A 72,089-nucleotide genomic window follows, 5' to 3' on the forward strand; every position below is an offset into this window, starting at 1 on the left:
CTGGGGATTCCATTAATGTGAAAAGTCTTTTCCTTTGTGTGAACTTTGCTCTGAGAAAATTGGTTTATTTTTCTGGTTTTGGCTCTGTGACTTTGTCTGTGGGTGGGTTAGCTTAGGATTAGATTCTTTTTGGTTTTTCTTGAATTTTTCAGTAGGACGCAACCTCTGAGTGTTGCACAGTGCGTCCCTGGGCGCACTGTCGCTGTGTGCACAGAGCGGGCCCGCACCTGTGCTAACGGGTCGCCTGCGTCCCCTGCTAAAATTTGAGAAAATTCCATTTTTTGCATTTTTTCTCTTAGATTTTGCTTTTTCTTAGTTTTTACTGCCCAGATTCATTAGTCTCTTGTCAAAGATCTTCACCTGAACTTGTTTCGATAGCATTGAGTGTTTTAGTGGATTTCATGGAAGTTTAAGCCCTAGGGTTTGATTTTTGAGTAGGTCTTGTAGTGACTTTGGCGGTAGAAGTTGTCAAGCCTTAGATATCTCTGGTTTTGTCAGCATTCTTAGAAGTCAGACCTGTCATAAAGTCTACCTGTGAGAGCACCTTACCATTGAGTTGTTTCTTTGGGCAAATTTCGAAGTGCTTGTTGTTTAAGTCTTGAATTCCATTTTACAAAAAGAACAAAAAGATTTGAGTTTTGTTTTGACTAGTCTTTTGATTCTGCATTAGCTGGTCCTTGATTTGATTTTGGTCAAGTAAAACAACCTAGAATCATCTTTGTGAGCTTTTGCCTTGTTAGGTTTGCTTAGAGTAATTTCCTTTTTGATTTGCTTGTGAGTCAAGTTTTCATAATTTTTATAGCTTTTAAGATTGATTTTCGTTACAATAGATTTATATGCTTTATTAAAAAGAGAAAATACAAAAACATCTCCTTTGAAAATTTTTGTTTCAAGTAGCTTTGAAAAGTTTTGAAAGAAAAAGAGTTTTTCGTGCACGTAAGGAGTGGTCATGTTTGTATGCTTGAAAAGAAAAAGAGAATTGTTTCTTTGATTGTCTTTATTAAGAAAGTTGTTTTCTTTAAAATTTGCATTCTCTCAACTCTCTTAGTTAAGAAATTCATTGAAAAAGGAAAAGTAGCGTAAATCATCTTAGGTGCATCTTTGTAGTGGTTTGAGTCGAGTCTACACACCATTGGTTTCACTTCCGCTACCTTTTGTCTTTAAGGAAAACCATAAAATTAACGCTTAAAGTAAAATTGACGTAGTAACTTTTATTTTCTAGGGCTCTGAAACACCAATTTAGATCAGGCTAGTGTCTTGGAGTAGGTGAGTAATTAACTCTCCAAGACAACAAAACCAAACAAGTAGCTTATCTTGTGATAGAATAAATCCAATTGTCTCATTTGTACTCTGGGAAAGCTCCTCTTAAAGGAGAAGCACGAGCTCGTGTCCGAACCAGTGAGGGGATCAATCCCCCCTCGTTGGGAACGACGCCAGACATGCACGTATTACAAACGGTAAACCTCGGATTAACCATTGTCGAGGAGCCAGGGGTCACTTGTCGGTAAACCTTGGATTATTGTCAAGGAGCCGGCAAGGGGATTGAGCTTGATACTCTGCCCTTGCGTGCTGTCGGTGTTTAGACTGTTCCCCAAGTGCATTTGTTGCGGTTGGTAACCTTAGTGACCATTATCTTTAGTATTCTACCGAGGTGACGGTGGAGGGAAGATCCCACTGTACCTGGAGCAGACGTCAGCTAGACTCACTTGGATTTTCTGGGGGGTTCGCTTCACTCGAGACGGTTAAAGTGGAGGAACTTGGTCCAGTCTATTCATTAAGTAGGTTGCCGGGGTAACTGTTCCACCTGCCACTTCTGTACTGAATCCAGCGATGTTGGGCTTCATCACCAACTAGCGCTTTCGGTCTGGAAGGCTACTGTTTGTGCTTGGTTTGATGCTCTAGATTCTTTAGGCGTGTGATTCAAATTTGTTTGGTTCTTTAGAGACTTTAGGTGGTTTGATTTGAAATTTTTATTTTGTTTTCGTGTGTAGTAGTTAAAATTTTTTAGCTATGGCGGAATTACCGAGACAGTCCCGTAGACTTCGGGGCAAGTCACCTGAGATTGTTACCGGAACTGATTTGTTGATAAAACTCCGTAGATCACGGGGTGGATCTCCTGAAGACATCCCGGGTCAGTACGAAGGGCTGAAGGTCCTTGTAACTCCTCCTAGTGGCAGTAAAGTAGGTTCACCTGAAGAAGGAGAATCTTCCTTGGTAGTCCATCCAGATTACCAAAGTTTAGAGACAGGTTATAATCCCGAAGCTGTTACAGTTTCTGAGCTTGTTGGTAGTTTTTCGTCTGCTAGTGATACAGGCGAAGAACCTGAAATATCTGAACCTGTTACTCCAACTTCTAGTGTTCTAGATTCACCGAGAATAGAACGAATTATCACCGAAAATCTTCCGACTGGTTTGATTGCTATCGAAGAACTTGTTCCAGAGGAAGAAATAGGCGTTTCTCACCTTGAAGATCAACTTACTATTGAGCTCAGGGAGCGTGAATCTATCTTTTACAGTCCTCCTAGAAGTACTACTTGGTACCTTTCGTTAACTAATTATTTAGACAACTCAGGGATAGGTTTTTCTCCACCTCGTACTCCTTTTCCACCTGGAGGTATTCATACTCCTGTAAATATGTATGGTTAGTCGGTCGTGTTTACTCAAAGTCCTGAATCTTTCTTACACGGCGGTCCTTCTGTTCCCACTGGGTATCAAGCACTTTCTGGTACCTTTGCGGGGGCATCTCCTCAACCTGTTGATCATGGGTTATTAACTGGAAACAGTGGTAATATACCATTGGGTGTAGGAGACATTTACATGATGTCAGGTTCAGTTCCCATTTCCCAACCTCAAGGTGGCCAATTACCACCTGGGGGGCAGCCTCAGTTAACGCCTGGGGGGCAACCTCAAGGTACACAAATCGTGTCTGGGGGGCAACCTCAAGGTCAGTATGCACCTATGGTACAATACATGCCTCAAGGTCAACCCCAGCCTCAATATGTACCCCAAGGTCAACCTCAGTATCAATATCAACCTCAAGGATGGCAACCTCAAGGATGGCAACCCCAAGGGTATCAACCCCAAGGGTATCAACCTCAAGGGTACCAACCTCAAGGTCAAGGTCAACCCCAGTATCAGTATTTACCCCAAGGTTATCAACCTCAAGGTCAATACTCGAGTCAAGGTTATCAACCACCTCAAGGTCAGTCATATGGGCAAGGTGTGGGAACTGCACCTTTCAATTATCAATCCTATCCTCAATCCGGTTATGGACCTCAGTATTCTCAACCTGTTATGGGTCAATACCCTAGAATGTTAGTGTGGGATCCATCACAGGGTCAACAGGTGTTGCAGCCAAGTATACAGTTGGTACCTCAAGCTGGACAACCCGTAGTTTCTGGTTCACCCCAGCAACCGCAACCTGCCCAGTCAAATGTTCAAACTTCTGTAACTTCGGTAGTTACTCAGCCGCCAATTGCACCTAGTACTCCATCTCAAACGGCTGCTGCAACTACCGCTGCATCTACCGCACTTACTTCTGGAGTATCGACATCTCCGGTTTCTACTGTCTCTGCAACCACTCCTCAGGCATCTTTACCGTTGTCTGGACCTACGATTCAAACCACGGTCCAGATGCCTATGGGTCAGCCTGGTATAAGTACGGTTGTCACTTCTCAACCTCAATTTGTTCAACAACCGTACCAGGGACAGTACCAACAAAGGCAAGCTGTCCAGCAGCCAGTTTACCAGTATCAACCGTATCCTGGGTACACTTATCAACAACCTCAACAACCCCAGTACGGTCCGGTTAATCCTGGTTTTCCAGGAGGATATAATATCCCTAATGCAATTCCTGTTCCTAGTTATCCTGGATATCCTCCTCCTGGGGCTGGTGTCATGACTCAGAGTTTTAGAGATCCTAATCGGCAGTTACCGTTTATCGCAACTTTGGATTTACCAGATTTGACGCGCCTAACGAATGATCCAATTCAATATCTTCAGTTCTGGCCGCCAATGCCAAATAAGTTGCCCAGTGATATACCCAAGTTCGAAGGTAAGTCTGGAGAGGATCCGTCCAATCATGTGATGACTTACCACCTCTGGTGTGCTTCAAATTCTATCTCGGATGATTCGATCCGCTTACGTCTTTTTCAGCATACACTCATTGGTCTCGCGGCCAAGTGGTACATTGAGTTACCACGGGCCTCTTTTTACAATTTTAGCCAGTTAGCTACCTCGTTCTTAACTCACTTTCAGTTGCCGGTCAGATACGATAACGGCACGGAGTTATTAACTTCACTAAAACAATCGACGTCCACGTATATTTCTGATCACATTCATGAGTGGAGACGTCGAAGAAGGTTAGTGAAAGTTTTTATTCCGGACCAAATCTTAGCTGAATGGTTTGTTAAATCATTATTACCGAAGATTACTGAAGATGTAGCTAAGGCCGGAGTAGTTACTGAGGAGCAAGTCATTGCTCAGGCGCAGTACCTTGACTTAGTTTATACTCAGTCGGGTACGTTACACGAGAAGATTCCGGATCTTCCAAAATCGAATCAAATCGCTGCTGCTCCTTCGGGATCTCATGCCGCTGATGGTATGATTGGTACGGTGAACACAAAGAGCAAGAAGAAGTCTTCCAAGAGTTCTACTACTCCTATAATCACCTTGCCTGATTCCCCGACAGGAGAGTCTTCTCCTGAACTTTCCGCCGATATTCACGCTGTAGAGTCATCTACGGCCAAATCAAAAAATGGTGGGAAGAAGAAAGGAAAGAAGAAGGCTAAAGCAGACAAGGCTCCGAAGGAGAAAACAGAAAAGTCGGAAACCAATGACGAAAAGCGCAAACCTCGATATCCTTGTCTTATTTGTGAAGAGGATCATTTTACAAGAGATTGCCCTCATCGGGCCGAGGTTGTGAAAATAGTCAAAGTTCTCCCCCTCCTGCTGTGTTGAAAGATCCATTTCCAAAGCAGGAGAGTAAGATGATAGGTTCTTCCTCGACTGCCAGTGAAGAACCCATTTTGATGATGTCTCATGTGAGGATTGCGACTCGATCGCAAGATTATGGTAGTAAGAATCCTGTTGATGGTAAGGAAGCAGAATCTTCTCACTCTAACCCATCAACCTCAGCTCCTGGTTCCGATCCACTACAGATCGAAAAACCTAACCGAGACTTAGTAATCAAACCGCCCGCCAAGGGTGTACTTCGAAGGTCTGCTTTCAATCCACATGCGAGAGCAGCCCAGAATTACAACATTGTTGAGGACTTAGCTGTTTCACCCTCAGCAATGTCGGCGTTAGAAGTGCTGCAATCATGCCCAGCACAACGAAAATTACTCTTGTCGGCTATCGGAGCTGTTGACGTTCAGGACCTGACCCTGATAATCTTCGATCTAGAAAATAGTACACCACGTCTACCCCATCAAATGGCTTTCCAAATCCCAGTGATAGTCAAAAACAGGCCTATTCATCGGACTGTGATTGATGAGGGAGCTTCTACGTGTATTATGTCGATTCAATGTTGGAGATCTCTTGGTTCTCCTTCGTTGAACCAATCCCCCACCATCCTTAAGGCCTTTGATGGCCGTGGGTTCCGTCCGTTTGGTATTCTACAGGAATTACCTATAGGGGTAGAAGGTAAAACCGTTAGTCTGGATGTGGAAGTGGTTGATGCCCCTCTAGACTACAACCTTCTTTTGGGTCGAAGTTGGTCATATGCTATGACGGCGGTCGTTTCATCGGTCTTCAGAGTAATTAAGTTTCCATATAACGGTAAGATCGTGACTATTGATCAGCTGACATACTTTTCATCCGACCCAGCCTCTTCAGAGAGTATCCAGCATGTCGGTAAGACGACAATCCCTTATAGGGACATTGGCGTAGGTTTAGTTAAAGATTTCGGTTTACTGGGAACTTTTCCTTTCCCTCCAATCAATGCAGACCCTTCATTTGCATCAATTCATATGATTACATCAGAAAACATTATTTATGATGATCCTTGGATCGTCCCATCTGAATCTGAGATAGACTCATTCGGTGATGCTATGCCTTTGAGTCCATATGAAATTGCTTATGAAGCTGTCATGTCTTTTACCGACTCGCGTTCAACCCAAATCGACCAAATGAATGTGGTCAGTGAAGAATCACTTTTCACCTCAACCTTAGAACGGATAGCGTTTCCCGAAGTCGTGTCATCTGACGAACAACTTCGCGAAATCCTAAGTGTAGACGATCTACCATGGGAAGATCTCCATCACAGATCTTCGTTTTTACCTGAAGATGATGATTTTTCATCTATCTTTACCGCTGAATATGTCAAAGACGCTCAGAATCCAACGAAACATTCTGATTCAGAGTTGAATTTAGGGAATATTTCTCGCACTATTCCCATTGATATTTCAGTGAAGCCCGGAATTGAGGAGAACATTCATATAGGTGCCGCATGTACAGAAGATGAAATCCAAACTTACAAGGCCCTATTCCAAGAATTCCGCGATGTGTTTGCCTGGTCTTACGAGGAAATGCCGGGAATCGATCCTGCCATTGTTGTTCATGAAATAAAGACCTACCCGGATGCTAAACCCGTCCGGCAACGGTTGCGTCAGATTCACCCTCGAAAAGCGGCTGCGATTAAAGCAGAAGTCGAAAAGCTGTTGAAAGCAGGTTTCATTTATCCGATCCCGTTAACGGATTGGGTATCGAATATTGTTCCGGTCAACAAGAAACAAGGAACAATAAGAATCTGTATCGACTATAGGGATATCAATCGAGCTTGTCCAAAAGACAACTATCCTACGCCTTATATCGATCAAATTATTGATGATTGTGCCGGAAGTGAAATGTTTTCCTTTATGGATGGTTTTTCGGGCTATAATCAAATCAATATTCTACCTGCCGACCAACCAAAAACGACATTCATTTGTCCATGGGGGACATTTGCTTATTGCAAATTACCTTTTGGGCTTAAGAATGCCGGCGCCACTTTTCAACGGGCGATGTCTTATGCATTTCATGACATCAAGCACATTGTGCAACCGTACCTCGATGATTTGCCTGCTCATTCTTTACATCGAGCTGATCACCTTGTCCACTTACGAGCAATCTTTATGAGGTGTAGGCATTATCGAATTCGGTTGAATCCCCACAAGTGTGTTTTCTGTATAGAAACAGGTCGATTGCTGGGATTTGTTGTTTCAAAAGCCGGCATTCGCGTCGATCCCTCGAAGGTCGAAGCTATCATCAAATTGCCTCCTCCTTCGAGTTTGCGCCAACTCCAAAGTTTGCAAGGGAAAGCGAACTTTTTACGCCGATTCATCCCAAACTACGCCGAGGTCACTAAAGGTTTTACACGGTTGTTGAAACAGAACGCTCAATTCTTTTGGGACGAGATTGCCCAACAATCTTTTGATGCACTTAAACACGCGTTGACCCATGCACCGTTGTTGCATCCTCCCAACTACAACCAGGACTACTTCTTATACCTCGCAGCTTCGCATTCCACCATTGGAATGGTGTTAGTTCAAGAAGATGAATTCGGAGCGGAACATGTGATATATTATCTCAGTAGGACCTTAAATCCCACTGAGCTAAAATATTCGCATGTGGAGAAATTGGCCCTGGCAGCCGTTCAAGCTGTCCAGCGTTTTCGTCACTACATTCTTCTCCGTAAAACTACAGTTATTTCGGATTGCAACCCTATGATTTATATTTTGACAAAACAACTGCTAGGGGGCAAGTACTCTAAATGGATCGTTATCCTGCAAGAGTTCGACTTGGAGTTCGAGAAGTCCAAGTCTAAGAAATCCTTAGTTTTTGCGGAATTGATGTGTGATTTCCCGCGTGCTGACACAGAGACTGTGGCAGAGGAGTCCATTGCGGACGAATCTTTGTTTCTTATCAGTACTTTAGATCCGTGGTATGGAGATATAATCATCTATCTCCAAACCCAAACCTTTCGGCCTGAAGCTTCCAAAGCGGACCGTCGAAAAATTCGGTTTCAATCCCAGCAATATAAAATTATTGGAGATACACTTTATCGCCGGGGGCAGACTTAGTTTTTCGACGTTGTTTAACTCACGAAGAGGCTGAGAGGGTTTTGAATGATTGTCACTCTGGAGCATGTGGCGGTCATATGTCTGGGTATGCCACAGCTCAGAAGGTGTTGCGCGCTGGTTACTTCTGGCCATCTATGTTTAAAGATTGTATCATTGCAGTCCGGAAGTGCCACAACTGCCAAGTGTTTGATCGAAAGATGCGCGCACCACCTGCTCCTCTCCACCCTATAATTGCCGTTGGTCCATTCGCCAAATGGGGTATCGACTTTATTACTTGTAACCCTCACTCGGCCGGGGGGCATGCGTATATCATCCTCGCGGTTGATTATTTTACTAAATGGGCCGAGGCGATGCCTACATTCGACGCAAGCGGCAAAACAGCTGCAGTTTTCGTATTCAATCATATTATAACTAGGTTTGGTGTCCCACAAGCAATCATTACTGACCATGGGAGCCATTTTCGAAACATCATGATGACTGAGCTTACAAGCCAGCTTGGTTTGCGCCACGATAGCTCTACTCCTTATTATCCGCAAGCCAACGGTTTGGTTGAGTCTATCAACAAAGTTCTGGTTATCATGATCCGACGAACCATTGGTATTCATCGGTCGAATTGGCACAACATGTTATTTTCAGCGCTATGGGCATACCGAACCTCAGTGAAAAATTCAACAGGGTTCACTCCTTTCCAGCTAGTTTATGGCTTGGAAGCTGTGTTACCCATTGAATGCGAAATCCCATCACTTCAAATGGCTGTCGAATTACTCCCAGCTACTTCCGAAGAGGAGAAACGTTTATTATACTTAGCTAAATTAGATGAGACTCGACGTGACGCTACATTGGCAATCGAGACTCACGCGAAGCGAATGAAAGCTCAGTATGATAGAAATGTGACCCCTCGAAGTTTTTCGGAGGGAGACCTAGTGCTATTATATGATCAAGCTAACGATAAGCTAGGTGCTGGAAAATTCGTTCCTATGTGGCATGGACCCTACATTGTAAAGCGAAAGCTAGCAAAAGGGGCTTATGAGCTGGTTGATTTTGATGGGGACTCTTTGGGTAAACCCAGAAATGGACTTTACCTAAAGAGGTATTATGCTTAAATGGTGGGTATGGAGAATTTTTTAGTTAGGTTAGGTTTTCTTTCTAGCTAGTATGCTTGTTAGTTAGTCAGTGTGTTTAGCTTAGAGAGTGGGTTTTTCGTCGTTATTCTGGCTTATCTTGGTTTTACTCTTGATATTGCAGATGTCGACGCCTCTCCAAACATACATTGGATTTGCTGATGGTGCTTGTCGTAGTACACGGAATATCTCTTCTGCAGCTTGGGTTATCTATTCACCCTCTGACGAGTTAGTTTCTATGCATGGGGTAAGCCTCTGTCAAACAACGAACAACATTGCAGAATACAGTGCAGTGGTTGAATTATTATCCGAATCTATTTCATTTGGAATTCGACGTTTGATAGTGAGGTTAGATTCTGAACTTGTTGTATTACAGCTTAATAGAGTTTATGCCATTAGAAATCCTGTGTTATTAAGGTTGTTTTTGAGAGTGCGTCTCTTGGAACGTGAATTTGATTACATTGAATATCAGCATATTCCAAGGTCTTTAAATACATTAGCAGATGCAATTGCTTCTCGAATGTTAGAGAGACATTTATGATAATCATGCAAGTAAGTTTAAAAACATTTCATCACATATGTTAAACAAGATAAGCCGGTAATAGTGATATATATATAGATAGGAGTGTGTCAAAAAATATACATCGTCTTCGATCATAGGTTGAAAAACACCTTATGATCGGCAAAAATGATAGAGTACAAAAAAGTCAAAAATGTCACATGTGTCTACAAAGTGACTAGCCAATCACTGGTGGTGCTCCCTGTACGACACCACTGCACGGGCTACCTTGCGCAAAAATCTCCTAAACGGTCCAGGGACCGCGACTACATAGCGCTGAAGCTTGATAGGAATATCATCCATGGTAGTCTCAGGCATATCCGCCGTCAGACGCTCTAGATCATGCTCCAACTCAGCCAGTACCTCTGTAGCCGCCGCGTCCTGTGGGGCCGGTACCGGTGCAACTGGATGTCTCCTCTCAAAAGGCCGGAGGTTGGCTGGGCGCTGTGGACCAACATCTGCATTTTGAAAATTTTTACTGTCAGTTTTGAGACGATATATATAAAAACAAAAAAAAAAATACATAATTTGAAAACTTGTGAAAAATAAAGTACCTCTGTCATCCCATTGTTCTCCCTGTGGAAGAACCATGTCCGGATCATGTCGAAAATCTACTCCGGCGTACGGAAAGTCCTGGATCGAGAAGACCTGGTCCTCCAACCAGTGAAAGTAACTATCAGAAAATCGAACAACTGCCGCGCCCTCGTCAGGATGTCGGGCCATCACCGCAACCCATCGTACCAGCTTTGGCTCCCGAGGACCCAAGATATCAACAGTGAGTTGCTGAGGGATCAACATCGGAACTCTCTCTAAGGCAAAGCTCACGACTAAAGGCCCATATCCAAAAGTTTTCAGTCGTCCGTTCTTTGCCTTAGTTAGTTGGCTCTTCACATTAGCCGACACAGCATCACACCAGTTGAAAATGGTGCCTTGGTAACAGTCAATTGCCATCCGCATTTGGGACCCAGAAGCAATGTGTAAAGCGGCTGCGCCGCAAATTCTGGTAACCGTGAACGCTATAACTTTGAGCTCACGCAGAGAGATGTGTTTGATCTCCACGCCTTTCGAATGGTGTGCCCCAGGTGTGCACCAATCTTCCCGGAGACTAACAAGGGATTGGCCACCCGGCCTAGTCCCGGCTAGATTGAGTTGCTCGCCTCTATTTGGCAAGCCAGTGAGAAAGTATACATCAGAGGGCTCTATCTCGAGCTGGTGCCCTCCTATGTAAAAGCATTGTTCTTGAACGTTCCATCTCTCAACCAGCCATTCCAAGAATCTTACCTGAGCCCTCATGCCCGGTATGGCCCAGTATTTATATAACCCGCACGCTTTTAGGGCATCCAGGGAAGGTTGATGTTCGATTGCAGCTTCATCAACCTCCTCGTGCTCTCTTTCTCTCCAATCCAGCATGGTAAGTGCCCTACACATGAATAAATAGGCATTAGAATTAATTTTGGGAAATTTGAATGGTTGATTTTGGAGTTTGGGGTTTCAAAATCCGCGTTTTGCGGAGGACGCACCCCGCGTTTAAAACACAGGGCGTCGAGACGCAGCTAGCCTGAATGTGGGATGCGTCCCCCGACCTTTTTTCTGTATAGAAAAAAGTCGGGGGACGCAGGTCACCCGAAGGGCACCTGCGTCCACCGCAGAGCGCATTTTGAAACCTAAAACCCCCCAAAAATCAAAACTAAAACCTAAAATACAATTTTAATTGGATGAAATTGAAGAGTAGGATGTTGTAAAATACCTGGAAGAGACGGCGTTCGATTCTGACGGTCGGATTTTCCGCAGCAACCACGGGAAGTTTCTTGCCAAAAGCCCTTTTTTCAACCTCAACAGTAAAATGGTAAAAATGATATTGTAAAAAGTCTTTTTATAGGTTTTTTGGATGAATTAGTTCATTTTTCACCATGGAAAGATGTTTTTCGATGTATTTTTGCCTATCTTAAACAGGTATGAGTAATGTGTTGCTTTTGTGCAGGACAAAGGGACTTAGAGGGAAAATTGTCATTTTTCACGAACCAAAATATCAGAGTCATGTTTTAAGCCCTTTTCTGACTCCTAAAAAATGAAAAGATTGCCGAGCATTTCTTTTACACTCGTTAAAACGGAATTAAAAGACGGTCCCCTTATAGCTCTTTTCTGACTGTAAAATCAAGAAAAGATTGCCGGGTTTTTGTCGTTTCAAACTCGATACGGAAATAAAACGACGTGTCCTTGATCGCTTTTTACTTTTTAGGTCAGTGACACTAATTATGAAAGTACTCCTTGGTCGCAAGATCAAGCGGTTCCCCTAGGTATTATTTTATACTTTTTCGGGCTTGAGGGACACAAATTTACGAAAAAGTTCAACTTGGACTCTTCTTAAGTTTTTCAGACTCTCTAAAATTGAAAAACGCCGAGTTTCTCCTATACTGGGCTCGTTAAACATTTCACAGTAAAGGACCTGTTCAATTACAAATAGGAACGAACCACTCCTTCCTAGGGTTCGAATCAAAACTAGGTTGGACTCATCCGAAGGATGAGCTTATAATCAAGCATATGTTATCCTCCTCAAGCTTGTTAAAAATAAAGAGGTACTTGCTAGAAATGGTGGGGGAAAAGAGAGAAGAATGAGCCTATTTGTTACCTTTTGTCTCAGAAGAAACTTTATTACCACTCTTGAACACGACACTTTTTCATTCACCTGGGTTGGGAAATCCTTACCTCACAGTTGATCAAACCACTTTGAAAGTCTTTAACCGGGTTCCGGGGATTAACTTTGAATTATTCATCACCAAGCCATATGTCGTGTCGTTATGTGTTCAAGAGGTCTGCAAGTAAAACTTTCATCTGCAAAATACTTGTCATCCGTTTGACCATCCCTGAGTCAGTCCTTACAGCAACATTTCTTCAACTTGAACAATGATTTCGTGTTGCAGGCTTGCCTGCAACGAGTCGCTTTCTATCGACATCAGCACATTATCTAGAGAGATGACTTAGAGATCGTCAGTACCTTGAAGTCTGCATGCATCAATGGCAGGTTTCTCGCCTTTGACGTCAGTTTACATCATTGACTTTCGATCAAAGGATTCCGTGAAATGTTCGACATCAACTCATTCATTCACATCTCATGGATTGTACTGGGTACTTTGAGAACCATTGACATTATTGGTGGTCTCTCTCACGCTTGTTAACGGTTTACATCATTGACTGGTAATCAAGTGGTTTCTACCATGTTCGACATCAACTCATTTATTCGCATGGCTAGAATCGTACCAATTCGAGAAGTAGAAATGAAGACCCTGGATCTAGTTTCTACCATCCAGGCTGCGAGGAGTTTTGTATTCATTATCTAAGTAGACTAATCACAAACAGATGGCTGCGCCCATACTGTGTCTACAAAAGTCTATGATTATGATGTATTGCAAGATCATTCCTGTATCAGAGTAATTAGTCTGTTAGTTAAAGTTTTAAATCTGAGTATGGGAATGTCTACCTCAGTGATGATATAATCTTATACATGTATTTTGTGTTGAAAATTGCAGGTTCTGACCAGGCTCTCCACGAGATAATCCTTGAAATGATAAAGCGCTTCACCCTTCCTAGATAATACAAAACCCTAATCTATTTCAGGCTTCGCACTTTAGGGGGCAATCTGTTACACTAAAAAATGTCACCATGACCATTTACAGTTAGGATGACTCTATCAACAGTCATGCTACCCTCTTAGGCAAGTCTTATGCCTCTGCTTTCCATGTCAAACTCCAAAAAAGAGAGAAAGTCTTTCTAAATGTATTTATCTCTGGGGACGCAGGTTCTCTCAACCTTACCTGCGGGGACGCACCCAATGTTCACAAAAACTGCGTCTTTGGACGCTCTGTATGTAAAGGTGCAGGTGCGTCCCCCTGAAAAGGTTAAAATGCGCAAGTTTCATCTTTAAAAAGTCACTTGTGGTTATTTCTAGAGCATTCTAGAAGCTTGTTCGACGTGTATTGAGCGCCTCCAGATGGTTCATGCACTCCTACCAAAGAGGAACTTATCCCATCAATAGGGGAGCTATCCCATCCAAAGAGGGGATTATCCCATTGACGGTGGACCTGATTAACCTCCTCTTGAGCACTATAAATACAGGCATTGGGTCAGAAGGAGAGGAGGTTGAAAGCTATACATTTCTAAGGGTAAATGCTGCAGGAATTAGGACTCCCATTTAGAAGCTTGTGAGGAGAGATTGCCATCTTTGCTTGTTCTATTTGGAAGTGGGTGAGCTTTGTCAAAGTAAAGGAAGACTCTTGTGGACCCTAGAAGGAGCTTGCACAACACCAAGGCTCAGGTTGTAATGGTTCCTTTTGATTACCTTTAATGCAAATTGGTCCATTCTTCTCAATAACTTGTTGTTTATGAGTTATTTCATGTACTCCTTGGTCTATATGTTGAATATGCTTTGTTTTATGTTATAATCAGGTGCTATTTAATTGTTTGACTGTTGGTGATTGCAGGTTTTGGAGAAAAGGAGGAGCTCATCCAGATCAACAAAGCTTGGACTTCTACAACAGCGTTTGGACAAAGGTAAGAACAAAACACTTGATTTCTCATATTATAATGCATGTTTAGAGAAGGATAGTTCTAGTTTGTCTTGTTTGTCACTAGAGAGTCTTAGGCTCCTAGGGAGGTTGGTTGTGTCCGCACAATCGACTCTTTCCGCCTGACACACATGTCATTCAATAACCTCTCGACCTCTTGGGTATCTTGTCTAGTGTTCACAATGAAGGGTCCTACTTCTTTGGGCAACTTAAAGAAATAGGCTTTCTTCATAGGAACAAAATGAACCTGATCTACATTCAAGCTTTTCCTGATAAATTCAAGGGAAAAAAGCCTCATTGGCACAAAGGCTCCATAAAGCCTAATTTCTACATGTTTTTCAAAGTTGAACCAATCTCCACACCTCACATCCTTACTCAATTGAAGAAATTCTTGAGCTTTAGGAAGAAATGTTGGGGGCCAGGTTCCATTCAAGATATGATAAGCCACTGGAAGGAATAAAGAAGTGAACTCAAATAAACCACCATCTCCTGGATCTCCTCTTATGAGGTCTGTCCAGAATACCACTGACTGCTTCTTCTTATTTATGTCAACAACATTTAGTCCCAAATCTGTAAAATGTTCAGCATTCTGGTACAAAAATAGATAAGTAATAACTGAAGGAAACTTGAAGGACCTAGTAAGAGGCATGAATTGGGTATTGATAATATCCACCCAGAATGTTGGAATATCTAGTTCTACCTCTGGCTTCATCATTAAAGAGAAAAATCGTAGCATTACTTTATCAACCTACTTGGAATTTTATTTTCCTAGAATCTTAGAAATTACTTGCAAGACAGGTCTTATATCAATTGCAAAAATGTTTAAAGAGAACATATTTCCATCTAGAGAGAATTTACCAAATCTAGGAGACAGGAAAGAGGTAACATGAGAAGACTCCTGGGGGGATAGTTTCCCATAATATGAAGCCAAAGATTCTTCAGTAAAGGTGGTGTAAGTTCCAAATATAGGGTAATTCAAAGCTTGGTGAATTAATTGTGAAGTTAGTTGGAAAACACTCTCCCCTGACTGATTCATTACAAAACACTTCTTGGGGTACGTTGCTAAGACTAAGTATTGAACAAATTCATAAGTCCTTGGGACAAAAGCGGCTAAAACACTTGACCTAACCATTTCCATGAATATAGGGGAATTTTTATGGTTCATAATGACTTCTTGATACAGTGAAAAATGCTTTATTGTGCAGAGGGTATCAGAAATATCACGTTCGACATCCATCAATGGGGTATGGATGACTGAGGAAGAGCTTACTTGTTTGGCCATGGTGTCTTGTAGAAGACAATTGTTGGTGACAGCTGCTGATAACAGTTGCTGGGACACTTTCTGACTCAAAATGCTGAACTGGATGCGAGGTTTCTTAGTACTAAAAACAAAAGACTAATGCAATGGGGTTTTACTTTTATTTTATATATATGGTAACCAAAATGGAGGGAAACCCTGTAATTAATGTAACTAATTAATGGAGTGGCAGATGAGGTGATGGGGTATGGTGGGTGAGGTGGACGGTAATGAATGAGAGTGGTAGATGATGTGGAGGGGACCAGGTGGAGTGAAACGATGGGGCTGGCCCACTGTGGGGGTAGGGAGTGTACGGGAGGTTCATCAAGCTTGAACCCCTGCAGCGATCTCAAGTCGTAGATGTTAGTCAAATACCTTGACATCATGGTCAACTGTGGGGGTTGAACCTGAGTTATAGCTCATGCTCGTTGTTCCCTCATAGAGCACTTTACCCGCTTCTTAAACCATCGCTTGTTTATATTTCGTAATACCACTCAAAATTTAGTATATGGGTCGGGCCCCACCTTATATTGAATTTGAATGCCATCGACAATATAACTTAAATCACTGCTTTCAGACTTTCAAACACTTTTTTAATTTCTAAACATAATATTTTATTTTATTTTTATTTTTTGTTATAATATTGAATAATGAAGTTAAAATGATGATGGATGCTACAACATCTGGCTCCACCTGGGGATAGAAGCACTAAGAACCATAGATTAGTGCCTTCACCTTGGGCATGGAGTCATATATTGCTTTGCCAATTTTAATTCTATGGAAATTATACAATGAATTCACTCTGGTATCTACAATGACAGGGTGTTTGTGGTTCAGAATTGGAAATAATGTTTGAGGTACTGCCCATTGAGAGGGAGCTATAAAGTTTCACCATCAAGATTCTCTAGGAAGAATGTATTATTTGCCCTTACTTCTATAATCTTGAATGGGCCATACCAGAGAGGATCAAACTTCCCATGTTTTCCCTTATCTTCTCTTCTAGTATCCCACCTTAACACCAAGTCTCCAGCTTTAAATTCAATTTCTTTGGCTTTTCTGTTAAAAATGCCCTTCATTTTTTATTGATACATAATCAAAATATCTCTTACCTTATCTCTGCTTTCACTCAACTCCACTACCTTATGCATCCTTCTTATTAGAGCATTGGGTTCTTCTTTTTCCTCCTGAATCATTGCAATCACAGGCTTCACAAGCTGACTAGGAAACGTAGCTTGAGTTCCATACACTAACTCAAAAGGTGATTTACCTGTAGACCTTTTTGTAGTCACTCAGACAACCCACAGAGCAAACTTTAATTTTGAATCCCAATCTTTCTGATTCTCTGCAATAGTTTTCTTAAGAATTTTCATCAATGTTTTGTTAGTGGATTCAACCAATCTATTTCCCCGAGGATGATAAGTTATTAAATGAGATAAAATGATGTTATACTTCTGACCTAAAGAAACAAACTTAATTGAATTGAACACTTGAGCATTGTTAGTTATGATTTTGATAGGGCACCCAAATCTGCTAAAAATATTTTCCTCTAAAAACTTCATCACCACCTGGTCATTTGCCTTTTTAGTAGGTATAGATTCTACCCACTTGGTGAAATAATCAGTAGCTGTAAGAACCCACTTGTGCTGTCCACTTCAAGGTGGGTTAATTTATCCAACAAATTCTAGCCCCCATTGTCTGAATGGTTCTTCTAGGAAGACTAGGACCAATGGTAAGGGAGCTAACCTCTTTTTCTCAGCAAAAAGCTGATAGCTTCTGACAAACTTATATATATCACCAAATAAGGTGTGCCAATAAAAGCCTGCCTGGATGATTTTTTTTTGCAGTAGCCTTCCAACTGTAATGTCCAACACATAACTTCTCATGATAATCTGTAGCCTTCCAACTGTAATGTCCAACACATAACTTCTCATGATAATCTTTAACTGCCTCTGTAGATTCATCTTCTGTCAAACATAAGAATAAAATTCCCACATGATCCTTCCAATACAATCTACCCTCCACAATCACATATGCTTGTGCCTTGATTTTTAATGTTCTATGTCTTTTTCTATCCAATAACCGGTGACAAGAAAGAAAACATAAATAATGAACTATGTGCTTGTACCATTCTGAACATAAAAATTTATATCAGATCTTCATACCTGGATTTGATTTTTCTTCACCCTCTTCAATTATTTCCTCATTTATAGGTGTTAGCAAGTTGATTCCCAATGCCTGAGAATTTGACTCTGTCAACATCTTTTCCAATCCATGCCCTTTCACCAGGTTGGTGGGCTTTATGTCCACGTCATATTCTTGGATCTTAGCTATCCATTTTCCTCTTTTACCTTCCACATCACTCTGGACTAGGACGTCCTTCACTACAACATTTGGCACACAAACAATGATTTGTGACTGTAACACATAAGTCTTGAAGGCCTTTAGGGATTTTACCAAGGCATATTACTGTTTTTGAAGAATATTGTATTTGAATTTAGCATCTCTGAGAATCTTGCTAAATAAAGCAACTGGCTGCTATTTTCCTTCATCATTTTCCTGTAACAAAACAACAGCTATTGAATTGAGTGATGCAAATGAAAATATTTGAAAAGGCTTTTGATAATCAGGGCTAATCAAAACTGGAGCTGCTTGTAATGCTTATTTGATCCTAGAAATTGACTCTCTCACTTTCCTACTCCAATGTACTTCATTTTCCTTCTTCAACATATTGGTAATCTCCTTTACAATTTCAGCATAACTGGACACAAACCTCCCTAAAAAAATTATTTTTCCTAGAAATTTTTGAATGTCTTTCTTACTCCTAGGCATGGGTATTTTTTTCACAACTTGCACCCTTGCTGGATCTATCTTTAATCCATCCCTTGAAACAATGTTCCCCAACAGTTTGCCTTCTTCTAGAGCAAAATAGACTTCTTAGGATTCAAAGAAATCCCAAATTTTCTGCATTTCTCCAAAGTCTTTTTAAGATGGTCCGAAAACTCCTCATCTGACTTAGAGAAAACAATGATGTCATCAAAGTATATTACTACAAACATATCACCCACAAATGCAATGTCCATAGCCCTTTGAAATGTTGCACCTGCATTCATTAACCCAAAGGGCATTCGAGCATACATGAAGGTTCCCCAAGGAGTTGTGAATGCTGCTTTTTATGATCTTGTTTATCAACAGTCACCTGGTTATACTCGGAGAACACATCCAGCATCGACATTCTGAATGATCTAATTACCTTTTGCAGCACATGATCCATTTTAGGTAATGGATAGTTATCTTTTAAGGAAGCTCTGTTCAAATTTCTAAAATCCACACATAACCTTATTTCTCCATTTTTCTTCCTTACAGGTACTAAATTGGCCACCCAGTTAGAGTATCGAAGTGGTACTATTATCTTGCCATCAAGAAGCTTCTTAACTTCTTTCTCAATCGATGGTAAAAGTAAGGGATTGATCTGCCTGAGATTTTGCTTAAATGGTTTAATCCCTCCTTTCAGGGGAATCTTGTGTTAAATAATGCTCACATCATATGTCTTGAGATCATCATAGGACCAAGAAAAAACATCAGTGTACTTCTTGAAAATCTCAATATATCTCTCTTTATAGTTAAATGGAACTCCCTTAAACAATTTGACTAACTTGGGCTCCTTCTGAGTTCGAATATTGTGATCTTGAATCTACTCATCTTGTGAAACTTTCTCTTAACTAACAACTACATCATTAGAGTTAAAAAGTCTTTCAAGAGGGACAAGTCCTCTTGGCATAATATTATCTTTCAATTGAATAATTACATGATTAACTATAGAATTTCTAAAAACCACTTACTTCTGCACCTTCTATTGTTTCATCTCCATCTTGATCAATTTCGGTGCCTTGAAAATCTTCAATCATAGTTAAGAATTCCTTAATCTACTGATCATCCTCAAAACTCTGCCAGTGTTTTATGTTATCTGGAACAGATGGCCTGTGCCTCATTCCAACCTCATATCTCAGCCTTGGATTTATAAGAGGCCTAAAGGTGTTTTCACCAACTCTGTGAGAGGCACCTAAATTTTAATTTTTTCCAATTCTTTCGTGATATTAAATGCATGAACCTATTTGGTATTCTTTTATGTTTCTTCTTCACTTTTTTTCATTACTGAAACCTCTTGTGGAATGGAAACAATTTTTTCTAAAGGAATTTTATCAATTTTATCCTGGGAAGACTCACCTTGAAATATCTGAGTTTTTCTATTTGTATTCTACTGTTGCTTTCCTTTATTTAATTGTTTTGCAGGCTGTGGTTCATGTGGAGTCACCTTTTGTAGGGGAGTAGGAACTTGCTGCTCACCTTCATTTTCTTGAATTATAGATCTTTTCCTTGATCTCAAGTCATATTTCTTATGTAATTCTACTTGCATAAAATCAGTAAATTGCTTCCAGTATTCATAAATTTCATTTTCATCATAAATGGTGTCTGTCTCAGTATATTCTTCTCCCTCAACACCTATTTCATCTTCATCTCCTGCATACAATGTGGAAGTATGATCATCACGATCCTCATAATGCACTTATGGTATTTCATCATGATCTCCTTCTAAGTAAATTGGTGCATGCACCTAATCTTGGTCTTTTCCTTCGTTCTGCAAAATCTGCAGAGGTTTTCTTCAATATTGGGGATTAAAGTTTCTATTTTGTTGTACTTGCCTTTGAGAATTTTTACTCTCCAACTCCAATTTAATCAATTCGTTAGACAAATTTTTAATCACATTATTCATATCCTCTAATGTTTGACTTTGAGAGGATTCCACTTTGGCCTTTCCCTTATCTTAGGTAAGTTGTGCCTTTGGTGCTTTACCTCCAGCCACCAGATTTGCTTCTATTTCTAAAGCATTAGTTTGGATCTGATCAAGGGTTTTGGAACTCCTCTCCCTTAATGTTAACCCAAAATATAATTCAAATGCCCCTGCAAAAGTTATTTTTGCACCAGTAGGAGGGGGCTTGATCTCCACTGGAAGACTGTTGTAAAGTTTGTTAAACCTTCTGATGAACTCAACAACACTTTCATCGGATTTCTTTTTAACAGAATTGAACTCTGTAAGTGAATACCCGTGATCTTGTTTCTCTCCCCATCTCTGGGTGAACTGGCACTCCATCTCTTCCCATGTACGAATAAAGTTATTAGGAAGCCCTTTAAACCACTTTCTTGCTTCACCATCTAAGGATTGCACAAAAAGTCTTAAAACAACATCTAGGTGTTCAACATTCATATTTTCTACAAAATTACAAAACAATGCTATATGCTTCTTTGTTGTTTGTTCATCTTCCTTTGAGAAACGAGGAAGAATTTTCAGGTATTCTTGAGGCATTGGATTCGATTGTTGAGGTAACTGAATAGGTGCGTACTTATTCAACAAGACTGCAGGCGCTACAATGTTTGCACCTGAACTTACTAAACCTTGAGTACCAGTAGATGTAGAAACTATCTGAGGGGTAAATGGAGTACGAAAAGGTGGCAATGTAGATATAGGTTTAGGTTGAACAACTATAGCAGATATATTTTTGAATACTGAGAAATAAACAGACTCTAAAGACTGTTCTTGATAGTTGGGTTCTTGAAATAAAGTGGATGTAAAAGATAATTCTTGATCAATAAGAGGTGAATGTTTGGGTGAAAGATGTGTTGAACTGCTTCCAGGTGCAGATAGTGTAGGACTTGGTGTAAATGGAGTTTTTGGCTTTCCAACCCTCTTGGAAACTAATCTCTCAGGGTTTGAAAGGGCTTGAGATTTTTGCTGTGAGGTATCTGACCTTGTATGAGGCCTTTTTGAAGCCAAAGTTGTTATTCTCTGTTCAATACAGCCAAATATTTCCTCCTCACTGAACAACTAGAGGAAAATATTAAAAACCCAGGGAAAAATGTTCTTGCTTTCGGTCCCCGGCAACAATGCCAATTAATGTTGTCCCTTAAGAAACCAATTTCTTGGCTGTGGAGAAATTGTGCTTAAGACATTGAATTTTATTATGCATGTCACTTATTTGTATAATGTGTCTTCATGTGAAGGACCTAAAAGACCTGAATTTTAACCCTTAATATTTAGCTGATATGAAAATCTCAAAATGCCATGTGATGCTGGATATAAATGTTGTGTGAAGAATGTCTTGAGAAATTAAAGATAATATGTTGTGCTTGACAGGAACTATTATCTGTAACTTAGAATAATTATAGAGGGTAGGAGCTTTAAATATGGGAGCGCTCTTTTAAGGAATTTTAACTTTATTCACATAAGTAAACAAAGACTTGCAGCTTCATTAACATATTTAAAGAAAGGAAGAAACATAATGACACATAACAGAGAAATTACAAAATCATACCCAACACTATGTGGAAAACTCTTGATTCTTTCATTAATCATCAATTTATCAAGTACATAATAGCATAGTCCTCAGGTTCTTCAAAATTCGGACCTTCTTCTATAATTTTGCATCTTTTTATACATCATGAGATAGTTGGCAACTACCAAAATTGTCTAACTACTTAACTACCTTCTGACTGTCTAAAGTAAAAGTCATTACATAATATTACATTAGAGGGTGAAAGACACCTCATTTTTCTCAAGAAATAAGATAACATGAAGTAACATAAATTAAAGTATGATTGGTGATTGTTGCTCTCTATTTGAATCTGTGGCTTGAGTAGATGGTCTTATTAATGCATCTTTGGTTTGCCCTATCATCCATTCTTTGCATTTTATCCATAATGGTACATTTGACTTTGGTGCTTCCTCTAACTTGTCAAGTGATATTCTGCAAGCTGTAATCCTGCTATAAGTAGGCTTATTTGTAGACAAAGTCTTCACCATCCAGAGAAGCTTAAAATATTTGTTAAGGTAGTTCACAATGGTGGCTCCCTTTAATACTATTGTCTTTTCATGAGTGTTATCAACTTTGCTCTTTGCCTCAACTAGCAAAGTCTCATATGTCTTCCATGGTAGCAAGTTTCCTTGTAGATCCCAGCAAGAGGGAAGTCCAGCTCTAACTCTTTTATCAAACATGATGTTAAACTTGGAAACTGCTTCCTTCATCTCATTTATCTTCTTCTCAACAGTATTCCTATAAATATTTCTGACAATCATCTTGTTGAAATCTATTGCACATAATATTATGTATGGCATGTCATGCTCCTTCAATTCTATAGTAGATTTAGAATTAATGAAATCTATCATTCTCTTCACAAACTTTGATCTATCTAAATATTTTTGTTTATTTTTATGACCACCTCTTCCATGTCTCAGACTATTGTTTTCTCTTCAGATATAATAACAAGAAATTCCCAAATGCCCTTGATAAGCTCAATGATTTCATCACATAGGATTTCCCTAGCTTGAACCAAGGACATATTGCCCTTCATTTTTTCCTTTAACCTTTTGATTTCATCTTCAGCCCTTAGAAGATCTTCCCTATACCTCTTAGCATTTTCTTTCTCCATTCTTGCTTCTTCTTCACTGAAATTCAATAGCTTGCAAGTTGTTTCCAATTCTCTTTGTGCTTTCTTTACATCATGCTAAGCCATTTTAAGCTCTGTTCTCAACTGTAAAACCTGTGTTGCTGGATCATCTGCGTTGGATGGCGTTATTATTGTACATACATGACCATCTACCTATCGTTGCAAATTATCCAAAGATTCTTTAAGTAAAGAAACTTCTTCAGTTTTCTACAACACAACCTGTAGGAGCTTTTCCTTTTCATTTTCTACTTCATCTATCCCTGCAGCAATGGGATGCTCACCTGTAGGTAGATTCAATTTCTTCTTCAAAACCCCAATCTCTGACTTAGCAGATAGAAAAAATTTCTAAATAGCAGGTTGGTCATCAGGATTGACACCTATTTTTATGATAATTTTCTTTAGCTCATCCACCTGAGAATTCAAAGATCTGGAGTTGGCTTTCTCCAACTTTAATTGCTGAATTACCTTATTTAGCATTTTTTCTGCCTTAGTAGCTGCTGCATTTGTTTTATGTAAATCATTTATGATCAATTGCCTAGTTTTCATGTGCAAAATGATCTTGTCAAGCATTGGAAGCTTGTGAGTGTCAACAAATAAATTCAGAGTCTTGAAATCACTTGTTGGACCCAACTGATATTTCAGTAGGATGAGAAAAAGCAATTTTAAGTTGGCTCCTCTCTAAATCCATAGCAGATAGCAATCTAGTTTGTTCAAGAGCAACTTGAGACTTAGCTTGAGGCTCCATATTTAACTTCACCTTCTTGTTTCTCTCAACTATTTGAGCAAACATACTTTGAATTAAAGGAACCTGATCATGAACAGGTTCTCTAGAAGATGGGGAAGCTGGGGCATCTTCTGTTTCTCCTAACTGAATCACCAAACTAGGTTGTGTTGAAGACATTGCATCCTGAAGCTTAGTCCTTTTTGCTGCTTCAGATTCTTCGTCATCCAAATCAATAACTTCTTCTCTAGCCCTCTTGACACCTTTTTCTGTAATGCTAGGGGTTTCAATCTCTGTTCCCTAAGTGTTCTGCAAACCTCCAGTTGCCAATTTCTTTGTTTCTGGTCTACTTTCATGCACAAAGGCTGAATATCCATTCTCTAGCCTTCTTTTGTAAATAATTTGATGAGGGTCATAAGCCCACTCAATGACCTGTAAAAGACACATGTCATTCAATAACCTCTCAGCTTCTTTGGCAGCCTGTTTGATGTTCACAATGAAGGGTCCTGCTACTTTGGGCAACTTAAAGAAATAGCCTTTCTTCATAGGAACAAAATGAACCTGATCTACATTCAAGGTTTGCCTAATAAATTCAAGGGAAAAAAGCCTCATTGGCACAAATTTTGGTAACTTGTAAGGCTTGAAAGAGGCTCCATAGAGCCTAATCTCTGCATGCTCCTCAATGATGAACCAATCTCCACACCTCACATCCTTACTCAATTGAAGAATTTCTTGAGCTTTAGGAAGAAATGCTGGGGGCAAGGTTCCATTAAAGATCTTATAAGCCACTGGAAGGAATAAAGAAGTGAACTCAAATTAACTACCATCTCCTAGATCTCCTCTTATTAGGTCTATCTAGAATACCACTAACTGCTTCTTCTTATTTATGTCAACAACATTTAATCCCAGATCTGTAAAATATTTAGCATTCTGTGTTAGGTCCCTATATTGCTAGTGTAACCCCCTATTGTTATTAGTACAACCCCCTTATTATATTGTTGTGCTCATGTAGTCCCCATATTGTTATTATTGTGCCCCATAAAAGACCACTATTGTTATTATTGTGCCCTTACATTATTATTGTTATGTCAGCTCTGATTATATTATGACCCCTTAGACTCATATATATAGAAATGAGGTCTTGTCATTTGTATCATCCTTTTACTGTGTTGGTCTTAATATGTGTTTCCCAAGTGTATTTAAAAATGAAAATCAGGAAAATAGAAACAATTGTGAAAATGGAAGATTGGAAAGCCAAAAAACCAGGATTTTGGAGAGTTGGAAAGCCAAGAAAACAACGTAAAAGGATTAAAATAGATTATTACTCATTTTGTAAATATATTTTTATTTTCTAAGAGTTTACATAAATAAAAGCTATTAGCTCATGACAGTAATTTGACAGGGTATAGTAGTCCTTGTGGTAAGCAAGAAACAGACAACCATGTTCCATTACTTTTAGTCTATGCATTCCATCAGGATTTTAACCAAGAAATTATGTATTATTAAAAGGAATTAACCAATCCATTTTCTCAACAAAAACAAGAAATATGCCCTTTTCTAATTGCCAAATTCACATGTACAAACCTCTGTTTGAATGCAAGGCCTCTCTTCAATCTCATTCTTTCAACTTTATTATAGAAATTGCTTGAATGTAGACAATGTCGTATGCCAGCATGCATTAGTGTGACAGAGGCTGCTGCATCCATAAAATTGTCTCATCTGGTCAACAGTGACCGACCCAACATATCTATGGAATTCCACAAGAATACCCAAACAAGGTCAAATTTCATAAGTTATTGATCCAGACAGACCTTCCAATTCATGGAGTTATCTTTGAGCTTTTATCTTTTCATAGCCTTATGAATTACTTATAAAAGAGGCTGCTGCATCCATAAAATTGTCTCATCTAGTCAACAGTGACCGACCCAACATATCTATGGAATTCCACAGGAATACCCAAACAAGGTCTACACATGCTTGGAGGGAAATGTGCAAGTAATACAAAAATTCATAAAACACAGTACCCAAGAAGCCCACTAAACCACTGAATGCATTCTGAATCAACCTCATATACCCAATATGGAACTCATAAATCACTTAACTAATTTTGGCTACCTTGCTGATCGGAAGGATTTTTGCTTACGTAGAGTAGATCAATTTGATCGTTTAACCTATAATGATAGAACAGGTCTCTTTGTTGTTTATTTTGGCTCAGGTGGATCGTTTAACCTATAATGATAGAACAGGTCTCTTTGTTGTTTATTTTGGCTCAGGTGGAAATATAATTTTCTTATTTCTTTTAAAATTTTACTGTGTTGGTCTTAATATGTGTTTCCCAAGTGTATTTAAAAATGAAAATTAGGAAAATAGAAACAATTGTGAAAATGGAAGATTGGAAAGCCAAAAAACCAGGATTTTGGAGAGTTGGAAAGCCAAGTAAACAACGTAAAAGGATTAAAATAGATTATTACTCATTTTGTAAATATATTTTTATTTTCTAAGAGTTTACATAAATAAAAGCTATTAGCTCATGACAATAATCTGACAGGGTATGGCAGTCCTTGTGGTAAGCAAGAAACAGACAACGATGTTCCATTACTTTTAGTCTATGCATTCCATCAGGATTTTAACCAAGAAATTATGTATTATTAAAAGGAATTAACCAATCCATTTTCTCAACAAAAACAAGAAATATGCCCTTTTCTAATATCCAAATTCACATGTACAAACCTCTGTTTGAATGCAAGGCCTCTCTTCAATCTCATTCTTTCAACTTTATTATAGAAATTGCTTGAATGTAGACAATGCCATATGCCAGCATGCATTAGTGTGACAGAAAATAGCAGGTAAAAAGAAACTTGAAAGGTACAGGTAACAGTTTTCTGAACAGTATAATGGAAGTGAAAAGACCCTACTTCAGATACAGGTTATAAACTTCATAGTTTCCTAAATTCTGGGTCACTCCTAACTTATTGTTGAACTCCACCTGCAGATGAGATAAAATATCTCACACTATCCATCACGCACTCCCTCTGTATGATAAAAGTGATCTCAGTATCAATTTCCATACATGAATTGGTGGATTTCATTTCATTTCATAGTGTATGTAGAGGACAGAGGAAACAGATTGAGGTTCTTTGTCAACTCGCAGAAGCTTGCAGAGAGAGAGAAAACATTGCCAAACAATTGGATGAAGTATTTAGGGAAAGGAATGACGTACTCCATCAAAATGAAGAAACTTGGGAAGAAAATAAAGCGATTGCCAAACAATTAGCTGAGGTTTTGAGATTGAATGAAAATGCAGTTAAGCAGAAAGATGCAATACTTTTGGAGGCTCTGTCAGAACTTGAATTTGAAAGGAAAGCACAGAAGTCTGCTGAAGCAAAGAAAACATATTTGAAGATGGCATTAAACCAAACGAGGGTATTTGCCCACAAGGAACTTGGAAAGAATCATGCACTAAAGAGGCAGAGAGACGTAGCAGGGAGCATTGACAGTTTGCAGTTGCATGCATATTTCATAGATTTGCTATTTTCAATGTTAAAATATATGCATTAGCTATGTTTAGGCTATTAGAGCTATGGGATACCTCTTAATTTTCATTTTGTAGTGCATAGTGTGTCCATGGCTGGGACTTAAGATGCTTGAACTAAACGAACTTGTTATAGCTCAGCTTAAAGTGAGAGGTCCAGCTTTTCCTGATGTAACAGAGGGTGTTCTTGTGCCACAGGTGAGCTACCTTGGGATAAAACTTGTGCATCTGTGGATTCGTTTTTTCTTTTTATTACACTGGTTATGATAAAATGTTTATGCAATAAATCTATAGTGGAAGTTAGTCTAAACATTCATAATACATGGGAGGATTTTACTTGGATGGTTGCTAATAAGATCTTTGTGTTTTATTTCCTAATTCCATTCTTGCATTAATAATTGAATTTTAACTCACTTTACCTCTGTCTAATGTTGTTTTTTGCATATGGCAATTCAAAGGAGCGTATACTATATTTGATACCTTTTTGGCCTACCAAATTGATGGTACAAATTATGTTTTACATTTAAACATATGTTTTTGATTGAAACATCATAGGTGACTCCTGGATCACCTTCTTATCGAGCTGGATTCTGTCCTGGAGATGTCGTCATTCAGTTTGATGGGAAACCAACTAAAAGCATCAAGGAGGTGAGTTGGAGCATGTTTTTTATAATCAGCAGCACACAACAATAGAGAAATGTCATGATTTCTAATTTCTTATATAAATGGGCTACAACAGATTGTTGAGATAATGGGTGACAAAGTTGGAATGGATTTTCATTCCCGGTTTACTACGTTTGGGTCCCCCAAATTCATCTGGGTAATGTGGGGTTGTTCAGACCCCGTTTACTGCACTTAGGTACCCCCAAATTCTTTTAGGTGATGTGGTGGGTGTTGTTTCATACTTGATTCACTGCATTTGGGTACCCACAGATTCTTGCCGTACGTGAGTGGGTATATGTACCCTGGCACAAAGTGGCAAGCAATTCATTGTTCTAAGGTTCCAAGAAGCGTTCCTGCTTGTGTAGCATTGATTGAAGAAGGGGTTTATACAATTGATGGAAGCAGTGGGTTTTGATACAAGGGGAGGTTGTTTTAGTGTTTAAGGGGATTGTTTTGTTTTACAAAGAAAAAATTGGTGTCTTTGAGTAGTTTTGGGGCAGAATTGAAGGATGTTTTGTATACTTGGTGTCCTGGTACTAGAGTAGAATGATATTGGGGAAAGTTTTCTGTCATTTTTTTGATTGTCAGTGTTGATCAGACACAAACCTGAGACATTATGGAATGATTTTAGGCCTTGCCAATAATAAGTTTGGAAAATAACCGTTTGAATTGAGGGAGTAGTTAGGACTCAGGAGCTTTGAGAATTTTTTATCCTGGTTTTGCAGCCAATTTTGTCTTTATAAAACACTCATTTCAGGTTTATCTTAGGATCAGTATATGCTCACTACATCCAGGGAGGTTTAGACCAGGCTTGTAGTGTGAGGTTTTCTTTATTGCAGTATATCCGTCACTAGTTCCAAGGACTCCTACACTTTTTGTGGAAGAGTGTACCCGAAGTTGTAAGGGATTATGCATGTGAATAGTGTACAAGGAATTTTTGGGTTTGAACGTCATTTTATTTTTCAATTGAAGAGAGTCTGCTAAGAAAGTTTAAAAACAAGGATTGAGGGGTGACTCCTCAGTAGCATCAAGGAAAACTGGAGAGAAAAGATGATGCTTCATTTGATGCCTGATTACCCATCTGATTCATAACCTACCAGAGTCTGGCCCAAAGACAAGCACAGGTTCTGCAATGCTCCTAGGATCTCCATAGGTTTTAATCCATAGGGGTCCTCAGATTCAGAGGGGGCCAAAAGCCCAATTTCTCCATTGGATTTGAAGACATTTTCTAGAGCTGGGATCACTTATTGGCCTAAAAACAACTTTGATTGCCAGTTGAGTTCTTCCAAGCAACAAAGCGAGACAATACCGATTTGTTCTCCCCATGGATTTACAGAATCCACCCATCAAATAGGAATGGAGCATTCAGAGAGCTATACTTGTGTTATATCTCGTGATTCAAATGTGAGCACAAACAACCGGCATACTCATTGCCGTATAGAGTGTGAAATTGTGCAATACCCTGTTCAAAAGAAAGATGAACATGAAATATGGGATGTGGCATCACCAGCTCGGAGCTATTCAAATGTTCTAGCGTTTCCTGTTGCCCATTTTCTCAGGGCTTGCTATCTTTGCAAACGACAATTAAACCATGGAAAGGACATCTACATGTACAGGTCTGTTATAATGATCACACGATTGCTTTAAACCTCTGAGAATCGATTGAATTGATTAAAATTTCCCATTCTTAAGAGTTAGTCACATTCTCTGTTTGCTAATTATTGCAGGGGTGACATGGCATTCTGTAGCGAGGAATGCTGCTACCAACAGATTTTGATGGATGATGAAATGCCTTTAACGACAGATTTTGATGGTTGAGTGAATGGAGGCATTTGCTGCTTCTCCGTCTTCATCAAGTGTTGCTTCATAAGATCAGAGGCATGAGAATTGTCCATCATCAGAGCGGCAAAAAGATGCGTTTCAATGTATGTATTTTTTTCATCAGAGTAGCTGTAGAAAAAGACATTGCTACAGATGATATAAAAATGTATCTCTGTTTTATTTAGAGGAAGAGGGATTGAATGGGGTAGGCTTTTCTGAGGCATATTAATACGGAGAGAGTTTTTATCCAATTTTTAAGTGTCAAATGCAAGAATAAGCTAATTGAATTTCTATTTCCAATCCTTCAAATTATTCCCTTGGTAGGAGAATCATTTTAAACAGATTCGTAGTTTTCTCTCCAAGAATCTGTTTAAAAATCGCTACTTCATCTGAATTTAATGAAGTTCTTTCCCCTTCGAGTGAATGCTATTTCTATGGATCTTTATCATGTCATTGTTACTTCACACAGCAACTATTATAACTGCAGATGCTTAGTATATTTCCAAATTGGCTGCAAGGGACTTTTATGCAGTTTTCAAGCTTTATATACAAATTCTGTCAATCTGCAATCAGAGTTATGCATTACACTGAAATTGTATGTCAGAGCAAGATAAAGATGATGTCAAAGAAATTTTGATATATTGGGAATCATATTCATTTTTTACATTGTATCCATCTGCTGAGTGTACAGACAAGCACAGGTTCTGCAATGCTCCTGGGATCTCAATAGGTTTTAATCCATAGGGGTCCTCAGATTCAGAGGGGGCCAAATGCCCGATTTCTCCATTGGATTTGAAGACATTTTCTGGAGCTGGGATCAGTTATTGGCCTGAAAACAACTTTGATTGCCAGTTGAGTTCTTCCAAGTAGCAAAGCGAGACAATACCATTTTGTTCTCCCCATGGATTTACAGAATCCACCCATCAAACAGGAATGGAACATTCAGAGAGCTATACTTGTGTTATATCCCGTGATTCAAGTGTCAGCACAAACAACCCGCATACTCATTGCCGTATAGAGTGTGAAATTGTACAATACCCTGTTCAAAAGCAAGATGAACATGAAATATGGGATGTCACATCGCCAGCTCGGAGCTATTCAAATGTTCCAGCATTTCCTGTTGCCCATTTTCTCAGGGCTTTCTATCTTTGCAAACGGCAATTAAACCATGGAAAGGACATCTACATGTACAGGTCTGTTATAATGATCACACGATTGCTTTAAACCTCTGAGAATCGATTGAATTGATTAAAATTTCCCATTCTTAAGAGTTAGTCACATTCTCTGTTTGTTGATTATTGCAGGGGTGACATGGCATTCTGCAGCGACGAATGCTGCTACCAACAGATTTTGATGGATGATGAAATGCCTTTAACGACAGATTTTGATGGTTGAATGAATGGAGGCATTTGCTGCTTCTCCATCTTCATCGAGTGCTGCTTCATAAGATCAGAGGCATGAGAATTGTCCATCATCAGAGCGGCAAAAAGAGGCGTTTCAATGTATGTATTTTTTGCATCAGAGTAGTTGTAGAAAAATACATTGCTACAGATGATATAAAAATGTATCTCTGTTTTATTCAGAGGAAAAGGGATTGAAAGGGGTAGGCTTTTTTGAAGCATATTAATATGGAGAGAGTTTTTATCCAATTTTCAAGTGTCAAATGCAAGAATAAGCTAATTGAATTTTTATTTCCAATCCTTCAAATTATTCCCTTGGTAGGAGAATCATTTTAAACAAATTCGTAGTTTTATCTCCAAGAATCTATTTAAAAATCGCTACTTCATCTGAATTTAATAAAGTTTGTTCCCCTTCGAGTGAGTGCTATTTCTATGGATCTTTATCATGTCATTGTTACTTCACACAACAACTATTATAACTGCAGATGCTTAGTATATTTCCAGATTGGCTGCAAGGGACTTCTATGCAGTTTTCAAGCTTTATATACAAATTCTGTCAATCTGCAATCAGAGTTATGCATTACACTGAAATTGTATGTTAGAGCAAGATAAAGATGATGTCAAAGAAATTTTGATATATTGGGAATCATATTCATTTTTTACATTGTATCCATCTGCTGAGTGTACACGGTGTACAATCTGGACCTTTGTACTTTGCTTGGTTAAGGTGTGGTGTCCCCTTTGTATGTCAGTGAAGAGCAGAATCTAAGGGATTGGTGGTTGTCATCAGTATTGTGTATTAAATTTTTTCGGTTAAGTGCACTAGTTTATCCTGATGACATTATTAGGGATAACATTGAGGGAGATGGAGAAACATTTCCTACATTTTCCTATAAAATTTTCATGGCTTATAAATAATCTTAAAATAACAGACCTCTTTATACATTTATCAATTATTTTGTCGAGCCTTACATCATATAACGTGGATGCTCTCTCAGATAACTGACTTGCCAAACTTTCAATCATTATAAATAAACTGTTTTTTACCATTATCCTTTGAACACTAACATATAGGTATTGAACACTAATATATAGTTTAGTCTAAACTGTCATAGTAATGTTAGAAGGATAAGTGTCTTATTGGTGTTTGAATGTCAGGTTTAATGTTTTTTTAGTTGTCTTGGTCTTATGCTGAATTATAAATTTCTGATAAATTTGACTTGTTAACTATGATATATATCTTGAGAGATTGATAATTCCTTATCAAAAGTTTTTCTTTGGAAAAATATTACTTTTTATTTTTCGAGGACATTTTTCGATTAATTTTGTTTGAAATTGGTGGGGGGTTTTTTGAAATAAGAAATTTAATCAAGATAATGGTTTCACCCTTTAGGGGCTCGCTGAACCATAGTCACCTCCCGTATTTTCGTGCCTCACCCATACTCATACGCCTGTAGTGTAAGAGGATACAAGCAATATGAAAGCAAGTCACATCACCAACTCCTACCTCTAGATGAAACCCAAAACTGTTAAAAAGAAAATGATTTTTTGACTTGGATTGAATTAAAAGAAAAAATGATTACCCAATGATAAGGAATTAATGAGTTTACAAACTTTTGTGAAAATGAGCCAAAACCTGAAGTGAAATCAGATTTTTATTGACTAACCAGACTTATAATTTCTTAATTATGTTTTAAAAATTCTTATTGGAGTTGAAAAATATTTAAAATTGTAACTTATGGAATGATTCTTTTTAACATTTGTAAATGATAGAATATAAAAATTAAATTAAATATATTTAATAGTCTTGGATTCATTTTTATATTAAAAATAAATAATTTAATTTCTTCAAATCATAACTTTAGTAATGATTGAATAATATACTTCTAACCATAATAAATTAAAAGAACTATTTAATTATTAAATAATGCATTTACAAATCTTCAATACAGAAATTTTATTTGTCCTCGTTATATTCTTCAATTAGTTGTAGTGTGGTCTAGATATAGATATGGATGACACACTGATCCCAACAAAAATTACCTATTAATTAATAGTTAATAATGTTCTTATTCCATCATCATGTTAAAATCCAAACTTTATATTAAAGCCCAAACCCATCACAAAATTTTCTAAACATTGAAAATGATGGGTGATTTTTTATTGTAAGTTCGTTTATGAGTAGTGTTAAATTTATTTAAAATTTGTAATTGTATAGCTAATAATTAGTTTATAATTTGAATAGACCATAGGCTATATTAGATCTATAATTTAATTCTTTCTCGTTTTACTTGTCACTTATGATTGATTTTAAATTTTATTAATTTATGCAATACATACAATAAAGCCACTTGGATACAAGAAACAAGATGCCCAAACATGTGCGTTATAGGTAATTTGATGTCAGTACATTTTATCACCTTCTTGATAGATTTTTGTTGCATCATGCAATCACTACAATACAGGGAATTGATCATCTGAAATATGATAACTGCTATAAGCGTGGCACAAATCCCCGGTATACATACATGGATATAGACTTCTATATCGACCTTATATAAAAACAATACAAGTACTCAAAAACTAGTGAAGCTCTTAGCAAGGCATACCACCCTATATTCTATTCACTGGGTGAAGGGTAAGAAGCATTTATAAACAATAATCTATCTTTAATCAAAGAAGCAAATACATACATGGATATAGACTTCTATATCGGCCTCATATAAAAACAATACAAGTACTCAAAAACTAGTGAAGCTCTTAGCAAGGCATACCACCCTATATTGTATTCACTGGGTGAAGGGTAAGAAGCATTATAAACAGTAATCTATCTTTAATCAAAGAAGCAATGCTTTGACTGCAAAAACGTTTTGATTCTGCACGGGTGACCAGAGTATTCGAACTTGGGCACCCAAGATTGCAAACAACTAAAGAACTACATGAGACATTAGACAAATGGAAAACGTAATGCACTGCATAGCTTCATTGAGAGGGTATATTGTCTTTTAAACACTGAAATTGAACACTATATATTCCTTTGTCTAATATAACTTAAATGACCTTGAAATAATATCATGACTATAATTTGTTCATTCCAACATCACATCTAGAGCTGACCAGGATGACCCGTGGGCACCTTATTTAAGGACTAGTGGATGAAAGGATAAATTCACAACTTTATCGATTTCATATAAATTATCATGATGTTGCTACCAACATTTGATGATAATTTGCAATATCAAGTGCCATTATTCTCGAATTTATTCCTTATGGCATTTCCTTTGCAACATGTGGTGCAAATGCTAGTTATGTTGTTGTGCTCATGTAGTCCCCATATTGTTATTATTGTGCCCCATAAAAGCCCACTATTGTTATTATTGTGCCCTTGCATTATTATTGTTATGTCAGCGCTAATTATATTATGACCCCTTAGACTCATATATATAGAAATGAGGGCTTGTCATTTGTATCATCCAAGAATTATTCATTTGTGTAATGTAAAGGAGGTTTCCCCCTCGAAGAGGCTTATTTCTAAGGTGTTCATCTATCTTTTCTATATTTTTGTGAGCTGGTTTCATAACATTTGGTATCAGAGCTTTGGATTCTAGGGTTTCGCTTCTCCAAACAGGTCATTGTAGAATTTTCACTATAACTGTTGTTCTGCGACGTTTCAGAAGCTAACAAAAAAACCCATTTGAGGCAAATTCTTGCTGAACCTGGAATTCAAACTTTAGATCTTGTTTCACCATATTTTTAGAGATATGATCTGAGGAAGTTAGGGTTTTGGAAGACGTCCAAATTACATTCTAAACAGGTGACCTAGGGAAAATCATCATAACTATCTCTTTGAGCATCAGATTGAAATTTCGTAAGAAGTTACAGAAAGAGGATGCACTCTAGTTTTTGGTGGATAGTTTTTAGATCCGAAGGTTAAAACAGTTACACGTGGTACTTCATACAACTTCGCTCTTCTAAAAAGGTATATAATTAGGTAATGTTGGGAGATTGTGCATAACTCTTTCTTGGAGAATCCAATTTTGATCAGATTGGTGGCATTGGAAGGAGGACGCAGAGGGCTACTATAGTTTGCAATTTCAGAACTAGAATATTTGATATTACAAAGTTACAGTCATTTCAATATCGAGCTCCCAAATTTAATAAAAGGCGATATGAGGAATTTTGATGGCAAGGATCCGGTAAATTGGATACTACAGATGGAGAAATATTTTGATCTACATGGTGTACCACTGTTACAAAAGGTACGTATTGCATCTAATTATTTAGAACCTAATCAACTTTTATGGTATAAAGGGCTTTGTTCTCACAAACCACTTGTCACATGGTCAATTTTCACGGAGGAAATGATAGCACATTATGAGGATACCAAGAGCAACACCTTCTTTAGCCAATTGATAAATCTCAAACAAAAGCGTTCAATGGCAGAGAAAATTGAGGGCTTTCAAAAATTGAATATAAGGGTAAATGATATTCTAGAGAAGTAAAAGATAAATAGTTTTATCTATGCCATGGAAGCTGATATCAATGATATGAAAGCATATTGGAAGAAAGGAATGGAATATTTGAAGAAAGACATGGAAGGTTTGAAGGAAGGTGGGACAAAGTTGCTACAAGAAAGGCCTCCTAATGACGAATAGGATCAAGAAACGTTAAAAGAAGAGGATATATATCGGGAACCATCCCTAGAGAAAGAACAAATGAATCAGACCATATCTTGTATTGCAATGGCAGGAATTACCACTCCTAAAACTCTCAAGATAGAAGGACATATCAAGAAGAAGAAGGTTCAAGTAGTGAAATATCAAGAAGAAATATATCAAGAAACATCAAAAGAAAAGGATACTCACCAGGAACCAACCCCAGAGAAAGAGGAAATGAATCCGACCATATCTTGTAATGGATTGGCTGGAATTACCACTCCTCAAACTATAAAGATAGAAGTACATATCAAAAAGAGAAAGGTATTAGTGTTGATTGATTCGGGTAGTACCCATAATTTTATCCATTGTAAGATAGCCAGGGAATTGAATTTCTTCCTATATCCAGCACCAGAGTGTCAAGTGACGGTTGTAAGTGGAGGAACCATAAATTGCTCTGGAAAGTGCCATAATATCAAGCTATCCATGGGAGAAGATGTATTGAATATCCCAATGCTTTCTGTTCCAATGTGTGGTACTGATGTTATACTAGGAGTCCAATGGCTACAATCCTTGGGTACAATAGCTTTTAATTTTCAAGAACTTTTCATGAAATTTTCTTCGAAAGGAAAGGAAGTTGAATTAAGGGGTATCACAGGGAAACCAGGAAATATAATCAGCTCTAACGGAATGACAAAGCTTCTAAAGAAAGAACAACAAGGCATAATTGCACAATTATGTTCACTAATGGTTCCCACATCGAAATCATCTATTTCTCCAGATCTCCAAAAAGTCTTGGACAATCATTCCAAGGTATTTGAGACTCCCAAAGGTCTCCCATGTATTCATGATCATGACCATGCTATTAATTTGATTCCAAGAAGTCTTCCTCCAAACATCAGGACTTATAGATATCCATATGCCAAAAGGAGTGAAATTGAACATATCAAAGATCCCAGTTCCAACAATATTGCCAGAACTTGACAAGGAAGGAAAAATCATATAGGAACCTAAAGCATTCACAGAACTGAGAAGTCGACAGCTATGATATCAATCAATTTCAGAGTATCTCATCAAGTGGAAGAACTTACCGGCTAAAGATTCCACATGGAAGGATGAGAAATTTTATACAGAAACATTAAGAACTACTCAAGTGTTGAGGACAACACTTTTTGAAGGAGAGGGCATGTTAGGTCCCTATACTACTAGTGTAACCCCTTATTGTTATCAGTACAACCCTCTTATTATATTTTTGTGCCCATGTAGTCCCCATATTGTTATTATTGAGCCCCATAAAAGCCCACTATTGTTATTATTGTGCCCTTACATTATTATTTTTATGTCGGCTCTGATTATATTATGACCCCTTAGACTCATATATATAGAAATGAGGTCTTTTCATTTGTATCATCCAAGAATTGTTCATTTGTGTAATGTAAAGGAGGTTGTCCCCTCGAAGAGGCTTATTTCTAAGTGTTCATCTATCTTTTCTATCTTTTTGTGAGCTAGTTTCATAACATTCTGGTACAAAAATAGATAAGTAATAACTGAAGGAAACTTGAAGGACCTAGTAAGAAGCAAAGTCATGAATTGGGTATTGATAGTATCCACCCAGAATGCTGGAATATCTAGTATTACCTCTGCCTTCATGATTAAAGAGAAAAATCCAAGCACTACTTTATCAACCTGCTTGGAATCTTCTTTTCCTAGAACCTTAGAAATTACTTGCAAGACGGGCCTTATATCAATTGAAAAAATGTCTAAAAAGAACCAATTTCCATCCAGAGAGAATTGACCAGATTTAGGAGCCAAGAAAGAGGTAACATGAGAAGACTCCTCGGGGGATAGGTTATCATAATATGAAGCCAAAGATTCTTCAATAAAGGTGGTGTAAGTTCCCGATACAAGGTAACTCAAAGCTTGGTGAATTAATTGTGAAGTTACATGAAAAACACTCCCCCTGACTGATTCATTAAAAAACACTTCTTGGGGTACATTACTGATGCTAACCATGTAATAAATTTAGGGAATAAATCAGTCCTTGGAACAAAAGCAGCTAAATCACCCGACCTAACCATTTCCATGAATATAGGGGGCTTTTTATGGTTCAGAATGACTTCTTGATACAGTGAAAGATGCTTAATTGTGCAGAGGGTATCAGAAATATCACGTTCAACATCCATTAATGGGGTATGGATGACTAAGGAAGAACTTACATGTTTGGCCATGGTGTCTGTAGAAGACAGTTGCTGGTGATAGTTGCTGATGGCAATTGCTGGGACGGTTGCTCACTCAGAATGCTGAACTGTATGTGAGGTTGCTTAGTACTAAAAACAAAAGACTAATGCAATGGGGTTTTACTTTTCTTTTATATATATGGTAAGCAAAATGGAGGGAAACCTTGTAATTAATGTAACTAATTAATGGAGTGGCAGATGAGGTGACGGCTTATGGTTGGTGAGGTGGAAGGTAACGAATAAGAGTGGTAGATGACGTGGAGGAGACGAGGTGGAGTGAAACGATGAGGGTGGCCTACTGCAGGGGTAGGGAGTGTACGGGAGGTTCATCAGGCTTGAACCCCCACAGCGATCTCAGGCCGTAGATCTTAGTCAACTACCTCGACGTCATGGTCAACTGTGGTGGTTGAGCCTGAGTTATAACTCGTGCTCGCTATTCCCCCGCAGAGCACATTACTTTCCTCTTAAACCACTGCTTGTTTATATTTCGTAATATTGGTCAAACTTTAGTATATGGGTCGGGCCCCACCTTATATTGCATTTGAATGCCACCGATAGTATAACTTAAATCACTGCTTTCAGACTTTCAAACTCTCTTTTGATTTTTAAACATAATATTTTGATTTTTTATTTTTTTTTGTGATAATATTGAATAATGAAATTCAAATGATGATGGATGCTACAACAGGTTCTATTAGAACTTGATGATAGATGAAATTAAAATCAATATTGCTAGACAACTTGTCCCCCTTCAGCTATTGAAGAAGGTCATCAATCCATGGAATCAAGTATTTGTTGTTAACTATGATTTTGTTTAGAGCTCGATAATCAATGCAGCGTCTCCAGGTCCCATCCTTATTCCATATGAGGAAAATTGGGCTGTCGTAGGGTGAGTAACTTGGTCAAATGTTCCCTTTTTGTAGTAGCTCCTAGATCTTTTGCTTGATTTCCTCAACTTAACTCATGATTATCCTTCACATCTGTTTACATTCCATGTGTGTTAAGTCAAGAAACAATGAACCATATGATAGTCAACCAAACATTTGTAGGATCCACGTATATTTAACACAAAATTAACTAACGATTATCCTTCATATCTTTTCATTTCATGTGTGGCCAGAGAGTGAATGTTGGACCACGATTCAACTCAGCAAACCCTGCTAAAGGAAAATCAGGACACACTGCTCCTCGTATCATGCATTAGACTTCGGTGTAGTGGCTTGAGTTGCCTAAAAAACTTGAGGAAATAAGGAGAAAATGATTGCGTTATCCATTTTCGTTGGCTTACTGGGTGTAACAAGCCAACTTCAAAATCTGTCTCTCACAACCAGCATACAAACAAGACTTTAATCAAAACACTATTTTGATATTCAATATAGTCCATGACATTCAACATTTTGTATGTCCACATGAACATCCTAACTCAGAGTAGAGATTTAATGAAAATATTTCAATACATATGGGGATCAACATACATACAGTACTCAATGTAGAGGAAGTAGAGTATTCTACACACTGTAACTATGAATCAAAGCGTAACAGAGATTTTTCACCACATTGGAAATGTGTGAAAAACAAGAAAGCAATATGTGGATTGGAATAGGGGTTTGATGGGGTTATTTGGCTTGAGTGTTACGACAAAAAACTACTATGTAGACATTATGATAGATTCAAGTGTATATATTATGGAAGCTATTGCAGAAATGGTGTTGTGTTTATAGGAAATTAAGGTAGGCATAAACACAGTGTCAGTGTATCAATGGAACCTTAGTGTTTTCAAAAAAGAGAAAACATTTGAATTTTCATGTCTGGATGCATTTTTTTTCTATTTAGAGATTATGGGTAGAGGTGTAGGTCTAACATGCACAGAAAGGCCACAAAACTTAGTGGCTTAAAATGGAGAATGTCTAGAATTTGCCTGTTCTGATACCATGTTAAACACACACATGGAGAATACAACAGATAGGAGAAAACATCCATTGCATTTATTATTCCCAATAATGTAGATTTATACATTTCCTTGTGACTCTTGGTCTTCACATACCAAATTCTCTCTTAGACTCAAGTGACTGTTTGCATTTCACACAAACCCTTAGCGGATTAGGTGTCCAACAACTCTTAACCATACAGATTTATTCAGACTTTACAATTAAGATTCTTAATCAGAAATAGGTCTTGTTAAATACAATGGGCCAATACCACAATTTATCAAAATCACATGACCAAAAACCATAACCCACTTCATATGATACTTGTTTCTATGACATTTTCTTATTAATCAATTTAATTAAAAGTTTAATAAAGGCATAACTACTTTCAAGATAAATCTAAACCTTTGATTTGTGTATAATACTAAGAATAGTCTAGAATATTCCATCGAGGTTATCCTATTAATTATTAAAAATTAAATTACATTTTGGAAACCCTATTCCAAAATAGACATGCCTATCAACATAATGACTTATCTGTGATTAGTTAATGATGCACACAACATGGATAATTTAAAAGTTAACGAGTTCAAAGTAAAAGATAAATGGCAACAATGAAAGTCTTTGGCTAAAGTTAATAATATATTTCCAAGTGTGTTGAGGCATATATGCATGGTTAGTAAGAAATAAAATATCGAATAATATCAATATTATAAAGGAATAGCAACTAGTCCGACCATGTAAATGAAATGGTTGGTAAAGTCCAATAGACATGAATCCATAATAAGCATCAAACCAATTCATATTACATCTCACATTTCTAAAATTAAATTCTTTATAAAAAATGATTAAATTATAACTTTATTTTAAATTAATATTAACTAGCCCAATCATATAAATTAAATGGCTATTAACTGCCTATAAGCTTAAATCCGTAATAAGAATCAAAACATTTACTTAATCAAACATCTCAAGCCTCTAAAAATAGAAAAATCATATGAATTAACTAAATTATAACTTTATACAAAATAATAATAATAATATTAATGATATAAATAATTAATATATAAGTTAAACATGCATATGTTAAAAAAACATCTAATAAGATTAATCACAGAAACTCAACCAAACTTTATCATGAAGATTCTTAATTTGTAAATAGGCTTTGTTACATTACCATGGGCCAATACCATGTCTTATCAATACCACATGCATATGACACTTGCTCATATGACAATTTTTTTATTTAATGAATTTAATTAAAAGGAAAGAGGATGCATAACTATTTTGAAATATATCTCAACCATTGATTTGTGTATATTACTAAGAATATTCTATCAAGGTTAAATAGATGCCATCCAACTAATAATAATTGATAATTAAATTAAAATCATGGAAGCCTTATTCCCATATAGACATTTCTATCCACATGTTTATAAAAACGATTAATATATAAGTTAACCATATATAATTTTGAAATACATTGAACAAAATTTTTAACCATGAATATTTACCCCACTTTACCATGGAGATTTTTTTTTCTTCTGTAAATATGCTTTGTTAAAATACTATGGTTCAATACCATGACTTATCAATATCACATGCCAAAAAAAATCATAACTTACTTCATACGATGTTTGTTCATATTACATAACTTTTGATTATTAAATTTAAACAAAAGGGTAAAAATATCATAACTACCTTGGAGATAAATCTAAACCATTGATTTAAGCCATGAGATATCCACCAATTGGTTAGTGTTGGGGGACACCACCTTTGTGGGTGTCCAAGATTGACCATGTTTCTCACAATCCTAATGATAACATCCAAAATATTATATGGAGACCAAATTCAAACCATCCACCTATCTTGATGATAGCATCCAAAATATTCTATGGAGGTTAAATTCCTACCATCCACTTAATTTACAATAATATTTTTAGTCCTTTCTAATAAGGGGAAACAATAATTAGTTTACAGATCATGTCAAGCAAACTTTATGAGGGATTGAAATAAGGAACGTGATATTATTAGCATAATTGAATCAAGAAAGGTGGTTGGGTCGAGAGGAGCATTCTACAGTTGAGTATGGGGGTGATGTGTGATTTCATTCATGCTTAATGTGGATTTTACATATGTCCTTCTTAAAAAAATAAATATTCTTTCACAAATCTTCGCTATAATAAAAAATAAAAATGAATGTTTAGTTAGTTTTAAAGTAAAAACATTATAAAATATAAATAATACCAACCTCACTATGTCACTCAATTTATTGTTGATTGTGTTGAGATGCAAATTTTATAGCCCAATGTGAGAGCGATGTGTGATTTCTTCCATGTTTAACATGGAGTTGGCATGTGTCCCTTTTCTCCCCTAGGAAAAATAGTAATTTCCATTAAAGTTTGAAAATTACATTTTGTAGATGCCATTTCATATGCAAATGTGAGGTGAATATAGCCTGTCAGTATGTAGATATACAAATAAATGAAAACTAAAACATGTGTTCCATAGAGGGAGCACTGATATAACAATATGGGGGGAAATCATGTTTTCCTCCCCTTTTTCTTCTCAACCTTGCACCACTCCCCTTGAGATGGTATCGTGGGAACAAGTTGAAGTGGATTTTCAGCACCTGGTTGGGGATTTTCCTTGTCAGAATCAGAGGTGTCTAATGCATGTAGCCTTTTGGTTCCACTCTTTTCCATTGTATCTGAATTCTTTTCTGGTTGTGATTCCATAGGTGCTTGTGGAGATGTCTCTTGGGTTTCTACTTGATTGTTCTCATTTGGGATGGGCTCTTCCACCTCAAATTCCTCCTCTTCTTTAGGATTTGGTGGGGGGAAATTCCAACCCTTTTGGTGTTTTCCGGTTTTCTTCTTCCTTCGGATTTCTTTTTTGTATTTTGGGTACATATTTTGAAGATGTCCTGTTTGCTGACATATTCTGCACCTAAATGTTGTGTTTTCATAGTCTATTGTCTGTGTCCAGCTTCGTTGTTTGTGCTTCAGCTGTATGTGATCCGCTAAGCCCTTACTAAGATCAACTTCCACACAGATGCGTGTGAATGTAAAAATTCTTTCCTCCACTCTTTGTGTGTCCATTTTAATATATCTGCCAATGGTATTGCCTATACATGCAAGAACTTTGTGGTCCCAGAAGTGTATTGGGAGATTATGTAGACGTACCCAAACTGGCATCCTAGAAACAACCATGGTATTGGCATCGAATTCTGGGAACCATGGTGTGATGAAGAGGCCCGAAGATCCCTAGAACCAAGGTCCTTCCTGTATCACTATGTCTCTTATCTCTGTTGATTGGAATTTGACTATGAAAAACCCTTTGGAGCAGAGATGAATCTCACAATCTAGAGTCCATTTTGTGAAAATCCAATGGAATAGTTCAAACAGTTTTGGCCAAAATCCGTTAAAACGACAAATGATGGCTTGCGATTCATAATTATTGCATATCTCATATGTTTCCGGTATATCTATTTTTAGTTTTGGTGTATAGTTCAGTTGCTTCACTATGTGTGGACTGGGTTTTGTTCCAACCTACTTTGGAGCTACTGTAGAAGATTTTCCCCCTTGTAAAACATTCTTGGAAGATATTCCTTCATTTCTATGCTGTTGTTGTGGCTCTGTGTTGTTTTTTGTTTTTGTGCTTGTCCCACTGCCTCCTTCTGTTTGTTTTGTTGAGCTGCATATTGCTACGCCACCTCGCATAATGTTGTAATCCATGATGGATCTATAATCCTTCAGTGTTCTGCCCCCAAATAGCAGATGTTGTTGTCCATCCGGGTAGCTGATATGATGGGCAATGATGTTCTTCAGAATCATAACACTGTCTATTGCATGGACCCAAATCAAAGTAGTTTTGATAAAAACTTGGAAGCGATTAGAATTTACAACGAAGGGGGGTTCTGTGTACTTCTGGTTCATGCATGATCGTGCAGATTCTCTGTCTCCATAATGCTCTGTAGTCTGTGGTTACTCCTCCAGCATCTTGGTGGTTTTGGCTGATTTTCTGAGAGTCTTGAACAACCTTCGCAAAGAGGTGTAACTTCCTTCGTTACTCACGATTTTATGCTCCTCAGCTGCCAATGGGAGAGGATCCCCTCGGCCTTGCCCTGAGCCTCGTATGAGACCTAGTCCTCGATTCACTGTTGTTTCAGTCTTTGGGTTTTTGCTAGATGTGCTCCACATCAAATATACTTTGTAGTAATCGGCCAAAACAAGTGTCAGTGGCAGTGAGTTTTAAAAAGCTTATTTTCCCATTTCCACCCATATCCTCCTCGGCAAAAATCTCAGAGATCTCTCAAAAAAATAGGGTATGGACCATTTTGTCCATTGACTGCGTGTGCTTCGCTGCTATAATGTAGCCATTACCATCCCTGACTAAGGAGCGGAGCTGTGCCAGTAGCTACCCCTGATTATTCGTGACCTCTATTTTTACTGCGAGATCAATCGGGCTCTTTAGTTCCATGCTATTTTCCAGCCCTTGTTCGCAACTGGGCTTCAGTCCCAGGGATCTCAGAAGAAACCCCAGCTCTAATTGCATCAGGCTTCCGTTTGAGTCAAGATCAAGCCTTGCAATGATCTCCTTCATCTCTTCTATTTGCTTCTCTAAGAAGCTGTTCTCACGACCCATAGGGGTTTTGCCTTCCAAGATCTCTGGCCAGAGCCATCGATTGTCCACAAACACGACGACCCTGTGTGATCCGCCACAAATGATAGTGCCGTAGCGTAATGTCTGAGGAGCTCCAATAGCCCTATCCTTTCCATTTTCCAGAACCAGCATGTGTCTATACTTCCTTTCAATCATCTACACTTGGTTTGCTACATCCAAAAGCTTCGTCATGAAAAAGATGGGGTTCCGCATCATGACCTTTGAAATCCGTATGCCTCAAGGCTTCAAAGCCTTGTCTAAAACCCTCATTGCCACATCCTTTTCGGCTCTGATTCCACATGGTAAGGCGCTGTGATCTGTGAGCAAAGCATCGACGCCTCTGCACAAGGCCACTCCTGCCATATTATGTCCCTGGTTTTTCATCTTGTCAGTGCCCTGAAACCCTAGATCGCGGCTCTCTCCAGTTATCGTATATCCTCCTGCTAGGTGTTGCACTTTCTACATACCAAGGCCAGGTTTTTCCTCAATCGGCATGTGTCCCTTTTAAAATAAAAATAAAATATTATTTAAATAAAAATACAATTTTAACTATAATTAGAACATATAAATGAATAAAAGTATTTTGATAGTTCTAATTTAAAGTATGAAAATCCAATATAAAGGAGATGTGGCAAAAAAATTTCACTCTCACTCTCTACCATAAATAAAATATTTTAATGTCCATGTGAAGTAACTTACTTTTATATCAACTTTAAAGAAGTTAAAGTCATATATATATATATATATATAGATATATATGGGTGATATCATTGAGTTGGGTTACATTTTTTGGCGAATCGAGGATGCATTTTAGTAAAAAAACGATGCTCTATTGAGCAATTTTATGAAATCGATCAAACAATTTTTAAGCACTCATTCGAGCTATTGAGGTGCTTAAAAATAGCTCGATCGAGCGTTTAAACAAACCCTTGATTGAGCCACTTTCTAACCCGAGCTAAAGTCTTGATTGAGAGTTATTGCTTGACCAAGCTATATTTTAATGGCAGGTTAGGCTTTTAAAGGCTTGATCAAGTCAATGGTTAAACACATATACAAATAAATTGAGGTTTTATTTAATGCTTGATTGAGCAATTTGAATTTTTAATTTAAGTGCGTGATTGAGCATTTGAAAAGTTCGATCATGATCTTGAGGTCCTAAAAATCATAGTTTCAACACCCCTTCTACAGATTTCTTTGTAACCCCTTTTTGTACCCTAGCGGATTCAGGGAATAATTTGACCTCAAGTAGCAAAGTTGATCATGTTGGATTCATGAAAGAATCCTCTATCCAATGGCGTATTAATTTGACACTTTTGAATTCATATGATATTTTTCATCTAATTTCTTTTAAACATAATGCCTAAAATATACAAAACAAAAAAAATTCAAAATATAGCACTATCTTCATTTACGAGTCCTCTTCAAAAATGTACTCTTGGTTTTTCAATTTATTCAAAGAGTTGAAAAAAATATTACATGAACCCGTGTCTCCAAAATGCAATTGAAATATTACTTCATCAACTTCAAAAAATAAAAAAAAATACAATTTTGCATAAAAAAATAAATTTTTAATATAAAAAACTTATTTCTCTCCATGTATATCATGCTCATATATATATCTTTTAAAAATTACACATTTTAGACTAAGTTATGCTATGTGAACACATGGATACCTCTTAAGTTTTTTGAAAATTTGCAAGGACATATATTGCATTAAATGGAAAATTGACAGATTATATGACACTAAATTTTTTTACAAAAAATATCATTAGGAAAACAACATAATTTGCCACATATTCTCATTTTACTCTGAATCAAAATTCACAATGCTTATATGAATTATGAGGGCAACAATTCGATAAAAGAGGAAAAACTTGAGATTTCGTCACCACATTTGGCCCCAAAGTGTAATCCATCTTCATGCATTCACCCATATATATATATATATATATATATATATATATATATATATAATGTTTGTGGGGGGGGGTAGAGAGAGTGTGTTTATGTAAAATCCTCTAGTAACCTCACCTGAAAATACATGGAGCTAGAATTTTTGTACACAATTTAACAAGGGTGATTATCCAAATTACTATTCTCAATTCCTCATTAACCATTAGAAATAATCTTCATTATTACATAGAGAAACTTTAGTAAATGAATAGTAAGTTACATAACCATCAACACCGAGTGTTATAACATATTAACATAAAAATTTTGATGTCCATCTTCATCCATTCACCCATATCTATATATATATGTGTGTGTCTATATATATATAATGTGTGTGTGGGGGGGCAGAGAGAGTGTGTTTATGTAACATCCTCTAGTAACCTCACATGAAAATGCATGGAGCTAAAATTTTTGTACACAATTTACCCATGGGTGATTATCCAAATTACTATTCTCAATTCCTCATTAACCATTAGAAATAATATTCATTATTACATAGAGAAACTTTAGTAAAGGAATAGTAAGTTACATAACCATCAACAACGAGTGTTATAACATATTAACATAAACTTTTTGATGTAACGTTGCATCATTTTTATGATTCCTTTATATAGATTAGTTAATCATATGCTTGACATTAAAAAAATCAAATCATGCAAGGAATCCACATCATTAGACATCAATATACCCTGGAAAACCCGTAGGGTCAAAACCAACAAACATTTAATTTTATTATTAAACGCTTGTGAGGTTGTTCACCTCTCAATCAATGGCTTATAAGGGAGTGTTTTAGTTGCTACAACACCCTCCAAAATTTTGGCTTATATTCAATTTTAGAGTCCTTGGTCTTGTACATGGATGTTGCAAACACTGAAGCTTATTTCATGAACTTTCTTGAATTATTTTGTTCCCTTTTGCATGTGGAATAAACTAGCGTCTTTTGGCATGTTTGGCTGTCGCACAATGTGTAAAAGACTATTCTGATGGTTTCAAGGGTCTATATTTGTGTATATGAGTTGTTCTAACTATGTGAACATCTTTCACACTCATGAACAAGGTTCTGAGCATGGTTGCACAAGTGTCATCACGGTCGTCCCAAAGTCTATCTTAAGTATTGCACTTGTCGTAACTTGTCGTAAAGTTGTCGCATGGAGGGAGATAATTTTTTTATATGCTCGGATGATCTATGTTTTGATGTCATAAAAAAATTCTAATTGTGTGATAAAAGTCAATGTTCATCATCGTTCACATCGATCTTGTTGATCGCACACTTAGCAGTTTTCAAAAAAACTTCACGACCGAGCAACCAAGCTTCACTGGGCCTCTCTTGAGCTATGCACTGCATAGTCATAGTCCTCTAGCTATGACCTTGGTTCTTGTCACTATGCAGTCCATATTTCCTACCTCCTATGATTGCTACAATACAGAGTTTCTGTGGCCAAGCCGTGACCTTGACCTCTAGAATTGTGCAGTCATGTCCCTAGCACGATTTATAATACACATTTCACATCCTCAAGCCTCAGGCTCATCCCTTGAGCCCTTAAACTATGTAGCTATTTATTTTTCCAACCTTTATTGTTGCTCGAAATTGTGCAATCAGCTCTCCTAGTGCCGATTCCCTCAGCGTATCTCACTGGCTCTAGAAACTGCACAGTCTTGTCCCTCAAACATTTCAAAACTATGCACTATGTATTGTTAAGGCTTAAGATTTTCTCCTAACTGCTGGAAATGTGTACTGCAAATTCACTGAGTCCCTATTCCTAGCCTTTCATTTGTTCTGGGCTCATTTGGTGGATCAGAATGCATAACCTTAGACTAGGGGATTTTCAGATTGATGTCATCTCGTCATGAGTGAATTACATGAAAATGAACCTTATCATGTCATGAAAAGATGATGGAGAGGGAGAGGAAGGAGGGGAGAATGCTTAAAGACTCTATTGTAGCTGAACTTATAGGTTGATCAATCAAGAAAAAGAAAAGGGACACTACTTTGTGAATACTATCCAAGACTTGAGATCATTGAATATTCCTCATCACCAAGCCATGTGGAGGTGAAAAGAAAGCATGTTCAAGAAGACATTTAACAATCAGCAGAAATAGTGGCTTGACATTGCCACATCGTCAAGCAGTGCATGTTAGTAGTGTCATGTCATGTCATGTCATGAGTGGTCATATGCCAAATCACCATTGTGGATCATGTATATTGTATTCAAATTTTATTGTAAAGTGGAAGTCCAAAGGACACACATGGAATGTAAAGAGTCATGTAAGTTGAAAAGTCATAGGAAGTCAAACAGTTGCCAAGGTAGTCAAAGAGTCACCCTTGGTTATATATACTCCCTCATTGCAAGAGAAAAGGACTTTTCACCTTGGCTCCTCCCGCAAGCCATTAGAGAGATATATCAATTCTTTGAGGAGCAACGGGTGGCTCCAATGCTCCACTACTGAAGATAGTGATGTACATTGTAAACAAGTGTCTTCGAACTTTTAATTAATAAAATAAGCTTTCAAGGCCAACACATTCTTCATTCGTGGATTATGAATGTTTGTAATTATATTGTGTGGATGTTTGTATGTCATCTTTGATTTCACATGTGCTAATATAGTTGAACTATTTTGGTTGTTTTAGTACTTACCTTATTGAGAATGTGCTGTAATGGTTGTCATTGTTGTCCCTTCCTTGTGGACTATTCCATAGGATATTAGAGAGATATTTCTTCATTAATTGGTTGTAACGACTGTCACATCCTCTCTGGACTATTTCGCTGGATGTTAGATGGATCCTTCCGGTTCATGTGTGTCTCTTCTTGGGTGGTAGTACTACCTCTCACTTAGAGTCTCACTTTTCTCCTCTCTCCACCGTAGAAGAACCTTGACGCATATACAACTAAACGCTCACCAGGCACACTTTCTTTCTTTTGGAAGACACCATTGCATCCCTCTCTCTTGCTCACAGTTAGAGCAAAGGAAAATATTTAAGGATTCGAAAACCAAGACTTTATACCAAATGATACTCCTACAACAAACGGTGTGCGGTCTACTTGGGACTTGATATCAAAGATATCCCTTGAATGTTCGTGGTTCTAACACCATCAACATTTTTGGCACTAGAAGGAGGCGAGTCAGAGTTTTATGGATGATAGCCCCACAAACTCCAATCTTACCTCCTCTGGATAGGGCAGTAATATTCCTAGTAACTCCCCTGCATGCATTCCTAAAGTTGGTAATTCTTCTAAGCCCGAGTTTGCACAGCCTTACAAACCCACATATGAAAATCTCTAGGCCATCCATCCCATCACTCGAAATTTTACAAGAGCTATCATAGTAATACCTAGAATAGAAAGTCTTCCATATTTTCTGAAGAAGAACTAAACCACCCCTAGTGGGATAGTGGTTTCAATAGTTGAAGAGTTGGTTCTCGCCACCCTTGAAGAGTTAGAAGATTCTAAAGAAAACATAGAAAAACCAGAATAGCCTCCAACCTTCAACGATGGTGACAGTGATAAAAGAGTGCTCTAAGATGATAATTTATATGGGTTGGGCAAAGAAGAAGACGAAAATGAAGGCAAATCAGATTCTGAAGGAGAAGGGGAGGACATCAAAGAGGATATGGAATATCAAGGTCTTGATTGGATGTCTTAGAGACCACTTGCACTGACATGTGTGTTACACAAGATTCCAAGGCATCCGGAAAATCTCCCATCAAAGTATGACCCTGACAGGGCAGTAAAGGCAGAGGACTGTCTGGACAACTTCTACCTACTACTGCAAACACTTGAGGTACGCTATGATGATGTTGCATGTAGACTATTTTTGTGTACCTTATATGGTAGACCATCCATTACGGAAATTTTTATGTCTAAAATGGGCGTCATAAGGAAATTATAAAATAATAGTGGAAATAATAAAATAATATTATATTACATCATCAAATTTTAGAGGGAAAAAGAAAAAACTATTTTTTCAAATCATATTATCAACTTATCTCCCTATGGGTTTACTCAAATTTTGAGCAGAAACACTTATTGGATGCTTAATTTGATTCCCCATATAAGGAGTACCATTGTTTCATACTTTTGATGGACCTTCCTACACAAAAAATGAGAAATACATGAAAAAATTGATTGCAATCACATTTTTTCATGTATTTCTCAGTTTTCGTGTAGCAGGATCCATCGAAAGTATGCAACATGGTTACTCCTTGGATGGGGAATTAAATTTTTCATTCAGTGAGTACTCCTGCTCAAAATTTGAATAAAACCTTAGGGAGATAAATTGAAAATACAAGTTGAAAAAGTAGTTTTATTATTTTATTATTTTTTAATCTTTGTACTTTTTTACTCCAAAAAAGGTGAATCATCGCCCATGGTTTACATCATCATCTTGAATCATATTGGTTCTTATGAATTTTATTTTGGTTGTACATTTTTCTTAGGAGGCCCATATTAGACCTCAAAATTCCCCTAATGTGTGTTGTATAATAGTATTCCTCCAAATTCCATCTATAAATGGAGGGGGTTTAGGAAAATTTTCCTTGAGAAATTTGTTGGCAATAAGACCCCCATCATGTTATTGAAAGAGACAGAAAACCCCAAGATGAAGGAAAAGGAAAAGGTAAAATATTTTAATCAGATTTTAGCTGCATTCTCAATAAATATTTAGCAAACACTAAACCTCATGACTCCATCACCATCGACTATTACACTTCTTCCTTGTCAACTAGCATTCCACAGTTCGTAAAGAGCACTGTGAAATAAACATTGACTGAAAATTATGAAGAGGAAAACGTGGTTGGAAAGGAATTACACATGATTGGAGTCATTTCATATGATGAGTTAACTAAAGGCTCCAAGGACAAGGGTAAAAGGTCTCATGCCTTTGTGAGTAAGGCCAAAGAGAAAGAGACTATTGATCTTGAGAGCTTGACCCGTACTATCAAGACTCTCTCAAATGAGTTGGAAAAACTGAAACAAAGGCCAAGCAAAACTACCATGAGTAGAAAGCCTCCTAGGTTAATCCTATTTAGAAGGGTTGTAACTTCTCGCAGTAGCAAAAACCAACCTGCTAAATCTGCGCAGAGGTCCAATGTTGTATTGAATATTGAAAACATCGGCACAAATCATATCACTCCTATAATCAAGAATCTCATTCCGTGAAAGCGTGACCACAGTGGAATCAGTCCATGAGAATTCTTTCCACACATCTTGTTGATATGGTAACCGTTGAGGAGTAGACTAAGCCTGTAGAAGAAAATCCAAAAGTTGCTAAAACGAAAGAGACTCCGAGTGTGGGGCACATAGTGAACATGTTCAATTGCATACTCATAGCCCAAAAGAGTATTTCTTACAAGCAACCTCTGAACAATGGTCCGAACCAAAAGCAGACCAACCAGTACAATTTGAGAATCCAAGGGCTGGCTACGATACCATAGTTGATGAAGCAGAAAATCAAAGAAAAACTGTTAAGAATGATCATTCCACCCATTAGCTCGACAAAGAACACTTAGAGCAAGTCTGGTCACTAATACAATGAAAAGTGATTTCATAAGTAGTACTAATAATATTGACATTCCAGAAGTCACAAACCAAGTTACATTCCCAGACCCTTTGACAATCCTTCCCGTTGTAGATTACAACATAGTTGATGACATGAAGAAGGTTCGTGTGAACATTTCAATGTTTGAACTAACAAAGATCATGATCGAGCAGGACATCCTCTTACGTGCATGTGGGCAGTCTACCGTAGGTAATGATTCTTCTTTTGGCAAGGGATCTTGTCCATCTTTTATTTACCTCCAATCTGTACTTAATTCTTTTACAATGGATGCAAATACACTCTCCCTCCTTTCCTGTTAACTTTTGAAATATTTAATTTCAATGTACACAATTTCTTGGTTGATTCCAGTGCATCGGTGAACATAATGCCATTATCTGTCACCAAGAAAATCAATGAAAAATCAGACAAAACAGATGCACAAATTATTCAGCTAGAAATAACTCATGTCCATGAAATTGGTGAACTCAGAGATGTTATCATCTATTTATCATCTAACGAGCAAGTCCACCAATGTATAAACATAGTGATTATGGACATTCTGGAAGCATATGGAGTGTTGTTGAGAAGATACTCGTCCAACAAGCTACAAGGGTACTTTTATACAGACTGGTCACATTTATGGATTTCGTATAAGGGTCGAAATAATCAGATCTGGGTGAATTCAGAAAGATAGATGAAACATATTGTCACTCCCTTGAATGGCCAGAATGAACTAGTAGATTTCATAGAACGTATCTTCGGTAATTGCTTCTTGGAAACCCAACTGGGGTGCTATATTACACAAACATCGCTAGTCCCACCAAATACATAGTTGGAACTCCTTCCTAGTCTAACTAATGAAAAGGACATTTGTAGAGTTAGCAATAGTAATAATCGCACCAGTGTAGTTCCCAGTCCTTGTACATATGGTATGTGGACCTTTTACTTTGGTGGTTCCAAAAAATAGGAGGGATCTAGAGCTGGTAGCATTTTAATAGACCTACTACAGAGAAAGCATTTCATCTCTAGCCGCTTGGAATTTGAGTGCACGAACAACACTGCAGAATATGAAGCAGTCATCTTGGGCCTACAAAGAGATATTGACCTCAACGTTATGATCCTGAAAGTAGTAGGTGACTCATAAATTTTCGTACGATAGGTCCACAATACCATACATTGTGTGACAACTTATACTAGAAGCTATCAACAAGAGGTATGGCATCTGGTTTTACATTTCCAAGCTTTTAATACAATTTATGTTCCAAGAATGTGTAACATAGTTGCGAATTCATTAGCAAATGCCACTACTAGGTTCTCACTATTTAGGGACGGTTTTTCCATTGAAATTATTTATATCCCCAATGATATCACTAATTTACACATTTTTGATGATGACCAACAAATATTATGCTTCATGGAAAACGTTGATGTGTTCAAAGATGCAACAATGGATGAGGACGAGAACAAAAAGGCATTGCGGGAAGCAACTAGTGCAAGTAAAGGAAATCTCATCCAAAAGGTGTGGTCTCGTTGGAAAAGTTGTATCGCTTGTAGAATCACTTTTGGGGACCTGTTAATGCTAAAACCCACAGTTCCACATTATTGCAGGAGCAGATTAACTTGGGAACAAAAAAGGATATGAAGTATGTCAATCTTGGTACTTTTTGTACACCACAATAGTGGCAAGCCTTTATCTGCGTATTCATATAGTACAAAGATGTGTTTTCGTGGATGTACAATGACTTTAAAACTTATGACACAAGAATCATCGAGCATGTGATACCAATAAAAGAAGGGGCTAGGCCATTCCAAAAAAAGATGAGAAAAGTACATCCAACGCTTGAGCCTCTTGTTCATAAAGAGTTAAGGAAATTGTTGGATGCACGAATCATATACAAAGTGTGGCACACAACTTGGGTGTCAAATTTGGTCCCAATATGAAAGAATTTTGGGGAAATAAACTTGTGTGTCAATTTCTGAAATCTCAATCGTGCCTTGGAAAAGGACAACTACCCCATGCCGTCCATGGAACAAATACTACAAACAGTATCAGGATTAGAAATGTTTTCTTTGCTTGAAAGTTACTTGGGATATAACCAAGTTTTGGTTTCAGAGCCTGACAGACATAAGACTACCTTCTGCACGAAGTGGGGCACGTTTGCATTCAGGTGAATGTCATTTTGGTTAATCAATGTTGGTGCAACATTTCAACATGCTATGGACATCGCATTCTGTGGGTTGATTTGATAGAGTGTAGTGGTCTATCTTGGAAATGTAAAAATATTCTCCAAACAAAGGTCAGATCACATACGCCACTTAAAGAAATTTTTTGAGCGATGTCACAAGTACAGGAATTTAAATCCCAAGAAAAGTATCTTCGTGGCGTCCAAGGGTAATCTCTTAGGACACATTATTGCCAAAAGTGGGATTTATATAGACACAGACACAACCAAAGAAATCACACATATTCCCTTCCCAGTGAACAAAAATTCCATGTAGTCCTTCTTAGGGAAAATCAATTTCCTTCGCAAGTTCATCTCCGAATACGCTTAGATTGTTAACTCAATATAGGATATGGTGAAGAAGGAAGCAATTTATCAATGGGATAAAAGGGAAAATGATGCATTTTCCTGTATTAAATAGGATATCATAGAAGCACCTGTATTGTACAACTGATACTTCAATAAATATTTTTTTCTCTGCACCTTTTCTTCTTACACTTCTCTCACCATTGTACTTACCCAAAAGGATGATCTAAACAAAGAGCAACCTATTTCCTTCATGGGTGTGAGACTGTAAGGACACAAACTTAACTACCCCACTCTCGATAAAAAACCTTATGTGGTATACAAGGTGGTAAAGAACTTTTTTCCCTATCTATTGAAAAGGCATTGCATCATATTGATTCTCCACTAAAAGTCATATCACTTCTCTTTCAACAAGAGCTGGGTGAAAGGAGAGTGAACTGGATGACTAGTTTGCAAGAATATGATCTAGAGATCAAGCCAATTAACATAATCAAGGGCCATGGTCTTTTTTGGTTAGCAATAGAAGAAGTGAACAGAAAGGGAGAAGAAGAAGATCATTCAGGATGGGAGAAATAAATTGATATGTACAACAACAAGTGAGCCTCCCCTCTGCTAGCACAAAATATTGGTACGCTGATGTGCACCAATACCTTTACCACGACATCATGCCCTCCCAATTTTCCATATGGCAGAAGAGGGAACTCAGACTTAAGAGATTATCCTACCAATTGGCACATGGGGTTATTTTCAGAAATCACCACAATGAAGTACTTCTCAAGTGTTTGGAAGGACATGATTGATGAGAGGTATTGCATGATCTCCATGACAGACTAGCCGGAGGACACTTTGCGAGCAACACTATGGTGCATAAGGCCATGCATTTCAGTTTTTATTGGCCTACACTATTCAGAGATACTCATGTTTATGCCCATGAATGTCTGATCTATCAGAGATGCGCCAACAGAAACAAGAAGTCAGCCACCCCATCGTATCCCATTACAGTGGAAGAACCTTTTAAATAATGGGGTTTGGATATTATTGGCGAAATATTTCCACATTCATCAAAGAAACACCATTATACCCTTACTACCATAGATTAATTGACATGGTGGACAGATGTAGTTCCACTCAAACAGGTGAATGATCACAAAGTCATAAATTCCCTTCAGCAAAATATCATTTCCAGGTTCGGCATCCCTACTTCACTTGTTTTCGACAATGAAACATACTTCTAATTGCTAACACTTTACGGTTTTTCATTTGAAAACAATATTATATTAAAGCATCCACCTAATTTTTTTCCATAGGGGAATGGTCTTTCTTAATCCATTAATAAGAACCTAAACTTCATTATGAAAAAGACCATAATATTCTCTGTAGCAAAACTGGCACTTCGCTTTGGTAAATTCCTTACCAGCTGACTGATTCATGTGGAAGCCTTTCCTGAACACCTCCCCTTACATACTGGTATACAGAAAAGAAGCCATCCTCCCCCCAACATCTACTTGATTTCCCTCCAACTCTCACAATAATCTAAAGGCAAGTCGTGTCTATTGGTGAAATGTAGCATGGACACGCTTCACAGGATATATGAAGAAAGGTTAAAAGTGAAAAAAAAAAATTCACTTCATTAGAGTTGTATTAAGAGGTGGTTCAACAAGAATTCTGCAAGGAAGAACAACTTCTTAGTCTTGAAGTGGGACAAATCCCATAAGGACAGAGGAAAACACACTAAGTTTCAGTCCTTATGGATTAGACCATTTACAGTACATGAAAGGATTAGCCAACACACTTATCATCTTCAATCACATTAAGGGAAGGTTGACTCTCTCCCTGTGAATGGCTAAGACTTAAAACAATACTTCCAATGAAGATCTAGGGTCGTTCCCTTATAGACTGTGTACTTAGTATTTTCTTCCTTGGTTGTTTGAATTTTGTTACATTTTCATCCTATGAATAAGTGTTGTGCATGTAAATGTTGTGGCTTCTAATTATGTGTGTGGTCAAACTCTAAAGAGTCTTGTGACACATCAATATTTGGATAAAATTTTGTCCATCTTCCTTGTGTTGGTTATATCTTTTGGCCAATGAAGTTCCAATGGAAAATACAATCCATCCGTAAGGATATTTTTGGTCCAACCATGAACCCATGTCTATTTCAGAAACCTCATATCTAAACTCGGCCTTTATGTTTCAGTGTTTTCATGCTTATCCAATCAGTAGAAGCAGTGAAGGGGAAAAACCTAAATGAGAAAACCTAAATTAGAGGTATCTATATGGTTCTCTGAGGGAGAAACCTCTTCTACGCTCAATAAGTTGGGATCCATCTTTCACCCCAGAATAAATAAGTGTCGATGCACACTTCTCTTTAAATAAATAAATAAAGGCAAAAGAAGAGAAAGACATCCTATAGAGAGGGGTGAAGTAAGTAACTCCGCCAGGGTACTGTCTAGGCTTGCTGGCAGTGGAGAAATGTTTTTGTTCCTCCGTGACTCTGTCGGGGTACTATACAGGCTTGCTCGTAGTAGAGCAATGCTAGAGATGAAAAATTATACTCTGAAAATATTAATCTTGCGAGCTACACTACCCTTCCCAAACTGAGACATTGTGATATCACTGAATATTATTTTGTGTTCAACCAAGAAGGGATAAAGGGGATTCTATCTATTCGTGAAGTAATTGGTAATACCAAAATAATCTGCATGATGAATCAATACTCCCTGAAGAACTGAGGCCCTGCACAGAATAAGTTAACTGAGATAGAGAAGTTGGAATTCACCCAGCGTGTCTCCAAGTGTTGTAGTTGCTACACCATCCTCAAAAATTTTGTCTTACACTCAATTTCAGAGCCTTCCTTGGTCTTGTACATTGGTGTAGCAAACACTGAAACTTATTTCATGAACTTTCTTGAAGTATTTTGCTCCCTTTTACATGTGGAGTAAACTGTCATCTTTTGGCATGTTTAGCTATCACACAATGTGTACAAGCCTATTTTGATGATTTCAAGGATATATATTTGTGTATATGAGTTTTTATAAATATGTAAACAACTATCACACTCATGCATAGGGTTATGAGTACTATCACACCAGTGTCGTCAAAGTCATCCCAAAGTCTATCTTAACTGTCGCACTTGTCGTAACTTTCTATAAAGTTATCACACAGAGGGAGATTATTTGTTCATATGTTAGATTATCTATGTTTTCATGTTGTCAAAAAATTCTAAGTGTGTGATCATAGTCAAATTTCATCATTGTTCACATTGATGTCACCGATCCCACACTTAGCCATTTTTGGAAAAACTTCCTGACTGAGCAACATAGCTTCACCGAGCCTCTCCTAAGCTACACACTACATAGTATTAGTCCTCTCGCTATGAGATTTATGCTTGGCACTATGCAATGTGCAGTTCTTGCCTCCCTGGACTGTTGCATTGCGTAGTTTCTCTGCCCAAGCTCTGACCATGACCTCTAGAATTTCCCAGTCATGTCCCCAACCCGACTTAAACTGTGCACTTGGCATCCTCAAGCTTCAATCTCATCCCATGATCCCTTGAACTATGAGGCTATAGATTTTTCCAACCTTCCTTGACTCCTAGAACTACATAGTTACGCTCTTAGTTCCCATTCTGTCAGCCTGTCCCAGTTGCTCCGGAAACTTCGCAGTGTTCTCCCTCAAACTTGCCTGAACTACACACTATGCAGTATCAAGGCTCAAGCATTTCCCCTAGATTCTGGAACTATGAACTATGTAGTCACTAAGTCCCTCTTCCCAGCCTATCACTTGTTCTGATCTCAGTCAGTGGATCAGAATGCATCATCTTAGACTAGGGTATTTTCAGATTGGTGTCATCTTGTCATGAGTGAATTGTAGGAACATGTACCTTATCATGTCATGAGAAGATTATGGAGAGGGATAAGAAGGAGGGTAGCATGCTTAAATACTCCCTTGTAGATGAAATTACAAGTTCATTGATCAAGAGAAAGCGAAGGGACACTATTTTGCGATCACTATCCAACGCTTAAGATCATTGAAGATTCCTCACCACCAAGCCATATGATGGTGAAAAGAAAGAATCTTCAAGAATACATCCAACACTCAACAACAACAGTGGTTTGAAATTACCACGTCATCAAGCAATTGATGTCAGCAGTGTCATGTCATGTCATGTCATGAGTGGTCAGATGCCACATCACCATTGAATATCATGTATATTTTATTCAAAATGTGTTGAAAGTGGAAGTCCAAAGAGCACACATGGAATGTAAAGAGTCATGTAAGTTTAAATGTCATAGGATGTCAAACAGTCACGGGGGTAGTCAAAGAGTCACCCTTGCTTATATATACTCCCTCATTGTATGAGAAAAGGACTTTTCAAATTGGCTCCTCCTGCAAGGCATTATAGAGATAGATCAGTTCTTTGAGAAGGGGGTGGCTCCAATGCTCCACTACTGGAGCTAGTGATGTACATTGTAAACATGTGTCTTGGAAGTTTTACTTAATAATAGAAGCCTTCAAGGCCAACACGTTCTTCATGCATGGATTATGAATGTTTGTAAAACTATTCTGCAGATGCTTGTACTTCATGTTTGCTTTCACATGTGCTAAGATAGTTGAACTATTTCGGTTGTTGTAGTTAGAATGTGTTGCAATGGTTGTCATTGTTGTCCCATCCTTGTGGACTATTCCGCGGGACATTAGATAGGTATTTCTTCATTCCTTGGTTGTAACGACCATCGCATCCTCTATGGACTATTGCACTATATGTTAGATGGATCCTTCCCGTTCATGTGTGTCTCTTGTTGGGTGGTACTACTACCTCCCACTTAGAGGCTCACTTTTCTCTCCTCTCCAAAATAGAAGAACCTTGACACATATACAACTGAACACTCACTAGGCACACATTCTTTCTTTTTGAAGACATCATTTCATCCCTCTCTCTTGCTATTAGTTAGAGGCAAGGAAAATATTTAAGGATTCAGAAACCGAGCCTTTATACCGAATGTGAATCTTACAACAAACGATGTGAGGTCTAGCTAGGGATTCATATTGGGGATATTCCCTGTATGTTGGTGGGTCTAGTACCGTCAACACGGAATACATCCCTTAACCATTTCCATAATACGCTACAAATAAATATCATTTAAATACAACATATCTAGCTAAAATCTATTACAATCATCGTGATATTATTTACCCACAAATATTCAACATTTATATCTTTGTGGCCTAATTGTCCCATTAGTAGACCATCCTGCAACTTGCACTCACTAATCTGCATGGAACATTAGTTCTTTAACTACCACATTGTTAAAAATAATATATATTTTGCACAAGTCACCATCCTTTCCTGTTATTTTTTTCGTCAACCAAATTTGATATCATGATTACATAAATTATTAATCAACCAATAATCAATCTTTGATAGCTATTCTTCAACATCTATTTATGTGCATACATGAAATGTAAATAAAATATTGCAAAATGCTTCCTCTGATAACACTACTCATGAATTAATTATAAGCATATAACTATCAAAGCATGTCAAAATAAATACCACATTACTATGATTCTTCTCACACAAGCACATGTTCTTTTCCAAAGGAAAACCACTATAACCATCCATTTTCATTTAAAGGATACTAAGATCTTAGCTTTGATTTACGTGCATGCAATTAGATAAAACTTATTCAAATAAAGTTAGCCCCTAAGGTTTTTCTTCGTGCATGTAACTAAGTAATATTTTCAATACAACATATATTATTATTATTATTATTAGGCATGCATGCAAATGCATGTCCCCTACTAAGGGAAAGCTAATACAATAGATACCATTATCATGCATGCAAATGCAGGTCTGTTTTCCAAAAGCATATTTTCCAAGATACAACTATTTAAAAAATCTATTGTACATGAAAATACATGCCTTGTCCTAAAATAAAACTAACATGTTATTTATTATTTCTTTTCTACGAATATATGTATTTTTGCAAAGGAAAGCCAATGCATTTATTGCATGCAATTACTTGTTTTCCTTTCCAAGGTCTAACATAATAATTATTTTTTTCTACACACAAGTTCATGTTTCTCTTGAAAAGGTCTAACACAAGATTATATTATTTCCATGCATATTTCCTTTCAAAGAATCCAACATCATATTTGTACTTTTCATGGATGCAAATATCATATATCCTTTTAAGAGATCAAACACAATATTTCAATTTTTCGTGCAAGAAAATAACGTGTTTATTTTCAAGAAATATCAAACATAGCATTTGTATTTTGTGCATGCATATAAATTATTTCCGTCTGAGAAAGATCAAGCATATTAGTTCTATTTGGTGCACGAAAATAAATTACTTCTTTTCAAGAAAGAAAAATGTATATAAAACAACACAATCTTTTCCCAAGTAGAAATTAACCTTTTCATGCAAGAAGCAACATGGTCTCTTCCCAAGGAAACAATATTTCTTTCCATGTGAGAAGCAACATGATATCTTCCCAAAGAGACGATTATTCTTTTCCATGAAAATATAATGTAGTAACTTTTCTTTCATGCAAACACATGTTTCTTTCTGAATAAGTTTGGAAAAATAACTATTATCTCTATGCATTTAAGCACATATTCCTTTTTCAAGAAACTATTAAAATAATTACTAAATAAAACATGGTTAATTCCCTTTTATGCACATGATACTTACATAATCCTTTTCGTGAACCAACACATAGTTTCTATATCATTATAGATGTAAGGTTCTCACGTTTTCTAACCCATCTTTTATGCAAAAATGAAAAGACAAGAAGATCTTTTAAGACAACAGCTAGGATGACTTAACTTCTATCCACGTACATCATGCAAGTCATACAATTATTTAGCCATGGTATCTTTTAAGAATTCATTGCACATGAAATATTTTAATAATTCAATAGACAAAATACTTATTCCTCTACGCACGAGAGTCCATGGAGGTTTTCCAAGAAAATAGTCTTCACTCTTTATCATATGAAATATTTTAAGCAAATAAATTTAATTCTTATTATTTCATGCACCATATGCAAATGCAATAATTTTCAAACATCATAGTTACTTATCTCTGTGGCCATGATTTCCTACACACCACCACAATGGCAAGGCTAGATGCATATGCACCAACATGTAGATGAATTGGATACAACCAATGCCTTTAAGGTACCGTGATCACTCCACTTACGGCGGTTATGGTAATCGTAAATTGATCCTTCCCATTTTCAACAATCGATATTTCATGTATTATAGCACAGTTTCTAGTTTTCAAGCTTCCTAAAACTTTGCTGCGCCCTTTATATGGAACCCTCACAGCTTGAAGCATGTAGAGTCCACCACAAGTTCTTAATTTAATTGTTTCATTAAGGTTTTACTTGAGTGACTTGCAATCAACAAATGAATAACCATTTTCCCCCAAAAAGGTTAAACCTAAGATTGCATTAGAGTTTTCCCACATCAAGATTCCATTATTGAATGAATCATAAATTAGTTCCAAACCACACAAAACCCTACCAACTTTTTACATCAACTAATTAGAGTATTTAATAATATACTTTATGTTAATGAAACAGATATGCCACCTAAACATGCTAGCTGGGGGTATTACATACTCCCCCCCTTAAAGAGAACATCATCCTCGATGTTCCTCTCTTGTTAGAACTTTAACTTTTACTCATGATATAATAATCTAAACCACCCAAAAGGGGATCTTGCTGGTTTAAAATTAAGGATTTCATTCTAAGAAATATCAAAAACCAAAAACAGTAATGTTTTATTAGTAGTCATAAGAATTTATAGCTACGAAAATATGCAAATTCTACTTTCCATCACTTGGCCATTATTCAAATTCATAGAAACAAAATAGAATCTCTATACCAACTTACCATTACTTACTAATTACTCTTGGACATCATGGTCACTTTTACATGAGGACTCCAATGGTTTGACATCCAAACAAAAAGCACCTTGTAATCTATGATAAACAAATCTAACATAATCACATTAGTCACAATATTTTCAATCAAATGAAATTATTATAACTATCACTTATTTATACAATGTCAAGTGATATGTTAATCATAATACTTCCATGAGTATTGAGAGAGAATCCAACCCTCTAACCATAAAAGGAAAAATAATTGCATCAAGTGCATAATTTCTTAGCCTCTTGCTAAAAACATCCACACAATACTTCTACAAGTACTCAGAGAGTGAAAAGCTCTCGAATCATTGAAATGACAAAGAACTACACCAAGTTCATATTGTTTTAGCCTCTTGCTAATGACATTCACAATATTGGTAATATAATAAAGGAACATACACTTCTAGTAATTTCTTTATGGGAAGTAGGCTCCTTTCCATTAAAAATGTACATAACATCCTTGCACAATCATATAGAAAATTCATTTTAATACAACACATAATCGATTAGTCAACTTGTTCTGCTATGAGAACCACAGTGGGAGAAGAATACTCCTCCAAACCACTGGGAACTGGTTTCTAAAACCAAATTGGGTCATTTTCACATCCAGATAGTTCTATGACAAAGACCATACCAGGTCCATTATAGAATTCCACTGGACAACTAGCTCAAGAATTCCAATGACCACACAGGGTTCAATACATGATTCTTCTTAGCAAAGTCCTACCTATTCCTCTAAGAGTGTCCTGTCTATGAGGAATTTTGGGCCTCCTCTAAGAGGATCCAAAATATACAAATTGTCCTCAGGATTTATCCCCTCTTCACCATATTGGCCAAATATTTTCCTTTAATGAGATCATCTATCTCTAGGGAGAGGAAATATGGGTAGGAAACCACCATTAACCCATCCACGTAGGCAAGTTTCATCAACCGAAGGCCTCCTGGCCTTTCACAACCGTCCACAACTATTTGGCAAGTGAAATTCTCTTTAGCACCTCTTCCCACTGTAATTTTCAAAATTTACCATATGCACATTGACATTAAAGCAATAGGAACATATACGTACATCATGTATTCATACTTGACCCTCAGTGTGGGTCCACAATATCTAGATTGATAGGAAACATAACTGAGATACAAGTAGTATACATTCTAATTTTCCAAATAACACAATCATGCATATCATTACATTATACTTTGCCATTTATGGTTGAGATTCACATTGCAACGTTTTACCTTCACATGTTCTCGTGTTGCCATTAAGCTACCCCTTTTTAATCGCATTAGCAGCATTAGTCAATTTTTTTTAATAAAATCATACCTTCTACAAAATATTGTTATACATAAGGAATTTTTTCAATTTTCTCAATAATTCAACATGTAGAAAGGTATTGATCCTATTACTTTTCATAAACCTTTTTCATGCATTATAATAAGCATAACAAGGAAGGATACATCTTGTCGATGTTACATCCAAGAAAATTTAAATCAAAAGTTTTTTTTTCAAAACAATAGTTAAGGAGACAATACTTTAATCATTATCATTCCCATAGTTTCTAACTCATGCAACCTATCATTTCATTTATGCATGTGCATCTAATGAACAATTATTAATGCATACCAGATAACATCACACTCGAATCATCAATTTGTAGAGTTGTAAGGCTTAAACAACAAGGTAATTAGCATATGATCTGATTACTACTATCATTAATTTGATGGAACCATCTACTTAATCACTTTAATGACATTACTATATCATGATCTAAGTTGTTGTCACCTTCAAGAACTTTTAGTCATATATATGCATTGTTTAAACAAGTTTTCACTTTCACAATAATTTTAGTTTCATGCATACAATACTGTCATCCGTAAAATTATATGCAAATATTCAATAATGTGTAAATGTCAATCACAGTTAGGGTAGCAAACCAAATATTTCCAATTTTCCGCAGTGAATTGTTACCAACAAACCAACACTTGAGGTAATTACCATATTCACTTATTTCCAACTTAAAATAAGCTTTAACCAAAACCAATTCATGCATATAATTTTTATTAGTTAGTCATGCAACACTAACTAATCAATGTTACCAACCATATTAATGTAGCCATGACAAGACTCAATCAACAACTAGCTATTAAATTCAAGTCTCACTACTTGAATCATTGAATATTTTTTACATCTAAATGGGTTATTTCAATGTCATTTTAAAACACTCTATTGTCCTCTTCAATGACATTTCCCATCTTTTACATTCATGCGTTCATTCATTATAAATAATACATTGTAACTTTTAGACATGTTCATTAAATGTATCATTAATATTTTCATGTTTGCAAAGGTTGGTAGTCAAATCTCACTTTCACTAGTGACTGTTTAGACTTTTTCATAGGTGCAACAAAGGTTTTATTGTCTTTCATCCTCAATAGGAGTCAAATGTGCTTAACACAATTTTTCAACGCTTTATTACTTACTACTCTTCAATGCGATTATAAACATGCATCATTCATCTCATGTCAAAAGTAGTATACAACATATTTCAATATGTAGATTGTTAGAATCATACCTGAACTGATGCCCACTAGTATCATACCTTGATTTCCTTCCTCCTTCCAATTACCAAAAGGCGCCAGTGCTGCAATCTTCAGCTCAAATACCACTTGTAACATCCCTTGGTAACCTCAAATGAAAATGCATGGATTTAGAAAAATTCTACACAATTTACCCATGCGTAATTATCTAAATTACTATTCATGGTTCCTCATTAACTATTAAATAGAATCTTCATCATTAGATAGAGTAACTTTAGTAAAAGAATTGTAAGTTACATAACTATTAACAACCATTGTTGTAGCATATTAACATAAACTTTCCGATGTAACCTTGCATCATTTTCATGATTCATTTAACTAGATTAGTTAATCACATACTTGATATTATAAAAATTAGCTCATGCAATGAATCCACATCATATAAGTAGCACAAGAAGGAATCATATTATTAGACATTGATATACCATGGAAACTCCGTAGGGTGAAAACCAACAAATGTTTAATATTATTATTAAACACTCATGAGGGTGTTCAACCCTGACTCAAAGGCTTGTAAGAGGGTCAATCCCTTAAGCATTGTTATAAAATATTACAAATAAATATCACTTAAAAACAACATATCTATATAAAAGATATTACAATCATCATTATATCATTTACCCATAGATATTCAATATTTATATATGTGTGGCCTGTTTATTCTATCACTGGACGATCCTACAGCTCACACTCCTCAATCTACATGGACCAATAGTTTTTTACCTGCCACATTATTAAACATAATCTATCTTTTACAAGTCACTATCATTTCTTTCCATTGTTGTCATCACCAAATTTTGATATCATGATTAAATAAAGTATTAGTCAACCAATAATCAATATCTAATAGTGATTCTTCAACATATATTCATGTTCATAGATGAAATGTAAATAAAATATTGCAGCATGCTTCCTCTCACAACACTACTCATGCATTAATTATAAGCATATAGTTATCAAATCATGTCAAAATAAATACCACATTACTATGATTCTTCCCTCACATGAACACGTTCTTTTCCAAAGGGAAACCACATTAGCCATCCATTATCATTTAAAGGATACTAACATCTGAACTTTGATTTTCGTGCATGTAATTAGATAAAACTTATTTAAAGAAAGTTAGCCCCTCAACTTTTTCTTTATGCATGTAACTAAGTAATATTTCCAAAACAATAGATATTCTTATTATTATTGATGTGAATGCATGTCCCTTCTAAGGGAAGGCTAACACAATAGATACTATTATCATGCATGCAAATGTAGGTCCCTTTTCCAAAAGCCTATTTTCCAAGATAGAGCTATTTAAAGAGTCTATTGTACATGTAAACAAATGTTGTTCTAAATGAAAACTAACATGTTAGTTCTTATTTCTTGTGTGTGGATATATGTATTTTTCCAAAGGAAATGTAATGCATTTATTGCACACAACTAATTTTTTCTTTTCGACGATATAACATAATAATTATTCTTTTCAACATGCAAATTCATGTTTGTCTTCAAAAGGTATAACACAATGATTATATTATTTCCATGCATATTTCTTTTCAAAGAATGCAACATCATAGTTGTACTTTTCATGGATGTAAAGATCATATTTCTGTTCAAGATATCAAACACAATATTTTTATTTTTCGTGCAACAAAATCATATATTTCTTTTCAAAAAATATCCCACACAATATTTCTATTTTGTGCATGCAAATAACTTATTTCCTCCCAAGAAATATCAAGCATAGTAGGTCTATTTGGTAAAACATATATAAAATGACATAATATTTTCCCAAGAAGCAATTAATATTTTCTTGTAAGAAGCAACATGGTATTTTCCCAAGGAAACAATTATTCTTTTCATGCGAGAGGCAACATGATCTCTTCCCAAAGGAACAATTATTCTTTTCTATGAAAGTCTAACACAATCTCTTTTCTTCCATGCAAACCCGTGTTTCTTTCTGAAGAAACTTGGAAAAATAAGTATTATCTCTGTGTATTTAAGCACATATTCCTTTTTCAAGAAACTATTAAAATAATTACTAAAGAAAACCTAGCTATTTGTCCTTTTATTCACGTGATACTCACATAATCTTTTTCTTGAACTGACACATAGTTTCTCTATCATTCTAGATGCAAGGTTCTCATGTTTTCTAACCCATGTTTTATGCAAAATAAAAATAGACAAGAATTTTTTCTAAGATGACAACTAGGTTGAATTAACCTCTATCCATATACATCATGCATTTGACACAATTATTTAGCCGTGAAATCTTTTAAGAATTCAATGCACAAAACAATTATTCCTCTAAGCACTAGAGTCCATGGAGGTTTTCCAAGAAAATAATCTTGACTGTTTATAACATGAAATAGTTTAAACAAATAAATTTGATTCTTATTATTTCATGCACCATATGAAAATGCAATAATTTTCGAAGAGAATAGTTACTTATCTTCGTGGCCATGATTGGTCGTAAACTACCAGAATAACAACACCAGATGCATATGCACCAACAAGTAGATAAGTAGAATACAACTAGCACCTTGAAGGTACTATAATTGCTACACTCATGGTTGTGATGGTAATTGTAAACTCGTTATCGATATTTCATGTGTTATAGAAGGGTTTTTGGTTTTCAAGCTTCCTGAGACTTTGTTTCACCCTTTATATGGAACTCTCGCATCTTGAAGCGTGTAGAGCCAACCACTATTGCTTGATTTAATTGTTTCATTAAGGTTTCACTTGAGTGACTTGTAACCAGTAGAAGAATAATGATTTTTCCACAGAAAAAGGTCGAACCAAAGATTGCATTAGAGTTTTCCCACCTCCAGATTCTATTATTGAATGAATCATAAAGTAGTTCCAAACTGCACAAAACCCTATTGAATTTTGGCATCAACCAAACGGAATATGTTAATAATATACATTATGTTAATGAATTAGATATGCCGCGTGAACATCGTGGCAGGGGATATATATATATCATTTTTTGTGTGGGGAAGAAAGAATGTATGTGAGATTTGAATATCCATGTTAACTTATTTATTTCAATAAGAGCTTTACATGTGTGTGTGGGGAAGAGATTTTTCTTACTCATTTTAATGATAATAAAATATTTAAGTCCCCAAAGAGAAAAAGTAATTGAAAGTAAAAAAGTTCAATTACTTTGTAATAATAATAATAAAAGGGAGTTGTTTATAAATAAAATATTTTAATATAGATAATTAACTAATGTCCATTTCTATTTAAAATTATATTAATAACCCAAAAAATAATGTGGTCAATGTCCATAAATAATTAAACATTGGCGCATATTAAATAAAACTATGTATATATTGTTTATAACTTGAAAATATTGAAAAAAAAAATTATAGTTACAAATTTCAAGTAGTATTATTATTCTACATTTTGTCCTATTTTTATGTATATTTTCCAATCAATTTTGTGAGAAATCTAGACAAGATTTGTTAGATTTGTAAGTTTAAAATGTGTAGTCTACATAATGCAAGTTCCCAATGAAATTTTCAAGTCTTTGAATCTATTAAATGCAAGTTAAACTATATATATATATATATATATATATATATATATATATATATATATATATTTGGGATCAAATATTTTTTAGTTGTATTTAAAAGATATTTGCATTTTAAGAAAATTGATTCCTTTCTATCCTTGCTAGATCTATGAGTAAGAAAAATCTATATGGGTATTATTATAATTAATCCTAAACATATAGAATACCTATGGAGAACAAAGTTAATGATTAAAAAAATAATTTTCCTCAAAAAAAATTAATATTAAAAGAAAATTATAATAATTTCAATTTAATATAAATTAATTTAGATTTATTAGACACCAAAATCTATTTAATATTAATTTTTTTTTTTTTTAATTTACATTTAAATAAAGATTTATACCCCATTTCTTTTTACTTTTATTAAATCTCATATTAAAACAAATTTAAGCTAATTTATCTAAAAATATCTGACAATATCTAATAAAATTATATCATCTATATAATTTGCGCACTACAATAGGTTGAAGATATAAGATACAGGAAAAATTGACTGTCATTTTATGACAGTTCAAGAGAAAGTATGTAAATATTTTTGAATATGAATTGACTGTCATTTTATGACAGTTCAAGAGAAACTATGTAAATATTTTTGAATATGTATAAAAAGTGCAATGTTAGTCTTAGTTTTATCAACTCTAATTTAAATGGTTATAAAAATATTTTAGATTGGTTCATACTTAAATACTTTTACATTTAAAATAAATTATTAGGTTAATAAAAAATAAAATTATATAAAATAAATAATTTTCTAAAGATTTGTCAATATTGTAATTGTTAAAATTAAAACAACAATAAATTTATTAACATTTATACAATTTAATAGTGATAATGACAAACTTCTTTTATTTCTTGAAGATATTGGAGAGAGTGCTTTCAATACCTTTGGAATTGAAGGGATATTGAACTAAGGAAGAGGCCGATCAAAGAAGCAAAGTGAGTTCTGGAGATGTACACGCATTAAGTTTTAGTGTTCTCTTTTTTCTTACTTGAACATGTGAACTTTATTCTATAGGCTCAAAGAGGTATAAGAGCTAGGGACCATCATTCTTTACTTTAGGAAAACATGTTCAATTACTTAGGGATAGGTATTTTTAGGAAAACATGTTCAAGTACGTGGATATAAGTTATTTTTAAAGATATTTTAAATAAATATTTCATAATTTTAGAGAGGTTTTATATAGGGAATATTAAATAATATTAATATATTTTTCTTTCAAAGTGTATATTATGTATATATCATAATGATATTGATTAACATGTGTACTTAGTATCATATTATTATTATTATTAGGAGATTATTAATGTATATTTATTTGAGGTTTTTTTAGTTTTCTAATATTATAGAGTAGTTGAGATTATTTTTCCAACTATCTCTATTTTTGTGATTTGTTGCTAATCAATACAATCTAATATGTATTTCTCTTCTATATTTGTTGATAGTTATAAATTATTATTTGTTTAGTAAAATTCCATAAAATATTATTGTGCTGAGAGGTGCTCTACAACCCAATATATGAGGGAGATGTTGTCACGTTATGTAACGTTACATTAAAAAAATATTAAAAAAATAGAGGGAGGTGGGAGGGAGAGAAAGGAAAAAGAGAGAGGACTTGAGAGAGAGGAGAGAGAGGGGCGGAGACAGATGGAGTTGGAAGGGGAAGAAAGACATAGATAGAGAAAGGTGGAGAGGGACTGGCAAGGGCGAGAGAGAGAGAGAGAGAGAGAGAGAGAGAGAGAGAGAGGGAAAGGAAGAGGGAGAGATAGATAGATATATAATATGGGGAGATAGAGAGAGAGAGTGTGGCATGTGTTTAGGGGATTGAGATAGAGAGACAAATGAAGAGAGATGGAGGGAGGTATAAATATAGATGGCAGGGGGAGAGAGGAAAGAAGAGAAAGTTAGAGAAAGTTAGGGAGAGGCAGGTAGAGTGAGACGGGGGAGAGAGGGAGGGGTAGAGAGATAAGGAGAGGAGGAGGGAGATAGACATGGAATGGAAGGTGGAGAGAAGAAGAAAAGAGTCTCACAGTGAAAAATACAGACATAGAAGTTAGATCTAGAAAGTTATGAATATTTTATATTTTCACTAAAATAGATGTATTGATTTCAATGTAGTTGTTTATTTCTAATCATATTTGATCACATGCACTATATGCATTGATTTCAGTGTAGATGTAAATTTATAATTCTATTTAATAGCTTACACTAGATGCATTAATTTCAATGTCGATGTTTATTTCTACTCCTATTTGATTGCTTGCACATGATGCATTCATTTCAGTGTAGATATTGATTTCTAATAGTATTTGATCGCTTGCACTAGATGAATTGATTTCATTGTAGATGTCAATTTCTAATCATATTTAATACCTTAAACTAGATGCATTGATTTCAGCATACATGTTGATTTCCACTCATATTTTATTTCTTGCATTAAATGCATTGGTTTCAGTGTAGATATTAATTTATAAACCTATTTGATTTCTTGCACATGATGCATTGCTTTCATTGTATATATTAATTTCTAATCCTATTTAATCGCATGCAATAGATGCATTGATTTCAGCGTAGATGTCAATTTCTAAAAATATTTAATACCTTACACTAGATGCATTGATTTCAACGTAGATGTTGATTTCTAATCATATTTGATTTCTTGCATTAGATGCATTGGTTTCAGTGTAGATATTGATTTCTAATCCTATTTGATTTCTTTCACTAGATGCATTGATTTCAGTATAGATGTTGATTTCTAATCCTATTTGATTGTTTGCACTACATGCGTTGATTTTAGTGTAGAGGTTGATTTCTAATTTGATGCAACAACATGTGTGATGTACATTAATTTCAAAGTAATTAGATTAATATTGTGCATTGATTTCATTGTAAGCACATCTCTGCCTCCTCCATGTATATCTCTATCTCCCATTGTCTCTCCTTTTGTATCTCTCTATCTCAGCCCCTAAACATACACACTCTCTCTATATATCTATTTATCTATCTCTCCCTCCCTCCCTTTCCCCTCAATCTCTCTCTATTCCCCTTCTCTCTCTCTCTCTCTAACATTTCTCTGTCTATATATACATATCTCTTCCTCCCTACCTATCTTTGCTCTCTCTCCTTCCCTCTCCTCCTTATCTATATCTCTATCTCCCCTTATCTCTCCTTCTCACCCCCAAAACACATACACTCTCTCTCAATATAAGAACATAAAAATTATTCAACATTAGATATAATAC

The 72,089-nt window shown here is 36.4% G+C and overlaps 2 protein-coding genes across 2 annotated transcripts; both read left to right on the plus strand.

Moving 5' to 3' along the window:
- The first annotated feature begins 29,371 nt into the window (after window positions 1-29,371).
- LOC149139493 (FCS-Like Zinc finger 10-like) lies at window positions 29,372-29,833 on the plus strand. Its single transcript, XM_089450739.1, has 2 exons — window positions 29,372-29,631; window positions 29,743-29,833. The coding sequence occupies exons 1-2, from the start codon at window positions 29,372-29,374 to the stop codon at window positions 29,831-29,833; spliced, it is 351 nt and encodes a 116-aa protein (XP_089306865.1).
- Window positions 29,834-30,769: 936 nt separating this feature from the next.
- LOC149139494 (FCS-Like Zinc finger 10-like) lies at window positions 30,770-31,231 on the plus strand. Its single transcript, XM_089450740.1, has 2 exons — window positions 30,770-31,029; window positions 31,141-31,231. Exons 1-2 carry the CDS (start codon window positions 30,770-30,772, stop codon window positions 31,229-31,231), a joined length of 351 nt encoding a protein of 116 aa, XP_089306866.1.
- Window positions 31,232-72,089: the final 40,858 nt, after the last annotated feature.

Source organism: Pinus tabuliformis, chromosome X, assembly GCF_031772625.1.
Source record: "Pinus tabuliformis cultivar Carrire ecotype Pingquan chromosome X, CPIR1, whole genome shotgun sequence".
Taxonomy (NCBI): domain Eukaryota; kingdom Viridiplantae; phylum Streptophyta; class Pinopsida; order Pinales; family Pinaceae; genus Pinus; species Pinus tabuliformis.

Excerpts from the sequence above, each read along its gene's own strand:
- LOC149139493 (XM_089450739.1), top strand. The coding sequence starts at position 29,372 with ATGGAGCATTCAGAGAGCTATACTTGTGTTATATCTCGTGATTCAAAT. Across the intron at positions 29,632-29,742 it reads AAGGACATCTACATGTACAG|GGGTGACATGGCATTCTGTA; the intron begins GTCTGTTATAAT and ends TAATTATTGCAG.
- LOC149139494 (XM_089450740.1), top strand. The coding sequence starts at position 30,770 with ATGGAACATTCAGAGAGCTATACTTGTGTTATATCCCGTGATTCAAGT. Across the intron at positions 31,030-31,140 it reads AAGGACATCTACATGTACAG|GGGTGACATGGCATTCTGCA; the intron begins GTCTGTTATAAT and ends TGATTATTGCAG.